The sequence below is a fragment of the Battus philenor genome, unplaced genomic scaffold, assembly GCF_028537555.1.
Source record: "Battus philenor isolate CCGP_79_NKW_IND1 unplaced genomic scaffold, ilBatPhil1.0.hap1 SCAF_7, whole genome shotgun sequence".
Lineage (NCBI taxonomy): Eukaryota > Metazoa > Arthropoda > Insecta > Lepidoptera > Papilionidae > Battus > Battus philenor.
In genome coordinates this window covers 9,133,763-9,205,851 of record NW_027181737.1, presented here as the reverse complement: position 1 = coordinate 9,205,851, position 72,089 = coordinate 9,133,763, and the positions used below count along the sequence as shown (strand labels likewise).

Sequence of the window (72,089 nt, the reverse complement as noted above, 5' to 3'; positions counted from 1 at the left end):
AAAATATTTGTACGAAAGTAGTAACATAACATATTCCTATTATAGGGTCACTCAAATAAAGACATATTCATGGGACAATGCACAAGTGATCCTGGTCGGTAATAAGTGTGACATGGAAGAAGAGCGCGTGGTGAGTGCAGAACGCGGGCGGCAGCTCGCCGAACAACTCGGAGTTGAGTTTTATGAGACAAGTGCTAAGGAAAACATTAATGTGAAGGTAAGAATTTTATAGAATACACACCGTCTTTCTACATCCCATGTGAATATATTCATTTACATTTGTGAACAATATAAATTTGAAATCTACCATATGTCGCCTATACCTCTGTACTCAAACCTCTGTCCTACCTCTGTACGCAAACATTATTTAAAAATTTTAAAACTAATGGTCGAAACGCAAATTACTAGATACTTTAAAGGCATTTACACTTTTTAGTTCGACTAAAATGGTTTACTCGGTTCTTAGAAACAATGCCCTGTGAACTGTTTATTGGGAGAGCACGAGTATCTTTTTCTGTGACTAATTATGCGTAATATTTACAACGTTTTCTTTATATATTATTAATTCTAAGGAAATTAATAATTTTTAATTCGTTTAATTTTTGTGACCTAAATTTTTCTGTGGATTTCCTCATACGCAATTCGATCTCGCCGTTGTTCTCTTGCGGCTTCTTCTGAGGTCACATCTCAGACCCATAAGTCATTACCGGTGACACAAGTTGGTTAAAGACTTTCGTCTGCAAATATTACGGCATTTTGAAAATATGGAATAACAAATCTAAAAAGATATGTGTTGTTCAATAAACTGCTCATGGCTTGCGTTTCGTTGTAGCTTGTATTTTAGCAGCTGAAATAATTATAAGCTAATGAAGCATCCTTGTATTAAAGACGGTGTTCGAGCGTCTGGTGGATATTATATGCGATAAGATGTCAGAGAGCCTCGACTCAGAGCCGGCGATGCTTGCGGGCGGCGCCCGCGGTCAGCGGCTCACCGAGCAACCACAGAGCAACACCAACCCCAACTGCAACTGTTAATGAAATAAACAGGTTGTTAGCACATGGCCACCTAACATAAATTGTACTGGATTTACCGTATACTTCGTTATTCAACTTGACAAAATAATCTCATTACGAGACATTTTAATAATCGATTTCCGAAAACATTTTTATGTATGTTCGGGCTTTTATCCGTTTTCTTCATTTCAATCAGATAATATTGACATTATAAATTTTCAATGTTTTTTTAAAGCGAATTTTTAAATTTTTTGGAACTTTTGATTATATTTTCATCATGTTATTAATGTAACAAAATATAAATGTATCGTCAATCGTTTATATTAATTTTGTTGTCAGTAGACAATTAGAGAAAATATTTATGTCAGTGTTGCTGAACATTTTAATGTTACTAAAGTATTCACAATGATGTAATTTAGGAAATTGTTATAACTTGTGTAACCGTAACAATATATATGTACTAGTAAATATAATATAGATGTTAGATAGCTGTATCTATGTAATGCGAGCTGGAGTAGGGATCTGACTATTTAGATGTTATACAAGTATTTCAAAAGCTTCACAGTATTTTACTCTACTGTAGTACATTTGTTTGGATGAAACATGTCATGTTTTTGTAATTAAGAAAGCATACTAAACGTAGACTTCTTTTTGGATTACAACGAGGTATAAATTACTTTTACCTAGCTACTATTTCGTTTTGCGCAAAAAACAGTAATTAATGGAAAACGGTTTTGGTTTGACAAAACCGTCGAACAAACCGACTTCCGGGTAATGGACCAAAGTCACGTTTAAGGAGTGATCACAAAACACATAGCTCTCAAAGGCGCAAAATATTTTTAGACATGTATTAGAACTAGAATCTTGTAATACCTCATTCTGCGCATCTTTATTTCCTTAGTGTATTTGGTGTTTCATAGTATGTTCTTATGTCATTTATTTACTTTATGATTAAGCATTAGTAGCAGCGTTTTAATATTCTTGTTATACTTTAATGTTGTCAAATTAATTAAAAAAAAAGCTTTGAATGGAATTCGATGTAATTGCGCATATAACAAGTTACGAAGCTTTGCTCGCGTATAAATTATACTCGTAAATATATTGGAAAACTTTAGCTCTATCTGTGACGTTATAAAGCGTTTGTAAATACGTTTCATCAATGTGTAAATTTACAACTGTATAGTATCTACATATAAATCTGTTTGTATTCTTGTTACCTATTACGCTATGTAATTAAACTTAATTAAGGGTTTATTTAATCATCACTGTCAAAAAATACTAACTAATAATTTTGTAATAATTTCATGAAATAAAGTCAAACTACTTTTGACGAAATATTAATAGTGGTCTAATCTTATAACGATTAGGGTTATTATCTGTAGAGGACATAGACAATACAATCTATATAAAATTTTGTTCAACAATATGCACATTATTTTTAGAACGTCTAAGTATGAGTACACTATGTAGGTTTTATCTATGGCTCATCTTTTGATGAATATCTATCGAATATACGTATTTAATTTGGGTCGTCAAATACAAAATAACATTTGGCTTTTTCAAACTAAATTAATGTTTCACCTAATAATTATAATAAAAAAGAGTATTGCCTAGTACAAGATAATATTTATTCTTGTTATTACAAATAATCTATTGAGTACAATAACACAAGTAAAGGAATTGGAAAAATGCTATTTATTTCAGGTATAAATAATGTCGTATGAAATTTTTTTGTCATTTTAGTGTTTATTGATGACAATTTTTCTGCATTAGTAACAATTCAACAAAATGAAAATTGTTAATTAATTATGTTAATGTTTCGAACACGGAATATGTATAAAGAACTAGAAGGAGAAAGTACCTCTTTGGTGTTGGTTCCTAATGGAACGCGAAGGCATATCGTAGTAAATGGTTTTAGAGTGTTTTTCCTTTCGTTTTCAAATGATCTACCCTCAAAATGTAGTTTCAAAATAATGTCATGATCGACAAAGATGAAAATATTTTCTTACACTTTCTTTCTAAATGAAGACAAACAGATATGTTTACAGTATTATTGACACTTGCATAGTTGTTCACGACAAAACTAATAATCGTTTAGCTGTATTACATAATGTACGTTAATATTTGTTGTGTGTTAATAAAGAAATTATTTAAAAAAGCATCTGTGTAAAAGATTTCCTAATATAAAACATATTGAAGTTTAATTTTCATAGTTAACTTTACAACGTCATACTAACATAATACAGTAACCTACTCAGCTTTACACAAATTATACACAGTAGTGGACAAGACATAAAATATTGCGGTTAACATATTTATTTCTATGTTCACGACTTTTAAGTGTTTTAAACTACTATGGTCATGGACAGGATAAACAAATGTTAAATTTATTTTTAGTTTTAAATTTAATAATTTTAAAGTAACAAAACTGCAAGATCTTTAGCTACCATGAACTCGTTTAGATACTAAAAAAACCTTTAGATTATTCAAGAATTTTCAACCTTTTGATACATATGAAAGTTTAACACCTGATTAGTCTTTACATAAAAAATATAATCTTTTTAAAGTCAATATTATTTTTCAATCTGAACACTTAGTAGCTCAAGTACATATTAAGTTAACGAGATGTGCGTGTTCTAGTATTCTTCGCATTCTTATGGTTGGACGATGTCACATTTTAGCCTGATAGCTACATTATTTTCTAGTGTTGAAAAGAAAATCTATCGATACCGATGTGTTATAACCTAACATATATCCTAAAAGTTTACTATAAAAATATACTGTTGTTATGTGACGTAAGGAAGAAATAAAAATACAGAAAACGCATTCCTTTATTAACAAGCTACGCATGGGAAAGAATATAAGTTATGTTGTCGTTTTACAGCTGTCAACTTACTTTGTATAAAACCTTACCTATTACCATTAAATCATAAGTAGAAAGAAAAAAAAATAGAATATTGTTACAGAAAATTAACGGCGATACTTAATTTTCTTAGCAGAAATGACATTTGTTACAAAAAATTCTGAAATATATATGAAAGCAACCGAAAAATTTTAGTCAAATTCTACAACTTCATTATAAAAAAAGCATCAAAGCAATACTATTAGAGACATATGAGCCAGAAATATGTCTAGGTCAAGTTAATGTCTAAACAATCTATATAATATTTTTTTCTCGTTTTCTTCAAGCTTAATTTTGTGAATAAACTATCATTAAAAACATGAACGAATAACAAACTACAATGCGAAATAATGTAAGTGATATAAACTGTTTGTCCCTGACTTGTATTTTATCTTAACCTATGATTATGTTGTAACGATTACACTTTGTGACCCACTAGACTAGTTCATTAATAGCCAATTGCTTATTTTTTTTCGTATATTTAAAAAGGTTCGCTGATAAAGCCATTTCAATACAATTAAAACAAAGTTTAAATAAACAACTACTTAGAAGATAAATTAAAGAAACAATGTTAATTGTCAATTTTTACAAATTTCCAAATTAAAGTTAAAAAACTTTAGTCAAAGAGCAACTATAATTATATCTACAGCCATTACAGAAATTTACTATATAATAAATAAACAAATTGTTACAAAAACATAATTTTATTGTTTCAAAAAGATATCGTAATGTAAAAAGTATATAGGAAATAGATTGCTGTCAGGAGTGAATCGACTATAATGTAGCATTTTTCTACTGAAAAATGTTTTATCACGTACCGCCAGATGGTATTCGAATTTCCAAAATATAAGTAAAATCATATCATGTTTCTTTGATCGCTCAATTGAAATATATAGATAGCAGATGACGCTGTCCTTAACTTGTGCAATTTGTCTAAAATATGCATTATTTAAAATAAAATCTATTAAATATTTCTTTACCATTTCTTGTGTCTTCAGATTTTAAAACTGTAAAAACAGCTTTATTTTAATTAAATAACAAAGAATCTTTTTCATTCAACGGAACTTTTTGCTTCTTGTATAATAATGTATGTGTTAAATTAAGTTCTTTTTTTAACCGCCATTTAGGTTGACGAAATATGCAGTTTCAATCCCGAAGTTACAAAGTGGTTTTTGAAGTATTAGCAACCATTTTTCGAGAAATACATTACGTTATTTTAAGCTTATGAAATTTTTTGAAGAATATGTTAAATGGTAGTTAAATAAAAATCGCTTCAAAAATACGCATGTTGTAGTGTAAACCTGAACAATGTACACAGTAAAAAGAATGCATCTACACAGTGCAACGTACGACAGACGCATGTAGACTATGCTCAGCCTATAAGTTTTGCAATATTTGTGGAAAACTGTCTCTTTATTATAAGAATAGAAATAAAAAATGATATAAGTCGTCCTGCAATCCTATACACTGCACGCAGCGTCCTTGATTATAATATGATATTGTTAATACCATCAAAAAGACTAAAGAATAATCAATGTATAAAAAGGTTAATGAGAACATCGCACCGTGTTTATATTTTATTATGTTGTAATTAATAACCAGTTTTACTTACTTTACACGTTTTGCAATCAATTTATGTGCTATTTTAAATCAATCCGTAAATTTTATGTTAAAAATATTAAAAAATCGTTGAATTGTTACTTTTTAAGTTATAGTATAATAATGATAGAATATTTAATGACAAATAACCTTTGATCTATATTTTACTAGTACATTGCATAATGGTTGCTATGATTATAACGACGATAAAAAATTTGTACTGACTTCCTTTTTACGTACATGTAATTGTACAATTTTGTAATTGTAGCCAACTTAAACATTTTTTACTAAAATACCAATCAACACAAGATAAATTTAAGTCAAACTTTATTCAAAATGGCCGCCTATTTTTACACATCTTTTTTGTCTTTGCGGATAAATATCGATTGCCGCACGCATCATATTCAGTTTGTTTCAATTACTGCTTTTCTCAGGGTTGACTTCAGTTTCCTATAGAAAACATGGGTAGTCTTAATATTACGTACTGAAGCAACTCTGCCGGAATACTCACAGTTGACCTCGAAGAGCATGCAAGACATATCTTTCATTATACATATTTAAACCGTGTCATGATAAATTTTGGCACTGGTTTTTACCGCGTTCTCACACAAATATACTATATACCGAAGCTCTATACTTATGTCTAGAAAAATGAGTTTCCATAGAACTGGTACTTCAATAGAACGAACGCTCTGTCTTATTAGCAACTGACCGATTGTTCAATATAGATTTTTTTTCAACAGGATATCACGGGCCCTGTTTCTAGCTTACTGGTTTAATAATGCCTTAACTTTTTCAACCCTTATTATATTCCATTTTTATGAAAAAGGGACCTGTTTTTTTTCTATAAACCCGCATTCACTAGTCCTAGGTCTTCTGAAGAGCCAACACCTTCTGTTCACGAACAGAATTCCTTGTAATTCGCACTTTAATTGCTTTAATGTATGGTGTTGTCCTGACGGATCAATTTTTTATCCAACGAACATATTTTTATATATTACATTTTTATAAATTATTTAATACATTTATATATTATTATTTTATATACAGTAAATTCATATCGTTAATTTTGTTTTCAAAGTTAACTTTTGTTAGATTTTGTTATTTAATATTGAGCTAAGAAAAAACGTAACAATGGTTGTATCCCAATCATTTATTAACTAAACAAGCTACACATACAAATACAATTACAAATTGAAACTGTATTAATTGTTAGTTAAACACATCGTTAGTAACCGCCCCGTTATGGCTGCAATGGTACCCGTACAATCAATTTAGTTCTCGCTAACGTGTGTAATCATTAACGGGCCTGATGATATTTCAATTATTAGAAATGTGCTTAACTCAGATGGGTGTCGTGCTCACATAACGCACTTTAAAAGTACCACATGTTCCTACTTCAAATGGTACCTTTTACAATCGTATTAAATAATAGGACATAGATATTCTTAAGTTATCGTTATTTGTACCATAATGTTTGACGATGAAGGTCTGCGCCCAATGTGTGTGGCCTGTGATAACATATGGACCCGAGACATGGTCACTTACAACGGGCTTCATAAGAACGCTCTAGGTCACCCAGAGAGCTATGCTCAGAGTTTCGCAGAAATCCGCAAAGGAACCGGGATCATTGACGTAGCTCGAAGAATTTCCCGTCTGAACTGGCAGTGAGCGGGGTACATCGCCCGGCATGGGTAGGCCCTCCTTAAGGAGGATTGACGACATAGTCAAGTTCGTGAAAAATCGCTGAATGCGGGCGCAAGGCCGGTCATCATAGCGATCTTTGAAGGAAGTCTCTGCGTTGGAGTGGACGTCCATGGGCTGAAAAGAAGAAGAAAACGTTAAACCTCTGTCAATGCGCAAAGCGTAATCCTCAGAGGATTACTGACCTGGTTACACTAATGTGAAAATAAAAAAAAATATTATTCTATAAATTTTACTTCAACACATTCAAAGATTTATGTACGATTTATAAGTCACTTATATACTATAGTGGCACTGATTTTTTTAGAAACGGGCCCGTTTAAAAATTATATATAAAAAATAGTTTTAAAATTCGGATGTGAAACTCTATTCTAATCTGATCCGTATATAACATTAATGTACAGAGATGAGCAACAACTTAAACATTATATTTCAGCGTCTCTGTTAAGTAGACGAAAATATTTGTTGTTCGATTTTTAACAACTTACGTTGCAGTCTCATCAGCAATTATGTCTCGATAAACTTCGGTTAGCTTTTGGTGATGAAACTCCATCTTGTACTACTATTTAGAAATGATTTAAACTGTTCAAACATAGTAGTAATAATCTTAATGATGATTGGCTAAAGGCGTCTCTTAATAGCGACTATTAAACAGTCGTAGGCAAAGTGTAACGAAAGAATTGCGTGCTTTTGTTGTAGATGGATATTTCATATTTTAATGAAAAATAATTTGGTTAACCGCCAAAATGTTACAATGGTTTTTCGTAACAAAAGTGATCAGTAAGGTAACTTTGTTAACCTAACATTAAGTGATAACATAATGAAAACATCTTACATCTGTTTTCGTTGTAACGACAATTTGCATTCGTTGAATCATAACTTATCTCTAAGGAAACTTATATTTAGTACACACGTTGAAAGGCTGTTTGTTTACTTAACAGTTTTTGGTCTTATGTTATGTATTAAGTATTTTTTTCCAATAATAAAGTAGTATTGCTTTAACTTTTCAACCTAAAATTTTCAATTAAAAATTATATCCCGTGTTCTCTTGTCAGTTATTAGGGAGAAACATCGCTAATTAGTAGATGTATACACGACAATACATGACAGTATGCGGCGGTATACTAATGCAGAACAACGACCGCACACCGATTTATACGTAATTATTGTGGTTCAAAATTGTGTGAATGGGAATGATTCCATTGCAGCTTTTCCATTTAGCTTTCGTAATTACGTGTTTACTCGTACTTATTCATAATGTTAACTATGGTAAAATAATGTTCGTTGATTTTGTAATGGATAAATAATTAGTTGGAATGGAAGTTTATTAAATGTTTATGATTTTTATGTGAATTATTTTCTACTTTTTATTAATAATTTTTCAATATCTATAACAAAAAACATTTTTAATTTTACTATTACAAATATAAATACAACTTATTTATTTTGATAAAATTGTTTTAAAAAACAAAAAAAATTATAACGATGTATTCATTATATTGTTTGGTTCTCTACAAATTTTACGTTTTCTTGAGATGTTATAACATGTAGATCATATCATATATGCATTTTGTTAAAAACAATATTCACTTGCCTACCTTACAATTAACAAAAAATAATAAGTAATGCACATTCATCCCATCCAGAGGTGAAGACAAGGTAAGATCAAATAAAGGACACTAAAAATATTCCTTACATTAAAGATTATTCAAAAGTTCATTGTTATTGGAAAATAAACAAAAAAGAATAAAGACCTAAGAATTTAGATCACACATTAAGATTAAAAACTAAAGGTGATCAAGTGACCTTTAGATTATAAATTCTGTAACCTATGTGGGCGGATTTATTTATCTAAACGTTGCTTGGTGTTTCTAAATAATAATTTTGGGATTTTGGCAAACTAACTTGATATAATTTGTTCAGCTAAAATTTTCGAAATAAATTTTAAAATAAAACTTAAAATTTAAACATTATTATGGGTATTTAATCCAGTTAATAGATTTTTATTAGGTTGACCTTGGTTCTGTTTTAAATAAAAAGCTTGAATTTATGAATAAATAGTATTGAATAAAAAGTATTGAGTGAATTTATTGTTATTTTCGGAAATTTTCCATGTTCTTTACCATTTCGACTTTTTCTGCTTGACATAACGCAGGACTTACAGATTTGAAATTTGCGAAGCGTTTCTATTTTATTTTTTTAATTACTACACATTAATTTTACAATTATTTTATTTATATAAACATAAGTTCAAAGGATGACAAGAAAAATATATTTTTAAAGTTAATTATTATTTTATTTAATAATTTTTCTTGCTTTTAATATTTCCCTATCCTTCGCCGCGAAAAGTCGCTAGAAGAACAGTCATCTTAATTCATTTTAAACTGCGTAAAGATAAACTTCTAATACGTAAGAACTTTATCTTAACAGTACCAAACAGATATAAAAACGTATGAAAAAATTTTCTTGTAAATTTTGGGTGATTTAATTTTATTAGATTATTTGCTATATATTTGACAATTCCATAATGCATATTTGCAATGTACCAATTAGAAAATTATTTTATTGTCCGGTCACTATCGTTTACCAAGTCTAATATCTTTTAATGTATCTATCTAGTGTTTAAAAAATCGAGTAATAAACAATGTATACATAATATACTTATTTCAAACGTTGCAGCATTAAATAAAATTACCATATTACTTAGAAATTTTTATTATAAATTTAGTTAAATGGATAATCAATGCTCTTCATTAGCATTTTTAATTAATAGGGCTGCGATTTAAACTCACAGAAGTCAATTTTTGTATTTAAGAACGGTGACAACTTGTCTTCGAATTCCTTCCATGTACAAATACCATCGGCACAAATCGACCTAATTGGTTCTTCATTTAAGTAGAAAACGACGTTATAATCGATTTCATCTTTCATTGTACATCTGGAATAAACAAGGATTCGAGATTTATTTTAGAAGCATTACACAAATCATTCAAATTGTCTTACGCTTTTCTAAGCGATCGTTGAAGATAAAATAATCTACTTTTAACTTTATAAATTGTAACCGCTAAAAGCGAATTTCAATAAAATGTTAAATTTAATTAAATTTGTGAAAATATTTACAAAAATTCGTCTTAAAGTGGCAGTTATGTTTTCACATCATAAATAAACATGTATTTTAAATACATTAAAAAAAACATGGAATTATAATTCAAAAAGATTTATGTTAGAATTCAAAGTGTACCTGTTTAAAACGGCTACAAGATTAACCGAGAATGCAGAAATAGCGCTACTTCTCCATTTTCTTTCACGATCTCTATTAGAGCTACTCAAAGGTTTGCTATCTTTAAATAAACCAAGTGCTGTATAAACCATGTCTAACATTGTTGTATGTGAAAAATATGCACTGATATTCTTGCCTTGACCATCTTTAGCTTTTTGAAAACTTTGAAGTAGTTGTGCAAGAGGAACTTGGCCAAATATTTCGTTCTGTGCCGTACCGTAACCATTTTTATAGTACGATCTCAGATCTTGGATGTACTCCAAAATTTGCAAATCATCTTTAGTAAACAGGGCACACCACGGGCTGAGCTTATTCTCTACACCGGACCATGTATGGCGACATAGATCGTATAATGCTGTGATGTTTGTATCGGTGAGAGTATAATCAATGCCGCTTCTGCGTTGTATTCTATCTTTAGCCTGTAAAACAACGTGATTAGAATAGTATAATTTGCAGTGTCCAGTTTTTCTGCGGAACGTTTTATATGAGTTCTGTTACTGTTTTCATGTTATATCGATAAAATAAATTATGTATGGTTATTCTATAGATAGTTAAATGGATAAATAAGAAACCAAAATATTAATTGTTTATTTAGTTTCTAAATCCGTTGGTTCTATACTGTTGTTTTACGGACACTCGCATATTAACGGTTTTTCAAACGTAACATGTAATTGTATAAATTTAGTAGATTTGGGCAAATAGTAAAGACCTTTAAACTTTGTCTTTAACATTTAGTAATTTTTTTACCATATAAATTATATAAACATAAATAAATAAATAGAACATAGTTTTTACTCAATATTTGTCAATATTTGTAAATCTTACCATATTCAGATCGTTTTAATAGAGATGTACACCTAATTTTAAATCTTAATTCTTTACGCTACACATTTTTATATTAAAGATCTATATAAATTCTAGTATTCGAATGTACTTTACAACTGTATAAGGTCAGTCAGCAAATACATTTTTGAATAAATTTCCTTTTAAAGACAGTACACCGTATATTATTATTAAACGATCTTCAAGACTATCTTGACCTGGTTCACAAGGGGAACTGGTTGAATAACTTTAAAAAAAAGAAGATAATGCACTGCAGAACTGCTTTATTCTGTGGCTGTAAACCTTAATCAGAAAATTAAAAACTAAAATAAATTTGGCTAATAAATAAATTACTTTAGTTTGTATTTTTTACTCCCTGTTTTATTTTCACAAAATCGGCAATAAAGCGTGAAAAATTTGCGAATTTAGGTACAGCAGATACAAAAAATTGTAGTCTTTCTTTCATCAATTGCAATATCTCTAAAACACTGTCATCATATTAGAATTCTCGGAATCTTAAGGTTTTCGGAATTAAAAGTTAGTCTATCTAACTAAACTGGAAATTAAAAAAAAATTTAGTACTTTTATGTGCAAAGTTTAAAAATTAGCTTAGTTATACGGCAGTTTTATATTATTTGTAACTTTTGGCATACAATTATATATTTTAAAAGAGTGAAGTCGTAACTTACAGCAAGGTATTCAGGGGTTAGCATGTATTTCTCTGATTCAGCGAAAATATCGGGGTTATGTTGTACTTCTTTCTGGTACTTTCCACAAGTTAAATACGGCTAAAAATAAATTAGTAGAAGAGTATAATTTCTAAAACATATAACTTAATTTAAAATTTTTGGGATTGCGTAAATATCGTACTCACATCCATAATATCCGAATCCGATAGAGCTTTTTCAGCTTGTACATTTTTATTGTTAAGGCCTTTAATGAAAGCTTTCGCACTATCTTCTATCCAGTGACCTAAAGCTGGACGTATGCTATAACTTCCCTTTTCCAAATTATCCAACAAACTGGGAAAAGCTTCTTTAAACCGCTTACCTATACCTAACATTTCTTCATATCCTTCTGTTGTAAGTTGCTTAGCACCATTGAACATCTTTTTGTCTATTGGCCAATTCTTTAAGTCTTCGATATCTTGAGCACAAAGAGAACTACGTCCTTTTTCGTAACTGGCCGCTATGTAATTTCTTATAGCAAGGGCATCTTCCATCTTTTTGCCGAAGCCAATAGAGGGGTATCTTTTTCCATGACGGAATAATCCCCAAATACTAATTGGGCTACACCCTGTGAACAAATACAAAAAGGGCGTTGTTACTGTTTGTCATACTCCGATGCCCCGATTTTATTCATTTGTTTGTTTATTTATTAATTAACTTATTAACTTTAAATAGTGCATGAATAATATATAAAAAATCAGATGAAATAGGCAAAAAATTAGGTACGAAGAGAGATCTTATCGCAACTACTGTTCCTAACAGACATCGGTCTTCATTATGACGCAAACACTTGAATATTTTGAAAAACTTATTTACTCATATGTGCATATGATTTTGACAAGATTTACTTATGATATCAAAAAAATTGTCAATGACTTTTTAATTTGGGATACACCCACGTTTAAACTCACCCTTTAATTTCACTAAAGAGTCCCGTATGTCGCCTCTAATAGCATTGTACGATGTTTTACTTGCAAAATATTTATATGGGCAGCCGCTATTCCAATGACAGAAGGAAGCATTACATATGGTCGCAAATAACAATACAGTTATTAGAAACAATATTTTCATTTTACTAATAAAACTTATTTCACTTTGAAAATATTAAGGTTTAATCCGAAGCTCTCAAGCTGTGGTAGACTTGATATCCTTTTCGAAGTTGGAAGATAACTAAATGCAACATTTGCATAAAATACTAATGTGGTATTTGCTTCTACATATAATCCACTTGTGTAGCAAAATATTTTTATATTGAACTTGTTTTAGTTCTGTATTTGAATTAGCTTGCATAACTAGTTGCTTCGATATTTTCATGTTAGTGTGTTTATATGTATATAGTTAGAATAAAACTACTTTGAGTGATGTCGTATTTTATTAACATTAATGTAAAACATGCAATGGCTGTCAGTATTACCTTCAATGTTGTTTATGTCATTAAGAATTATGTTATACAAAATATCTTTCAAATTGGATCCTTAAATAACGACCCTTAGGGTAAAAAACTAAATAAAAAACAAACAATATTTGACTTTGATATTTGTGTTTGAATTTAACAAAAATTCAATGTAGTGTTAACAAAGTTCTGCAGAATATTTTCAAACTCTTGCCAGGAGCATTCACCGTTATTGCATATATCTTTTAAGGGCCTCTCGTTTAAGTAAAATGCCACATTGTAGTCTGTTCTGCTCCCGTCCGTACATCTAAAAAATAATTATGTACCAGAACTAAACAATAATTCACGAATTTAAGTCTACGTTTGAAATTAGACACTATTAAAACAATAACGATTTATTAAACAATATATTATTTACACAATTTCAACACAACTGGCATCATTTGCATAAGTTACAACTGCTTAAGGCATTTAAATGGTCTAAGATTCACGAAATCGTGGCATGTCAAACGCACAGTAAAATCTGTTAAAAGTACTTGGTAGTTATAATATTTAATCAATTGCAAAATGAGTAAAAAAAGTCATTAAGAACTACTGAAAAGTTATGTAATTTAAATACATGATAGCTGTCTGTTATTGAACATAAAACACATGTTATTATAGTTATTGTGTAATCTCAAAAACATCACTTTGTTTTTGAGATTTTAAAAGTACTCCACTTTTAAAATAACCCATGTAAAAACTTAGGGTAAATAGATAATATGCAAACAAAAAAGATAGTGAAAAATCCGTTAAAAAATGAACAGTAATTATCAAAAACACCTTTATAATTATCATCACATAATTTTTATGAGTATTACAGATTTTTTTTTAAATAAATCCTGTTTAAAAAAAACTCTCGTTTAGTTATTTTAGTGTCTAAAAATTTCATTACCAGTTATTAACATAATTGTTGATGAAATTCTTAAGCTATGACAAATCTGCTGAGCTTGATAGTTAATATGGCAAATATCCTTAATGGCTATATTAAATCTTCAAATTAACGACGTCGATTAATTTTCTTAGCCCGTCATCGCAGTAATAAATAGAAAAATACCAGAATTACGAACCTATTGAGGGTTGCGATTAAGTTAGATGCAAAAGCAGAAACTTTCGATGATCTCCATTTTCTTTCAGGATTCCTTTTGTCGGCTTTCAGTGGTACTTCGTCTTTGAATAGACCTAACGCAGCGTAAACCATATCCATCATGGTAGCATGGGTAAAATACATTGTTAATACCTTTCCAGTTCCATTTTTAACTAATCTAAAACTTTCTAACAAGTTTGTCAATGGAATCTGTCCAAAAACTTTATTTATAGTTGTACCGTAACTGTTTCTGTAATAGTGTCGTAAATCTCCGATATATTCTAAGGCCAGTAGATCATCTTTAGTGAACAGAGCGCACCACGGACTTCTAGTATTATTTATTCCCGAAGACGTATAACGACATAAATCGTACAAAGATGTTATGTTCTCATTACTAAGTGTGACATTAATACCTGTCCGTTTTTGAATTCCTTCTTTGACCTAGAATTTTAAATAACGTTGATAACGTGTTTTTATCTATGAATTTAAATTTAACCTTAAGAAATATCTAAGTCTCGAGTAATTGGAGCACTATTTAATATTTTGCTGCCATTCTGACACTGCATAATAAAATCAAGTATAAACTGAAGATGAAAATAAAAATAAATGAGAGAATAGCACGAGTAGTTTAAAAATCACTTTATCGATCATTAATGTGGTGTTGTAGCTTTGTAAATAGGTTAATTAAAAAACTTACGAGAAGAAACTCTGCCATATTTTGATACTTATTAGCTTCTGCATATATATTCAGACCATGTCTTATATTTTTTACGTAGTAATTACAAGATTCGTATGGCTAAAAATATAACAAGAATATATCACCTTGTTTTTCACATAAAAAACTTAATGGGTACTAGTGTAATACGCACTGCCAAAATGTCGTAATTGGAGTTTGATGTTTCTATAGTCAAAGATCGATTGCCAACACCTTTGATAAATGCCTTAACACAATTTTGTACCCAACGGTCATTAGTTGCGCGTAATGTATAACTATCATCATCCATATTTGATAGTAAATCTTGAAATACATTACTCAATCTGTGGCCAATACCCGCCATTTCCTGATAGCCTTCTTCAGCCAATTGGTGAATATTATTCAACATGTCTTGATCAATTACCCAATTTAATAAATTTTCTACGTCTTGAGCGCACATTCGACCTTCTCCTTTTTTGTGACTTGTTTTAATATAGTCTTTTATAATGGTTGCGTCTAACATTTTGTAAATAAAGTTTTCACCGGGGTTTCTTTTACCGTGTCTTATCAATCCCCAAAGGCTGATAGTTTTACATCCTGATGAACATTTCCGTGTTTTATAAAATTATAAAAAATTTTATTGATTGATAATTATTTACTTACCTTGTTTTTTTATAACTGAATCTCTTATATCGCCTCTAATAAACTGGTATGGTGTTTTACTTGAAAAATATTTATAATGACAATGATCATTCCAATAGCAATACGAAAAAGATAATTTGATAACACAAAAAACCGTCAATAAAATCAATATTAAATTCATATTTATGTACTTATTTCACTTTTAACTATATCGTCAGACTTCGTTTCGTTAAAAGTTTATATTATCAAATGGAAAACATGACACACAATCTTATAGTTACGAGCTCATCGAACGACTAATATAAAACGTGTAGTTAAATTGATAAATATATAAGGCGAGATAAGAACATTTTTACGCTGTGAACTTTGGGGTTAACATATCGTACATTTTTTCATAACATGTTAACATTTGCATTAACTATAAATTAAAATTTTTCACTTCATATTTTTAATTGACTCTCTCATTCGCAATGGTTTGCCGTTAAAGTTCTAACTAGACATCTTGGTATATTTTGAAATATTATGAAACTCGTTATTTACTATCTTATATATCTAAACTAGTAACACATTTTGTTATAATATACACCTAATGTACTTCTAACTGTGGTATTTACAATTTTCGACGCTGAATTCTGTTTGCTAACAAATTCAACCGGCTCCCGTCGGAGATGTCTGCGGTTCCGCTCTCGCATGCCGAGGCTGGAGACAAACCGCCCGCGTTAGATGACCCTTGTGACGGGCACAAAGGTCGAGAGCTTCTAGTGTGTGTAGAACCAGAATGTGGTTCTGATATGTGGAAATAGGAGAGAAGAGAAGGCAGTAGTCCGTAACATTAAGGCGGACCAGAGCCTCAAGGTGGAGGAGGCGAGGATGAGGCCAATGGCAGTAGTGACGGACGTCCTGTCTTCACTCAAGGTTGAGGAGGTTCTGGACGCTTTAAATATCCGCTAAACAGGGTATTACGGTTCGAATCCTACGTTGCTGTCGAAATCCACACAGAGCGCATGTGATCTTACGGGTGGCTCCAAAACTGTGGCGAATGATGGTGGAACAGAGGGTCAGCTTTTTGAAGGCAACTCATTCTCCATCTCCGTGGAGTTTCACTGTCACGACTACTCGGAAATGAGTAGTCAAACCCGAGCCTGGGACCGTCTAAGTTTATAAATATTTTGATGACTGTAGCCATATACAGTATGTCAAAACTAGGTTCCCGCGTCAACTCTTCCATGGAGATACATCGATCTAATTTTGATGGTTACTAGCAAAAAAAACTCAATTGAGACTTTTTAATGATCCACTTGAGAATTATTGCTTCGCCTTCTAAGGTCGAGATGTATGCTAATTCGAGGGATTATACTACGGATGCTACACTTTGCGGCCAATGTCCTCAGCGACTACAAATCATAGCTGGATCGGCTGAGGGTCAACAGTCGTCTTGTCACCAAATAAAAAAAGTTACCAATCCACAAACCTGCTGTATCTGTTTATCATGTACCATTAAAGCCATTACATTTATGATTGTATACATGGGAATAAACGATACCACGGCTAGACGAGCAATCTTAGGTTAATCTAATTGCAATCAAAATAAGACAATTCTTGTTGTTCAATTAGTCGTTGTCGACATTTTAATACCAAATTCGAACAGTAATTATAAAAGTTTTAAAACGTCAATTCCGAGTGATGGAAGGGGATATCAAACGGCTCCCATTTCAAGATAATTATAACTAATACTTAAATGATAGTTTTGGGGTGCACTACCATAACAGATACAAAATCAAAAATAAATATTAGATAAAATAATTAATATTTAAAAGAAGAAAATATATAGTTAAATAATAAAATAAAACCTTATTACGTGGTATTTGCATACAATGAAATAAGCTGTTTGGCAGAAATACTTTATTATTTTACCTTAACGTATATACTTTTCTTTTCTTATAGAGAGATTATCGATATTTTTAAAATATTTATCTAATTTATTCCGGTAACGGTACGAATTAACTTTAATGTGTATACTATAATAATTTTTAGACATTTTTTTATGACAAATAATGTCATCTAAATTCTTACAATAAATAATCAAACCTGAGGAGAAATATAGGTATGAGAATATAAATATATGAAATAGTAAGAAATATATTAACTTGAAAATAAGTACTTAAAAGTACGATGCAATTCCTAATTCATGTAGTTTTCCAATTTATATATCGTTTTAAGTTTTTTTTTCACCTTGATTGCTTCATTTCCTTCAAGACCGAATTAATATTTACATTATGTTAATCTCCAAGTAATTTAATTTCACATCTACACTTTAAACTTATACTGCGTATAGACAAAATTGGCGTTTCGTTCCCTATGTTATTAACAATATATCTAGATTTTAATTTTCTTTTAATAATACTCTTTAATTTGTTCTGTTAAAGTAACAAAATATTTCATTTTAAAATAATTATTTTTACCGTAAAAGACATTTTTGTTTCCAACTGTTATAACTATATAACTTTTTCTTCTTAAATTTATTTGAATCATCTCATTGTAACTGATTACACAATTAATAGTGGTTTATTGTTGAAAAGCCTTTAACAGAGGCAAAGTGAAGATCATAATTAAAAGATTTGTGTTAAATTTCTTTTCTTTTCATTTAATTAACATTAATCTAATTTTTCTCCATCTTTTAAAACTCCGCCTGCTTCTATTGACGCCTGCTATTTGACCTAGAAACAAATGGGGTAGTAAAACTTATTTTTCGCGAAATATAAGTGTCTTTTGATTTACAGTCTTTAGTGAAAAGTAAGAATCGAAAAAGACGAAAACTATTGCAATACATCAATCTGTACAATCTACAATTGAATCGTAATCGCCATTTATTTGAAAAATATTTTCATACTTAAACATTGACATTGACATTTCTTTTTTGTCCCAAAATTATTAACTCTTTCATTTTATATAAATATCTTCTAAGTTTAATCTAAGAATAAATACCGCTATTTATCACTACTCGGAGAAATCCATAAGACTTTTATATCACTAGATGAATCACATCCAATAGAATAATAATAAATACATGATTTGAACATGATTTTGGTCCAAAAATTTAAATTTTTCCTTTTCAAACTGATGACATATAAATATAAATTATTGAACTTTATGAGAATAATGTCTGCATTCCATTTTTATTTCGGATTACTTTACTGAGTAAATTGAAATTAAATTGTTACATTAACGCTATTTTATCCTCGTCAAATTGACCAGTAACATTCAAAAAAAAATTATTTGGGTGTGTGTACATGAACTGTAAATTTGAATCATACTCGCATGGACTATGTCTATGTTAGATTGCTATTTATTTCAGAGAATGAAAAATAACACAAACAAATGCTACCTTTTAATTGTGAGTCCCATTATAAATAATAGATACAATATTGCTTACTTTTTAAACAGGATTAAATTTTTGTATTTTATGTTTCTTTATTCTTAATTTTGATATTTTCTTAATGAGCTATAGAATAACTTTGTTACGACAGGATATAATAAGATATTTTATAAAGACTAGAGTGCATTAAGGGAAAATTGTGTACTTAATGAAATATACTAATCATTAATTTAAATGGCAGTTTTTGTTATATTCCGTCGTTTAATTATACATTTACAATTAAATTCCTTGGCATTTAATGAATATTCTTTTTTGTTTAAAAATTTTAAAATAATATTATAATGGTTATAAAAATATTTAAAAAATACCAAAAAGTTACGCTCCATGCGTATTATAAATTCATATTTATACGCATGAAGCGCAATATTTGAATCAACACGTAATATAATTTATATTCATTGGTCATCAGGTTCTTTATTGCTTTTTTACTTAGGGACAAGAATGTAAAGACAATTTAAGCGGCATGTGAAATTGAATTAGCACTTGTAAAAACAAAACTTAAAATAATTGTTTTTAATTGTTTATTTCTTTGGCGTTTATTTATGTATATCCATCATAATCGTTTTAATTGATATACATCCACTCGTGTACATAGAGATTGCCAAAAGATGCAGTCTTACGCACATAACTATCTTCCAACTGTCCCCTGCAATAACGTTTATGATAATAATTTGACATGACTAGGCTAGACGTTACATTTTACTTCACTGACAACAATATCTTTTGAATAATAAAGGTATTTTAACACAAAAATTAGTTATATATGCATTATTACCATAAATAAAAAAATCTTACATTGACAACACTAAATCAATCGTAGTAACAAAATATGTTCAAATTGTCATAACACTTCATAGACATACACACAATAAAAGTTTTATTAAACGTACGTTAAATTAACCATCTAGCATCAACTAACCTAAATTTAAGATAAAGCACTTCAAACGTTGTGGTCATAACTATTATAAATAGCTATTTATATATATTTACACATACATTTACTAGTCTTTTTAATTATACTACTAAAATCTTTTATGTATCTATCATTTCTTAATATGATTTATGGACGTTAATTTTATTCAATTTCCAATATTCTACTAATAGTACCATTAATTAAATTGTTTGATGCGAGAATGTTCAAACAAATTGAAATTAATCGTAGCAGCTTCTCCAATAGAATTATTAATCCATAAAATAGCACTTAAAGGTAATCATATGAACGCTGATTGTAGTAAAATGTGATAAGCAAACGCACCAAACAATGAAAAAAAGGCACCTTCTTCACTTTTATTGATGTATTCATTTCTATACTCCTGACCAATCTCATCTTGGCTTTCAAGAAGAAATATTAAGTGATATTTCTACAGAAGAATCATTTTCCAGATATAACTATGGGTGTTTTGTTCACCCGGGATCTTGTTTCGGGTCTAAAATAGCACGTCTTTCCTGGAGTGCCGTTAACAACGCTTGTCGAATTTCTCTTTCCGAACTTCGCCATAGTCTTATCAGCTCTTCTTCTGATAAATGAGACAATTCAGATCTTTGTCCCGTCGGTGAAACTTTTGAATATGGTGGTACAGGTGTTGAATCACTATCTTGCGAAACCATGATTTCGATACTTGCTCTATGTGTGGGAAGGTCGATACTAAGATAATTATCTGATCTTTCCGAAACGTCTTGATAGGATCGAGTTGAAGAACCTTCAGTTCGTCGGATCATAGGAGATGGAGTACGAAGTCGACTATTAATATCTGGAGGAGAGTTTGTTAAACAGCTTACATCGCGACTAAGCCTTCGACCAATATTGAGACTAGTCTTCTCGTAGATGGACGCAGAATCGGAACCTAAAACTGAATCTGTACTAAATCTTCTTACATTTAATCCAGCAACGCTACATCGTTTGCGGCGAGATTTTGGTGACCGAAGCTGCCTCGGTGATCGACCTTGTCGTGGCGAGCGACTTGGTACTTCAGGCGATGGAGATAAGAATTTAGATTCTGTCAATTCTTCTGACACAGAAGTTTCAATTGCCACATTTTCCTTAATAGAATCCAAGGAATGGTCTCTCCCTTGTTGAACCCTACCGAGTTAGTAAAAATATTTTTACACAGTAATATTTTGTATGCGATGTAAATAAAATGACAAAGGCGCACTGCTTACCTTCTAATTTCTTGTATCATTTCAAAAAATTGTGCTTTACTTTTCCTTCTCCGGCGTTGTTCGTGTTCCTTCTGAAACAAATGTGCTTTCCTGTCATAACCCGACGATAAAATATTTAATTAAACGCAAAACATGACCATGTTGAATCATTTACCCTTTTAACACTCTTTTGAAAAAGTGATGTGAAGTGTCCTTGGCGAATTGTATTAACCAATTCTCGAGCTGCGTGATGTGGTGACACTAACTCAACGCAGTTTATAAATCTGTACAATTTCTGTAAATAATAAGTGGATTTAATTTGCGGAAATTGAGAAATTAAAGATATTTCAAATGGATGAAGGGAAGAAAGGTAACTCGTTCACTGTTAAAAACTGCAGTAAACTCTATAGCTCAAAGTAATCCGATTTGATTGAAACAGTCTCGTTATAACCATGGAGTGGGATAAGTGTCGCTAAAATTTTAGATAAAACAAATGATTACGTGACAATGTCTAAATCGTAGTGTAATTTTAAAATCAACTTTGACCGCTTTCGATGGAATCTTGCGCAGCTCTCATAGCAATAGCTTCTTACATCGAATACAAATATGTAAATAAATATATACACTTAATTAATAATTTATATGTATGTACATATACACTATACACTGTTATCAAATAGTATGGCGAAATTGTCAATTAAAATTCGCGGGCGATAGAAAGCTAGCTAATTTTTTTTCAAGGTTGGAATATCAATTGGCAAAAAATTAGCACAAATACGTCAAATTTCGGTTAGTGCCAAAATAACTCAATTTTTCGGAAAAAAAAGCGTCTAAAATTCGACTCATATCCTACCGCAACCCCTGTATTCGCTCGATTTGGCTCTACGCGGCTTCTGGTTATTCATCAAAGTCAGTAGGGGGCAGAGACGCAATTTTGACACGATTGAGGAGATAAAAACCTACTATCTAACTAAAAACCTACTGAGGTCTTGAAAATTATACTAGAAAAATACTATTCCGACTGTTTCCAGGATTGGAAAAAACGACGGGAATTACTTTGCAGAGAAATTTAGGATGGAAAAGGGGATGACATTGGTTAATAAATATAGAATTTAAATTTTAGAAACAAGTTAACCTTACTTTTTGATCCCGGTGTTATATAAATATGAAAGTCATTTGATTGTTTAAATAATTAAATCGATTCTAGATAAACGTTTATGTATTATCTAAAGGGAACTATGGAGATGGTTAAGATCCTTTCATCTAATTACTAAAACGATAAACGTACTTATTTATAGGTGAGCTTTATAATTTTCGCTATTAAAATTAACTTCACGGGTAGATATTTACCTGACTGAAGAACATTATATTCCTACTTCTCCAAATTGTCCCTTTCGGCTGGTGTCGTAAAATTGGTAGAGTATACTTATAAAAAAGGTGTTCCAGAATTAATATTAAGCAACCGACGATTATTCCAACTCCTAGAAGTATAAATACACCCGCCACAGCCGCTACGCCTGGAATAAATATTGCTTAAAGTATGAAAAAATCGAAAGGCATATTATTTTTATTAAACATCTTTGTTAAGTATAATAATACACATTAAATTTCATCTGTAGCGAATAATGTAACAATTATTTCACCAACTATTTAAAAAATTGATGAAAAATAATATCAGAGAATTTTATAATTTTATTTCTAATAGTATATGAAATTTACAACATAAAAGAAATTCAATATAAATAATGACGTGTACCGCCGGTGTGTAAAAGTGACTTATTTGTTTACTTGTTTAAAACAACAACGACGTCCATAGATTAAATGTGTATGGACTGTGTTTACGCATTAAAGGCGCAATACGCACGGGGCTTTGAAACATATTTTCAGGATTAGATTGATGTTTATGTCGGAGTACTTAAATTTATATGACTAAGCTCTCGTAACGTAGGATGTCGTGCCGTTTTATATTATATTACGGTCTTTATTTCTAAACAGACTTTTTGTTATATGTGCATCAAAAGGCGTAGCTCTTTGTAAACTTTATATATTCTTTAGTTTTATGGTATTGTTTTTCGTACAGTCGAGAAGGGAAAGTAATTGTTTAAACGGTATTAATAATTAGAAAAAAAAACCTGATACTTTTAAATTCAAAACATTTAAAACATTAGTAATGATGATATTATTCAAAAAATTGTGAAATGACAATGACATCAATAGTGGCCATCAATAGTGGCCATCAATGAAACAAGCAGTCTTTTAGTACATAACAAAATACCCAACATCTTTTGTTGAGTTCCTGTGTCATAATCAAATTATTAGAGTGCAACACAATTGATTTTGAAATCTTATGAACAATGCTTGTTAAAAAAAAAAAAAAACAATTAAAACTTTTAACAAATAACCTACAAAAATACTGCAATTTAATATAAATATTTTGGAAGAAGTAATTAATAAAATGTCAAAAAACTAGATAGACTTCAGTAGACGTTAAAATATATATTTCGGCGTAACGCAATTTTAACCTCGTTACATTTTAATTTTCTTATCATCTCATCAGAGGTCGTCCCAAATAAGAGGTAAACACACTTTACGTGCCCTCTCATTTTTTCAGCGATAAATCCTATGTTTAATCTTTTAGGTCGGCTGGTGGTATCGCGCCTCCCTTTTCGCCGCACCCCTGAGGGTAGGATTAAAGCGAGGCGGGCGATAAATTTTAATGAAATTTCCGGCAGAGACGAACCAGCTGACTACGTTGATATAAGCAATTTTCATTAGTTACATCCAGCTACGGTGTAGTTGTCATTGAACGATTATATACATTGAATTTAAAAAAAAACCCTTGCTAAACATAATTTGTTAATTTTACCTAGAGGTTTCGGCTGAATACCATAATCCGCACTTAGCTTGAAACAAGGCAGAGCTCCGTACCATTTTTCAGTGAGAATATCCATGTAACCATTAGAAGAATACTTTGCAATCACTGCTGATATACTATCCTGTAACAAAATAATTTTTGAGATTAAATTAATATTGTTCTTAATTGTTATATACAAAGAAAAGGAACATTCATATTCATTACTTTTATATTATTTAATGTAACTAAACTAACAAAATTTTTCCTAGTAATTACCACAATACGTTATAACTATAACTAACCGGCTTTAAAATTATCATTACATATAGCATTTGATATGTAAAGCAAGAAATGAAAATTTTATCTATCTATCTTTTATATTCATTTCTTAGTACTTATATTGAGATCTAAAAGTATACTAATTATTAATAAAAAAGCAATTACTGTAATTATTTATTCATGAAAGAGATATTCGTTCTTTATTATTTTCAATTTTATTATTAGTTAAAAAGTTAACTAAAGTTGTATCTGTGTCAATAATGTTATTTATGAAGAAGAAATGATAAGCCTGAACCTCATGACATTAGACTATCGATCACTTTATTAGCAGAATTTTGGAACATCCATCAATCTTTGCTTGCTTAAATCCAGTCGTTTCACTGTCGCTCAGACCTTCAATCTATGTCTTTTTTATTTCAATACAGATTATTACATATTTAATATTTTGCTTAGCAATTCAATTTTAACAATAGTACAGAAAATATAAAACATATATGTGATTTATAGAGAAACAAATAAAACAATTATTTATTCCAAAATTCTGTGCAACTCTGCACTATTGCTCGTAATCACATACGTTTACGTCTTATTACTCTACAGTAAAACATAGAATTGAGAATAATTATTATTTACCTTCAGAGGAAAACCTTTAGCCATCCCAATGGCGTACGTATCTTTAGAGAGGGCATGTTCTCCGACTTTCTGAAGTTTACAACCATGATCTGTAGCGCGATAGTAATCCAAAACTGGTGTGTCCGCTATTAGGAGATCTAAACTGTCATTTCTAAAAATAATAATATTTTAAAATAAACCGATTGGTCATTGACCGAATTCGTAAAGATGTAAATATATCAGACCAAAATTTTTATTATATTTATCTAATCAACATTTACAAATATTTTGATATTTATTTCAAGAAATGGTGGCAGTTGTAAAATAAATATCATAATAGCATTTTCTTGGTTAGCGTTAAAAAGTTAAAATGTAACAACAAAAATAAATGCGTGTTGTAAGTAGTAAAATATACTGGATTACAATATTATTTCACACCTCAAGACGGTGAGCACGGAAGCGATCATGACCATGAAATCAGAACACTTATGCTAATATCAAATACCTTATACGATTTTCAAAGATTACTTTTTGATTAGTTTTTATTTTTTATTAGTTCACCGGAAATTCTTAAGTAAATTATAATGGATGCAATGACAAAAATATTACATGGATGTGAGATGATAGTGCATTAATAAAATATTATTAGTAACAAGTAAATGCAATGAAATTGAATTTGTGTAAATATCGTTTATACTGGAATGATAATGTTTTATTACCTATTTAATATAGGTTTTTACGACATTTAAAATCATATGACATCTATGTTACTTTTATGGCCACAGAAGTATGTCATAAAATTGGTAGTTTGGGGCCACAATCTTTAGGAATGAGTTAAAGAGAATCATATAAAATGTACTAAATGTAGTTATTTTACAAATGAGATGTAAGAATATGTATAATTTTTAATTTTACCGATAAATGAATAATTTCTTTATTATAAGTAATTATAATAAATGAATATATTTTTAGGTTAATGTGATAATTTCAGGTAATGTTTTTATTTCATAATTTCCTGCATTATTATCTAAAAATTACACAATAATGACTACGGACATAATAAAAAATTACATTAAAAGTTATTTTCTATTTTTATACCTTAAACGTTGAATTCCTTCTTCAATATCTTGGAGAGCATATCGCCGCATTATTTCAGCTAAATGCGGATTATTTCGTTGAACATAGTATTCAGCAGCCGAAGACCTAGCTGTACCTATCCGCAATGAAAGCCACTAAAATTAAATTTTTTAAAAAATTATTTAAGTACCACAAAGTTGTAAACTTATAAATAAATGTTTTTATCCACATACATTACTTCTTCCTTGGTAATCATCCACTGCATTGTGAAAGAAAAGTCCTGCTATAAGAGCTGCAATGTTGGCGGTATAACTAGCGACAAATATCACCGAGAACCCGCCCCAAACATTGATAAGAAATTTATTAGGCCAGCTTTTGGGTGCTTTAAATGCTACTAAATGACCACACAATAGCCCCCACATTACCCATAGGGCACTAGATATACTGAAATTTTTAGATCTTTGACGGCCCCAAGGATTTAATCCAAAAGGTGACAACCATTCATAGATAGCAACAGCAATTGCTGTAACATTCAGTGATGTGAAAATTGCAATCCACAATTCCGGAGAAAATGGTAATAAAAAAGCCAGTAACGGAATATCTGGTCTTTGATTGGGCGCAGCTAATATTGAAATTCCACTAAAGAAATACGGTTGGCTGAAATCAATTACTTCTGCCCGTGCTGCTGAAACACTAAGTGCTGCAAATGACATATGTGCAGCCCCTGAAACTAAATCTCCTACAATACCATTCCATTTTTCTCGATCTTCGTGTGTATCCTTATTATGAGTATCAAAATTTTTATTTCCTTCTTCTTCTTTATTATCATTATACAATTGAGACTGATAATTTTCCTGTTTAGTCCAAAGACCGTTTTCTGCGCCTTTCTTTAGCGATCTCTGAAACGGTCTCACCAACTTTCTTGATCCATATAAGCCATCTTCTACAATATATAAATGAAAGTCAAATTCAAGTTCCTGCGCTATATTTTCTAAAAGATCCATTGCTAGTCCATAGCAACAATGTGTAGACATTCTTGAAAACTTCGTCGGCTTAGGAGTAGGAAAAAAATAATCGTTGCTCTCTTGATCGCTTTCTCTTTCTAATTCATTGAAAACTAATGTAAGATTATCTCTATCAGATGTTTGAGGTCGATGACAAGCTAATCCTCGAAGGCATTGGCCGTCTTCGTCAAGTTCACCTTCCATAACAAAAGGAGGCGCTAAAGCGGTAACTATGCGAAATATTGTTCGGGCACCAGCTGATTGTCCATGGGCAACTAGATGCCCTCCTGGCCATACTATAGTGTGCAGATGGACATTTCTACCTCTTATATGACCTACTTGTCGCCAAACCTTTCCGCCTCCAGGGTTGTAAATTAGATTTAAAAACGCAAAATTTGCTGTAAGTGCCTTCCCTTGTCTTCCAATTCCTCCAGCTAGAGCTGCAGCTGATAAAATCCGCGTTTCTCTAAAAGTTAAACAAATATCGTTAGTTTTAAAAACCTGAATTTGACTAATTTTATGGAAAACTTTGATAATCATTCAGGACAATAAAATTAAACAACATTAAGTTTCTTCTGAAAACTTAATTTTTTTTTCATTTACTTTTTTAATTTACCAATAACTTGAATTTACTTTAATTGTATTGAACATCTTTAGATGTTTTACGCATGAATGTTTTAATTAATTAACCGCAATAAAAATAGGTATTTGTGTTGACAGTTTTCAAAGGGCTACGTAAACATTCTGGCAGTCATAAAAGTCTAAACGGGCAACGTAATAAAAGGTGATCGAGGGCGGTTTACGCAGCAAATTTGTCAGGGAGATGTGTAAAAAGTTATTCTCTTCTAGCTTGACCTATTTAAGGCGATCTATTTCAAACATACATAAAAAGATAATTATCATGTCCGCCAAGTCATGTAGGATAAATTTATTTCGTTTAGTCAATGTACAAAGTTGGACGTCGGCCAAAAATTTTCTTCCGTAAATGTAGTATGTATTGACGGTTTGTAAGGGTAGCAATATTGGGTGGCAGCAAAAATAGGAAGATAAGAAAAATTGCAAAAACCCGCGCAGCGTTACTTTTATAATTAGTGCCTGGTTTAGATCAGAAAGAAAAGAAACGATAAAAGAAATAAAGGGAAACTTAGTCAAAACGGTTAGACGAAACCAAACCAAAAGAGTTAAATTTTTAATCGTTTGCAGCCAAGAAACAATTGCTAGTAAAGGCAGATATAAATACTTAAGTTCGTAAAGGAGCTATATAGAGCAATAACTAGCCGTATGATTTTTTTCTTAAATAGATAATCAATTAACATACGTTCACTATTAATTAAATCATGAAAGCAAAAAATTACTTTTGAAAAACATTTACGTCCTTAAATACTGGAGCGGGTAAAGCATTATTAAGAACTTGTTAACGAATACAAGACAGTGATGCTTTTTTAAAACAATAATGTACACATAAATTTGTTTCAAAACACATTTAACACTAAAATAAATAATGTAAATTGTGTTATGCCATCACATTACTTCTTTTAATCATTAAAGACCGCGGGGACTATTAACAAAATACTAATTCGTAGCTTTTAAACATTTTGAACAGTGAAATAAGTTGCCGTTTAAAGGAGTTCTTTAAGGTCTAAAATTAAATTTAGATTAAACGGTAATTGACATTGTGTTTGTTATTGTATTTAACCAAATATTAGTTATGCGGTACGTCATGGGCACCGAGAATTGATTTAAATAGAAATTAATCGAGGAAAGAGAAATAAATTGATTGACAAAATCGGAACTTTTGTTCGATTCATGTAACGCGGAGACAAATCTAAAATACAACGAACTATTTTTCCACACATATTGTCAAATAGCTGAACTTACTGCTATTATTGAATTGTAGAGTGAAGTCAGCTTGCCGTATATTTCTTCTTGACAATTCAATATAAGCGTACTAGTAAATTTGATTTCTGCAGATGTTACTATTAATATTGTTCAGAACTATATAGATTTATTAATCAAACAAACTAAATGACCATACTTCACAAATATAAACCATTTTTATGTAAAACTATAAGCTGGCCAGTATTTTGATTTAGTATAAGAAAGTCCCTTTTTACCGCTACCTTAGTGACTATTGGGCTGATGAATTTAACTACTTCGTTTTACAAATAGATTTAAAAATATGTAGCATCAACATTTCATTTAGAGTATTTTTGCGAAGACACCTGTTATTTATAAAAATTAATATATGAAACATTTGAATAAATTGTACTTTTACGTCTTATCCTCGGAAAAGCTGTGCCGAAACTTTCTTCTTAGACAAGTGGAACCAAGAGAAAGAGCACTCACAAGTACAGATTTGTTTCAGCCTCCTGCAGATTTTTCTTTAATTCTACAAGCTTTCTGTAAATGTTTCCTCTAACGCAACCTTACCATCGCCTGCTTTAGTCGCGAAGGGTAGGTAAGATATAAAGGGACGACTAGGGTCAGTCGCTTTGGTCCTCCGCCAAAGCCAGATCGGAAAATGTGTTTCTTCATCAATAATCGTATGTTTAAAATTAAGATTACGTTAGTTTTTGATGATTGTTTTATCAAAACAAAGAAAAAATCATCAAAATTAGAAAAATTCAAATTTCAAGCGTCTTTAGCCTGGAGGTATTCTGAAAAAGAGTAATATGCCTTTTGGCAGAGCCTCTGCTCAATAAATTTTTTGCATTCACTAAGATATATTAACCTCGTCGCTGAGTAATCAGCCTATAAAATCTAAAAGACTAACAGTGTCGAGGACAATCAAAACCTAGTTATTTTTTATTATTAATAGAGACAAGAAGTCAATTTTGAAGTGTACAATAATACTTTGCTTTATTTTGTATAAAACACAGGGTTTCATCTCTTGAAATTCCTTGTTTTCTACGTCTCACAAAATTTAACATGGAAGTTAACTTTTTTTTTGGTTTCGTAAACCTTAAAGCCTGAAGAACCCGATCCAAAAAGATTTCAGTTCAAGCGTGACACGTGTGCGCACTACAATTAAAAAAAAATATTAGTGCGTTCAAAATAAACTTCTTGTCATTTTTTTTTTCTTTTTTAAAACTATACGCGGGCTTCTTAAAATTTCATTGAGTAAAATGAAAATTATCTTATATTTTTAAGCAATAAAAGTGAAAACGTTGCGGTAACGGAATTAATTATTAAAACTAGTCTAGTTGTGTCATGACAACAGCTGTCCTAAAATATCTTATCATTATTCTCTTATAAATGTACATGTTCCGACGAAATAAAACCTTTTACGTAAAATATGAAAAAACATTTTCAAAAATAAATTATGGAAAAATTGATAAAAAAATGTATACGGTGGGACCAATTTTTATGTATAATTATGAACATTTTATGCAATGATATGGCACTTACACTTTGTTCAATAGTTGGAAAGTTCCGGTGTGAGTAAAAATAGTGAAAAATTTGCAAAACACCTCTAAGAAAATAGTAGGTGAACAAAGATGTCTTAAAAACAAGATTTTATGGCACAATGCATGTTGTGATACAGACTGGCCAACCTTCGCCTTTTAGATAAAGGACGTAAAAGTAATCTCGCGCCGTTCTTGGACTCGCCGGTCAATTTACTTTTACGATGATGCTCTGTACTTGTTACCATTCTATTCCCTAGTTTATACGCTTTTTTAGTTTAAGCTCGATAAAGTTTACCCTCTTAAATAAGAGCACCGGTAGATGAATTTAATTTAGGACATTAGTACAGTTTTTAATACCGCTATGAGTAAACTTCAACTATGATTTTGTTAAAAAAATTCATTAAATTTCAATAGACTTTTCTTAAATTATGTTTGCTTAAATTATTAGAACAGAGTTGTGGCACTATAAGCCGGAATTATTAATTTATAGTGGCGAGATTTAAAATAATTCTAATACATAACTTTAATGGTAGTTACTTGTCACAGCTAAGACAGTTTCCGTAAATTTATGCAATAGAAGATGCAAAAAGTCTTGCATATTGATTTCGCAAATATCAGCCATTATAATGTATACTAAAAAGGGAGGTTTTTCCTTTAAAAAAAATACCGTTACGTAGTATTTTTATTGCAAAAACAAAAACTATTATGAAAAAAAAATAACATACATAACTTATAATGTTACATTTTACATGTCGCTTGAAATGATTATTTTGCTGTAATATAATGTAGAAGTGACGGCTAACAATAGCTCACTAAGATCATGATTTTTCATTGCTATGTTGACAACAAGCAGGAGCAAGAACGAGAAACGGCTTGATTAATAAATTTCAGACAGGACCATTCCTGGTTTTCGATATTTAGACTTTTTCAAATCTAGACCACTGATTCATGTTATATCGACACCACCGGCTTTTGAGTGATGTACGTCTACGGATGTCTTATTGTTATAAGTTAAGGACGCATAAATATAGTACACTGTACAGTTAAATGTAACTAGTATGTAATTGTAAATAGTGATTAGCTACGGCTAAGCAACTTATATCTCCTTGCCTAATTCCATTGAATGAATATGTAAAAATCTTAAACCGTCATTATTTTAAATCGTCTGTCTTTATTTTGGTAATATCAAACGAAATGCTACTAGATTTATTTATATATAATAAGGAGTGTTTACGACAATTTACCTTACAAATTCGATGCTAAAATCTGTAGCGGCATCACTAGGTTCCTCCCAACACGATGCGGTTGCATCGCTTAAAAATTGTGCATGTGCCGACCACACGTCACATGCACGTAATACTCGATGAAGAGCAGCCACTGTTAAACGGACTGCAGATCTGATGAATGTTTGATCTAAGAAAAAACATGTATGCATTAGATTTTAAAGGATTCTATAATAATTATTGACATATGTAGTACATGCATGCAAAACGAGTTACATTAACTTTTTTATCAAGGTATCGAAATATTTTACAATTGTTTTTCATCATTTGTTTTTAAGAGACTAAAGTGGCGATTTTATTTAAAGAAAATTTAAACATTAATGTACATACCTATTACCATTGGCTGAGGATATAAAGCCAAGAGTCCAACAGGAAGGTCATCAAAAATAGAAGTTTTGTTTTTTTTTGTCATCCCCATATCTTTTTCATCTTTTTCTTCATTTTCATTAACAAATGTCTTGTATTTCGTCACAAACGCGTCCATTCTTTTTACTAATTTATTTCTAACGTTATCCATAGTAGAAGTATGCACCGTTGGATTCAATAATAATTCACTAATATCACTTGAAAAAAATACGCTACTTTTTACGTCTCGGTCCTTGCTGTTAATTTCTAAATATTTTTCTTGTATAATTTTTTTTGCGTTTTGCATATTCTTCAAAGTTATACTATTTACATATTTATTAAATGACTCATTCTCTGTTTTAATTCTTAGACTAATTGATCTGTTAATTTTATCATCATTACTAATTTGGAAGGAACTATTATCTTCCTTTTCTAATGAATCTTTTACAATTTTAGAAGTTTCAACGCCTTTTTTATCTACTCTAAAATGACTACCGCTTTGACTTATATTATACGAAAGACTTACATTTACATTTAATAATTTGTTTTCAATGTGCGCTTTGGATTTATTATTATTTCTTCTAAAGAGTCTATTTTCTAAATTTGAATAGTATTCACTAATTACGTTTTTACTTGTTATTTTATCAGATAATATTGATGGGAAGCGGTGACTAGCGTCAGTTATCGAATTATTGTCTGCATCATCTCGTTTGTTTCGTTCGAAGCCATCATAAAACAATGTTTCATCTTTATAATTAAAGCTTGCAAACTCAAGTTCGTTATCTTCGGTGTATTGAGTTGAATTAGTAATGTTATGGAAGACATCAAACTCGCTCGAAGCATCAATCCAAAGCCAAAAAAAGTGACCGTCGAGCATGTTTAGTCTTTCTGCTTCTTTCATTACAAGTTTGGCATATTGGATATCGGATATCAGAACAACGACACCGCGTGTTAATCTTGAAACTTCAGCCAGTCGTCTAAATACATAAAATTTATTTGTAATTATTGTGGAACACTATAATATTATCTTATATCTCTTAATAGTATATCTAACCTGAAAATAGCATGACGGGAGTATTTTATTGGAAGCGTAAGCCATTTAGGATTAAGCGGCCCCGTTGTAAGAATTGAAGATAAGTCCTTTCTCAAAAAAAGTGATGAATATATATCTTCTTTCGCTAGTAAAGTAAATGTGTGCCAATGTGCATGTAAGAGAGTAGCTCTGTAATTAAATTAAAGTAAGTTAAGTACATAAATATAACGTTTTGTACATAAGAAATAACATTAAGAATATTTTGAAACTAATTAGTGTATTTTATTAAACATTTTTGTCAATACCTTAACGCTTGCAGAGTTTCAATCACTGTAATCTCTAGTCTTATCTCCAAAGGCAGCATATCCTGAGCAATATTAATAAAATGTTTATTGAGCAAGTGAAAGCATGGCAATCACTTCATGGTAAACCGACAATAAGTGCGGTGCTAACTTTTTAATGGTATATGCTTTACAAAACTATAGCTACGTCTATATTTTACATTAAAATCCTATACAAGTAGCGAAGTTTGTAATTAAGACTCTTAAACAGTCGTAATATATATATATTACGACTTTTTAAAGAAAGAAAATAAATTGCAACCATTTTCTAAAACATTAACATGGGGCACATTGTTAATGAAGACAAAAAATTACAAGAAAATGTTTTGAATAGTGATCAAATTTTATTTCACAATGTGGGATATATTGTAGAGAATTTATATAAATCATGGTTGTTATTATTACTAAAATAACCTTTTTACGAAATAAAATGTAATTTGCTCAGTTATTTGTATTTTATAGTGTACAATAAATTGTAACAGGATATCAAAGTTGTCATTACAAGACCTGACCACTAATGCCACGGAGTTTCTATTATTGGTATACGTCGGAACCGCATAAAAAAATATTTTTAAATCCTAACAAATTTTATATTGTCTGTGGTTTATCTTTATTATGTAGTCATTGGTTTTAAATTCCTTAAACAAATATATTAATTAAATGATATTAATAAATTATTGTAACACGTTTTCTCCGAAACATTGACAAAAAGATAATGCTTAAACATCAGTTAATATTGTCAACGATTCCTTTTGTCGCAAGTAAGCGAACGTGTCGATTATTTTAGTGTATTGCTCAAACTTGAATTTACCCTTTAATAGTTGTTGAATACGACAAAACAAGGAAATTTATAATAAATGTGTTATAGAAATAACTAAGGCATAATAAAAAATGTACCTATGCGTTTAAATTAAACTTCTATTAATATTCGCCCGTTTTCTTCCTAATGTTAAGTCATTTTTTGACTATTTATGAAAAAAATTACATAACAAAGAACATATTTTGCTCGATCACATAATAAAGATCCACCTTTTTTATGATAATTTTTAGGCTATAAAAACCATGATTATCTTAATTGTATAACTTTACATCATATTTGTAATATATTTAAAAAAATGAGTTTTACGTTTACGTCTTAAAAGATATTACAATAAATGTCAAAAAATTTTCATTGTCAGTGACAAATTTTGTTTGGCTGTATACAGTTCCAGCTTTACTGGGTACACTGGATTCTTAAATTCTTCACAGTGACTGGCTTACTTCGAAGACTTGGCACGGGAACATATTTATTTTACCAGATTGGGAGTATTTTCCCTTACATTAGCAATGGTGTAAGATAGATGCAGATGGGATGGTGATGTCCGAAGTACTGGGACGCCAGCCCGAGTTGCCGCTGTCACTATAGCAGCCGCAGACGTACCACCTCCGCAAACCAGCAAGGCAGCAACACGTCTTCCGGAAAGTGCTGAGCAGGTCCTTTCCAATACCTGTGTACTGAATCTACATACAAAAAGAGTAATTTTGTTTTAAATGTTTAATTTATTTAAATCGTGGCAACATAATAACTTATCCTACGTAATAATAATAAAATAAAATATGTAAAAACTTTTTATTGCGTTGAAAAAAAAAAACATCAAACATCATTTTCGGAACCATGACATAGACTAGGTAGTATAGTAACTCGTGTTGTTTAAAAGGAAAAAATAATTAAAGTAACAAATTTCTTTTTTGAAAGCTTTAATTAAAAAAAAGACCTTATCCTTCTGAGATAAGAACGCTGTTTCCAACGTAGATACAGAATAAATTAGAGAATATCCATTTTATAGGATTTTCACATTTTTGATCAAAATTTAAAATATTATATTTTTCACACAATATCATAAGCTACGATTAGTAATTTCACTACAAGAATACTATTTGACTGAATAATATAATTAATGTTTGTATTTTCTCCAGGGACATTTAAAATAAAAGAAAAAGTATGTGTTTGTATATTTGTACTCTGCAATAACTATATAACATTTATAAATGGGGTACCTTTTGAGGAAATGAATTGGCGTATATGGATAAATATTTACCAATTTTTAGGTAAAAGATTGTACATTTCGGTTCTGTAGTGCCTTAACAGCCTGTCAAATAACACTTTTACAGCATGAATTTATGTTTCCTTTGACCTGTGCCTAGGTAAAACTGCGGTGATGTATATCACATACGGGTCACACATATTATCGCTATAATTTTGCCCACTTGTCTACAATTATTTATAACAACCGAAACCCAACGTTTGGCAGTGTGCAGAAAAGACAAACAGACGCCTATTTACACGTTACAATAACTTCAAGTTATGCAGGCTCATTTAGTGCCAAAACAAACACAAAGCTCCTTTGAATTATGCAATTCTGCTTTACAAAACCCAGATCTATTAACTTTATAACTTGCTCTATTGTTAACGAAATTATTTTCGCTTAAAACAAAACGGACGTTTAGTTTTCACCGCAACATAAAACTTTTAGCTCGCTTAAATTGAAGTTGCTTAATAGATTTTTTCATTGGAATAAAAACGTTCTATTCCGGATCTATTTTACAACACCCTCATACATAAATCAGATCTAATGGATTCCAACATCCTTACATTTTAATAACAACCGCAGTAATATATCATTTCAAGGATCATTTACAAGTATCATATTTCATCGTATTGATTTATGAGATATAGGACGATTCTAAATGTTTGAAATTATTTGTCACAAATAATGAAAAAAGACGTTTGTAATGACGTAATGGATATGACACTATTATTAAGGTCCTACGCGATAGTGAGAAATTTGGAGTAAGCATCTCCTGTTGTATAACGTAAAGATAACTGTCAGCTTTAAATTTTATTGAGAAATAAAAGTAAAGAATAAACTGAACGTAATACAACAAGTAATGTTTTATTTTTATGTTTACATCGAGTGCCTGTCTTTTAAAATTAATCAGACTCAAACATTTAATAACTTCATTACTTTGTTTAAGAAAACACCTGACATATAAAGTTAAGTAACAATATTAACATAAATTTAAAACCTTTTTATTATTCACAAAACTTTAATGGATAGTTAATTAATTTTTTTCTTGCGAAAATACGGTAAAATCAATATAATAATATCACGTAAAACTAATAGATAAAAAATCTTTTTGCTTGACTACTGTAATACATGTAAAACAATCACAATAATTTAAGTACTATGTATTGCATTTGTTACTGCACTTGAAGCATTCGCATATATATAATCCGAGTTTAAGTGACTTTTCATAATATTTACAAATAATTTGCTATAAATCAACTAACCGCATTTTTAGTAAGTCATTAATTTTAAAAATAATATTAGAGCATTGCTGCAAATATTTTTATTCGACCATGCTGTTAATATAAGTACGCTAGGTACGAGCATATCATCTATCGCAACATGCTTTTGTTTAACGACCAGTGTAACCACATTAGTAATACAGTTCAGTATCAAGTTGTACGCGCTCTGCATCAGAAGTCATCTAAAGTTTAAAGCCTCAAAAGCTTTTAAGTACACAAAATCTTTATCAAGAACATAATGTCTTCTCGTGTGTATCCCAAAGTATGGAGCGAATTTGAAAGACAGGCGGAAGACGGGCGCACGTTGAATTTTGTTATTAAAGATATTTCAGAGGATATGTGGAAAACAGCAGTTGAATTTATGTTGGGAAGTTATATACAAGAAGACGTGTGGTGGAAAACTGCAGGTGAGGTTCATTAGTTACGAACGATCAAATTATTTTTATAATCAGCAGATCGCTTATTAGTTCTTCATTTGTATCATTTATCTCTTAATTTTAAATTTAGAATATGCGCCACACACTTCTAGGAACCCATCCGTCAAAAAAGGCATTTAAAAGTGTCACAAAAAGCTATTACAGCTATTACATGATTCCATTTCTTTTTTATGTTTGCATTTATATATATTGCTTGTGAGTGTGTGAATGTGTATATATATTTGTGCTATAAATTTTAAATCATATGTTATATGTTTTGTAATATTAATTCACTGAGTGAAAATATTGAATAACTCTGAGACCGCCCTTTGTATGTTCAATGATGCTTAATACGTTAATAAATCAATTTATGATTTATTCGGTTTTTATAAAATTAGAGTTTTTATACTATAATGTGGCATATTAATACCGACTTGCGTGAATCCTTGACCAAATGTTTGTAACAAACTTGCTTAGGTTTAATAAAGAAATTGTGATGACTAATTACCACCGGCGTAAATTTTCACACACTCTCCCGACATAGAAATTATACACTTCTTTCTACCGTGAATGAAAAACGCAGCGCTATTTTATTATTTCACGGCAGTTATGTAACGAACCCACATTACAGTTGAGGCGACTTATTCATGCTAAAACTTGTTAATTTACAAGGCACTGTTATAACATTTAGATACGTGAACATTGCGAGAATTTTATGTATGAAGAGTAGTTTCCTTACTCAAATTTTCAAGCATTATATTGTCAGTATACCTTAAACTTATTCAAATGTGATTTAAATAATAATCATAAAAAGATTAGAAGTGAATGAGATTTGCTTCTAAATCTTAATTAGTAAAATAAGGTTAAAACGTGGACCATAGTCTTGCGTTAAAAGTTTAGTATTTGAAAATGTATAATTTATATACATATCGTTGTACAGTGTTCTGAATGAAAAGTGCATTATATTTATTTTAAAGTGTTTATGTAGCTGTAGATTTACTTGTGAAAACCGTTATAATGTATCATGGGTGAAGTTGTTGTTATTATTGAGAGGTCTTTGCTTCCATTATCGTGAGTGATTGGACGTCGATTTTTGATCTTGTACGAGGACGGGGAGAATAATGTGATGCGCTTACTATGGGGAGATTTGGGTGAGTCGAAGCTAATTCAAAATAGTTCTTTGAGCAAGACTGAAAGAATTCCTGGACCTAGAAGTTGAGGTCACTGTTGGAATCAAATTTATATTAATACCACTCCGCATCGGTTGCAATTTGGGTGAACCGGTTTTGGATAACTAGCAGTAGTCGGAGTGTGAAAGCCATTGCGTTGGTGAAAACTACACTTGCGTAGCAGAATACAGAAATAAATATATTATTATACTTACGCTACCCACGCGTATTACTTTGCGATGGACTTTATGACGGAGAGTGAGTTTTCCGAGAGCTGATTTTTTTCCTAATAATGCAAATGTAGTTGTTTAAAGCCAAGGATGACTCCAAGGTATTTGGCCATGTCCCTCCAAGAGACAAAAGCTCAAAGATAAGGCGCCTTTGAACTTTGTCCACGAATCTGTTCTCCTCACGATTTCTATTGTGAACTATTATGGTATTTAACCAGACGCTGAACGTTGTCTGAGAGAGCGTCGACAAACTTGTTTAACATCTATCTTCTGGGTAGATTTATCGGTAGCTGATTGGATGTGATTGGCTAGAGATGGTATTGCCTGTAGCCTCACATTAGGATAGTTAATGGATTCAGGGATTTGAGAGAGATGCAAAGATTTCATATCCTTAAGTTCAACCTCGAGATTATATCAGTTGATGCTAGTTTTGGTTATGAGTTTGGTAGTTATAACTCAGAACTCGGAGTTTATTAAGAAAAAAATAAATAACCTTTGTGTATTCACTTGACTTGAATGTTTTCGAAAAGTGGTAGAAGCCTTGATTAAAAATTAAAATAAAGGTTGTTATAACGCCCACAAAAAACTTTACTTTTAAAACAATTTACAAATATCTATGTGTGAAAATAGTTTCCTTAAAAAAGTGTTTGTCTTTGTCTGCTCAAATACCTTCAGAATAATTAGTCATAGGCAAAAATTAAAGTAGCTACCTTTACGTCGTTTTTTTATTTAATTTAAGCTGCTTTCTTTCTGTAATATAATTGAGTCTACGGTCGGCTCGTGCAAAATAGTAAATGACCGGAATTTTTCCGTGAGAACCGTCCGCCTGTTTTCATGAGCTTACATTAATAGGAAAAAATCATTATGATGGATAAATGATTTAATGATATTTAAACATTAAAATAAAGAATTAAATTCATTTAGACATTCGTCATTAGTATCATTATTAACTTATTAAACATATACACCGACCACATAAAATAAAAGAAAAATAAATAGGTTTATTTTTTCTATAATTAAATTGTTAGAACACTTAATAATTACATTACAAAGTTAATACATTAATTAAAACTGCAATATGTGCCAACCGTGACATTGACATGTTTATTTCATCTATTTCGTTTATAAATTATTTATTTGTTTATATATTTATTCTTAAACTTAAGTTTTAATTTGTATATATATTAAAGAGCTTTTTACGCGGTTATGTATTATATGTTATATCTATATGATATGTTTTCTATCAATATATTGAATAAATAATTTTTTTGGTAATAATTAATCAAGGGACGGAGATTTGTATAGTAATACATTGTGTATGTTTAGCTATATTAAACAATTATACATATGAATAATCGTCAACCGGAAACCAAAATTAAAAAAGTTACAAAAATATATATTTTTTTAATTACAATATTATTTTTCATTGCTCGTAAGCCGCCATTTAACAAACATAATTTATATAGAAATATTTATTTTGCCATGCCAAATTCTGCCGCAAAAGAATTAAAGCATCACATGAAAAATATAGTTAAAAGTATGACATTTTTACAATATTTTATTATCTACAGGTACTGCTGAAGACCCGGAAGCGATACAGGAGTACCGCGTGCTATTGACGTCGATCGTTGAGCAGAAAATGAGTTTGGCGTGTTTCCTTACGGAGAAAGACGGCGCAGGCCACACCCTCGTAGGTGTGAACATGTGCATGCCTCAGGAAAAGGGACGCTTCGTTGAGCATATTCCGGTAAAGGGCATTTCAAATTTAAGACGATTTAAATATAGGACGCTTAATTTAATAAGAATTTTTGTTTGTGGCTCATAGTTTGTGTTAATATATTTACACTTTGGGAACTCTTATTACTAAGAGCTTCCAAATGATTTGACAATGTCTCAAACTTAGACAGATAATATTTTAATAAAACAGATGAAAATAAATTTTATAATATCGTTTTAAAATTAAGCTGTGAACTATTTTAAAGTATTTTAATTAAAGAATTAAAACGATTAAAAAGATATATTATATATAAAGACATTCACATAACACTATTCATTTTTAAAGAACCGTCCGTGTAATATAATGTAATAAAGTAAGATTACGAAAGTTATAGACTTGATAGTTTTTTTTAATGTACGAGTACTTGTGTATGTCAAATTGGGTTCGCCATTGTAAAAATAGTTACTGTAGTAAATAAAGAATATAGTAAAACATTTCCAATTTTTAAATGACATTTATAGTAATAAAAAACTTTACACGTCTAAACGTAGATCGTAGCATTACTTCACGTACTATACATATATATATATGCAAAATAAATCTCATTTTGTCCGTAGCCAAAATCCCAAGCTGGTATTATGTCACTCCGCATGTTCTCAGAAGCGACAAAGTTTACTGTAATATTTGACAAGTACAACGTGAATAATTATCTTATGGGAGCCGGACTTTCTGTAGCTCCTGAGTACAGGGGTTTGGGCATCGCGGTTGAACTATTAAAAGCCAGGTATTACAAGTTCAAAAATAAATATATTTACACCTTAGTTACTTTTATAACCCATTAACGTTATCATTTACACCGATTAAGAAAAAACTTAAATTAATATAAATCTTTTGAATTTTATATATATATTTTTTTTCAGAAAATCTTTGGCGAAAGAACTTGGATTTCAGGTAACCGGAGGGATTTTTACAAGCGCGTTTGCTCAAAAAGCCGCAGAGAAAGCAGGGATGGAATGTCTATTTAAGATTTCTTACAATGAATTTGGGGACAAGTGTGACATTCAGTTTAATTCCGAGACTGAAGATCTGAAAATATTTGGAGCGAATACAATTTAATCCGAACAGACTTTGAACTTTTTTACGTCGGAACCTAACGCTAATGAACAAAACATTAAAACATTGTACTCGTATCACTCAGCGAATTTTTTCTTATATCCATTGTTAGATATATTTCTTTAAGTTCTATATAATCTTATAAGTACTTAATAAAACTCAAAGTAACCCATAGTAAAATGTAAGTATACCATATTTTCATTTTACGCAAGATACATTGCAGAACATTTTCAAGTATAAATATGAATAAATACATTTTATGCAAACATTTTTATTTTATTTGTCCCAAAGACGAGAAATAAAGTGTATCTCGATAAAAACTATTTACTTTTCATTAATGTTAAATTGATTCGTTGTTAGAAAACATTTACTTACAATCTTTACATTCAGGATTCGAATCGTTGCCGGCTGTCATTTTATCTCATAAACGCTCACTGCAAGGCATAGGCCTCCCCCAAAGATATCTAAGGATATCTCCTATCTCTCTATAATCGCCACGATTGGCAGGCGAGTTGGCGATCGCAGTGTGATATTGTTACGCATAAGACGCTGCTGCGCATCCTCTAGAAACTTGTTTGTGAGCAGTGACAATTCTATGAAATTGTTACAGAAAGCGTTAATTGTATACGATTGTGTCCCGGGAATTAAATCGGCGACTTTAGATCCCAAGTCTCAGTCCTTACCATCGACATTCATTCATTCGAGAATGGACATTCATTCGAGGACTTAAACGAGAACATTATTCTGTATAAAATGTGATTACATTTTTCTACAAAGGCCGTCACTGTTTTTTTATAAGACACTTCCATGCAAAGATGAAATTGACTGCGAACAATATAATTGCATTTCATTAGCTTTTTCGCGTTCGTAAAAGTTTTTGTGTATTAAATAGATTTATTTACATAATTCGATTAAAGATAGTCAATTGTAGCAATTATCGAAATTAACACTAATTTTGTTAATCAGTATACATTAATGCAGCTGGTACATTCACAATTATGCTAATGATCCTATTACCATTAATAACGTTCGAAACATTTATTTGGTTTTCAAACAAGTATTACCTAATTTTTTTATGTTAGATTATTATGTTCTCTCACCTTTTCGTGATGCTTTTTTAAATTATATACTTTGTTGTTAGTACACATCTTTATCTGACAAAGTAATTCTCTGTTTTTATTTTAAATAATCCTTAATTAAAAGAAATATGAAACTGTGTCCACTTTGTCGGCATAAGCTATATATAATAGTCAGATAAAATAGATAATTAGACTTTGGACATACAATTTATTATACATTATTATTATTGTTTTATGACTATGCTCGGAGTTTCTCTGGGAGATCTTATCAAAAAGAGGCGATATACAGAAGAAAAGGATAATCGACGTAGTTCAAACAATTTGTCGTCGGAAGTCGTAGTTGGCAGGGCACATCGCTCATGCAACCGATGGCTGTTGGGGCAGAAAGATTCTCGAGTGGCGATCACCGGTTGGCGAGCCTTGGCGGACCTACAAAATGGTCGTGGGAAGCCGTTGGATAATGGCAGCGAAAAACTGGTCATCGCGGTAATCCTAGGAGAAGACCTGTGGCTTACAGTAAGCGTTTATCGGCGTAAAGATGGAATAATAAAAAGAAAAATTGTATTAAAAGGATAAGGGTAAATTTCTATTTATATTTAAGTACAGCTCTTAAAAAATAAACATTAACATAATACATAAAATACTGTATATAAATAATTACATTTTTTAATTATAAGCAAAGCAGGTTACAATTGGTTGGTTTTTAATTTAAATATCGTCTCGTGAAAGCAGAAAGCTGGCTTAATGAAATTACATTTTCGAATAGCCTTTAAGCTGGCCTGCTGTAAAATTGTATTGCTAGAATTACATTTTCAAACTGTACATATATTAACTAAGATTTGATATTGACGTTAATTCAAGATGTGTTTTGAGATTCCAAAAACCGTGAATATTCATTGTAGGTTTTGAGCGATTTTTTGTAGAAAGTGTCATTTAAATTTTTGTACCTAAACCGCTTAAACTCTTTTACGCCAACATAAGTTAAAAAAAAAACCTACCGTCTCTTTTGCATAGAAAAACCTGCTGAACCCTCAGCACTTAACATAAAGGGTATGTAGTTAAGATCACTTTTCGGAATCGAGGGATGGTCTTATAACTTGGAAGTGTCAGTCGCGGCTTATCGCCAAATATTAGATTCGACTGAAAATCAGCAATTCCCTATTGAACTCATGAAAAGACTTTTCCACGTGGTTTCTCCTTAATCATATTTTAAACATCCTTGAATTTTGAATACATCCAGTACATTAAAACTGCAAATGATGTACTTAAAAATGTATTTTTACAATATGTTCACATCAGGGTTTCCTCTTCTATCGGATACGCGGAAGCGGTCTATGCTTTCAAAAGCTTTTCTTTTACCTTTACAATATTTTTCTGTTATTATTCAGGAGAGTTACGAAAAGTTTCATAAAGTTTTTATAATCTCATAATAGAAATGATTCAGTCCATATTCCATTATTTTATTACGCAAGAGAAACTATTAAAAAAAATATAACTTTACAAACATGCATTAACAGTTTTGATAAGTTAAGTATGTTCTTCGTTTTAATAATACACGACTTATTCTTTAACTCCTAAGTTGTACGATTCATGTAAAGAACAAGGCGGTCTTATGAATTGATTTAGCAACCAAATCTCCGATCTTTCAAGGCTCGCAAATTTGATGAAATTTCTGATTAACTTTTATACATACTATTCAGTAATTTGTAAAAACTTTCTGATAATTTTTTAATAAAAAAAACTAATGTTATATTGTGATGCAATTAATATACATTAAAAGACATTTTTAGTAAAGATAGAAAAAATATCATATGAAATTCACAGATAACGAATTGGATCTTAAACATCAACATGTTTTTATCTCCGGTTTAAAACAGCAAAGTAAAATACGTTTCATCTTTATAAAACTTTGCAACAAAAAAATAATGTATCAACGTATGTAACATTACTTTTCAACGAATAAACTACGATATTGTCACAAACGTTCATAGTCTAGCATACTTCGTTTGCTGGCTGGCTGTATTCGAATGTTGATGCGCGCTGTTAGCCGTTTTGGCTTTTACAGCTACATCGGACTCAGGGCATACTTCGATTGATTTGTTTAGTAAGTCTATATGTAAAGTTCTTTCTTAAACTTGTCAGTAGATGACATATAAAGAGTAGAAAGTATAAAACAATGAAGATTTTATATTATTTAAAAGTACATCGCATCGTAGGATATGGACAGATGAGCTTAACAATCGTCTGAAAATGCAGGCCGCTTTGGACCGGTTGAAAACCCAAAGGGAAACTATGCCCAGCGGTGGACATCTTTCTGCTGAGATCATCATACATAAGTATTGCTTCAGTCCAGAACGAACATAATTAATTCATCTATGTCAACAAGCAAGCTGTCATAAAATTACTTAACGTAGTCGATACTAAATGGAACAAATTTTACATAAACAAGAAAAATAAATAATATTTTAAATGTTGTTATTTGTTTTAAGATTTTTTTTTTCATATTCTTAAGTCTCAGCGCCAACCACTAAAAGATTTTATTTTATTGCTATTTAAATATAAAGTTACCAGGAATAAAATCAGTAACCCGTCGCGTATGATTTGACGAGGCTCAACGAGATCGTTTTGCACCAAAAGTGATAAAATTTTACGGTAACACGAATCCACGTCCGACCGCTGATTGATTAACTGAACAGAACTTTCATTTGGCTTGTGATTGATTTATCAACATACGTTTTTTAATAATACATTTTGAATGTTTTAAGTAAAAATATTTTTTTTATATTATTTTACACTGAAAAAAATTTCTAATATTTTTCATATTTATTTATTATATTTCTGTGAAATTATTAATAATACTTATTATAAATAATAATTCATTAATTTAAATTTAATTAATAATTAGAACCATTATTAAAGGTATTTTGAATACTTTTTTAATAATTTTAAATTGTTTAAAATTACAAATTATATCCTCTTTGCAAAAAACAGTCTAAAATAATTTATTAACGCTCCAACGCGTTCCTTTATCGTATATATCTCTACAGTCTGACAATATAGGGATATCGGTCAGACAATAACTTTATTGAAATTGAAATAAATTCCCTCTCGTTTTATGTCGAACGAATTATTTCGCAAGAAGGTCTCAATTATCTAAAATTAATAGCAGTGCCGGGATAATTAATTTACGCTGTCACAATTGACAGGCTCCTTGCGACCCGGGAATTGTAGGTGCCATAGTGCCGGGCATCAAATATGAACTGTAATGTACCCAAGACACTCAATAAAACTTAAATAAGGATATCGGTTGATCGTAGTATTAACTTTCTCGATCAATTTCGAACTTTAAGTCAAAGTTTCAAATTTTCCTACTCACAAGTTTAATTACAAAAAGTTAAAGTTGCAAACATGCGGCAGCAGTTTTATAAAAGCATCATTTAGTTTTGTAAAATATAGGTAAAGACTGATAAAAGAATATTACAATTCATCATAAAAACAAGTAAGGATTGGAGGCAATGCAATATTTTTATCGTAGGGGCAATGAAAATAAGAACAAACAAATTTGGTTTACTTTAAACTTTTATGGTGTACTTTAAATATTTTATTTGTTGTAATGTAATGTAATTAATCAACCCTCGTCTTATATTTATTTACATTTCATTTATTTGTTGTGACATACCTTTATGCGCTGTTTGAACAATTAGTGTTAATTATCATTATTTGTTTACCTGAAATATTGTGCATATGTACAATATATACACAAATAAATAAAGCATCATTACTCATAAATCTACCCTAAGAAAGTCTAATTTTCTACAGATTTACACTCAATAGTTCGTGTAACATAACAATAAAGTGCTGCTATTTCTCAAAATTACCAAATTATGCCTATATAATAATTTTGTAGTAATGAAATTTAAGTTAAAATTTAAAGTTTAAGTAAAAAGTGTTAAATATTGGACAAAAAATAAACTATATATGCAGTAACATTTACTAGAAAAAAATCATTGATATTTTTCGTCTGTTACACAGTGATACACAAACACTAACGGACGTTGTTTACGTGACGAGTCCCCTAGGGCATCGCAATTTAAGCCTCAATACATTTCTTTGTTACAATCCCCCCCCCCCCCCCCCTCTTTCGAAACTCCAATTCTTTGTGCCCGTTTTTGACTCAAGCTCGCATCATACAGACTCCGAATTCACGCCGTAGGCCTTTCCTGGTCTATCTTTTTTTTATAATTTTTCAGTTCCCTTATAGTTTCTTAAAATTTTGACACGTTATTAAGTTATAAGGTATTAACTACAAATATCACAAAATTCAGTTAATCATGGAAACCTTAAGATCATATTAGACCCGCGCTCAACATTTGTTTAGTAGCTTTCAATGGTGAAACTCGGTATTCCAATATTAGAGAATTGAAAGCTCTCTTCATAATATTAGTAAAACATTGACGCATGATAACTATTCTAATCTTTTGCAACATGTACTCAAACGTCAACATAACAAAAATATGCCGTGTTTCAACAGGGGATGGTAGATCCTCAATCGTACAACTCTATATATATAGTATATATGCTGGTATATATGATGGTTTATGCCTGCGACTGAAAACAATAGAGTTGACCAATAATTCACAAAATAACTTCATAGCCCATCAATATCCTGTGTTGAGATATGACGTGTTGAGTCCTGTCATCTAAATTTTATCAAATTTGAGAAGCAAATTAAAAAAAAGAGTACAAGTTTTGCTTTTGCAATACGGCAACCTTCCTCACGGGTGTTTTGGAGCTGCTAATACGCTAAAGTTAAAGTTAATAAGTTCCGTGTAACTGCGGATGGCTGCCGAAACTTAAAGCATTCTTCTGAAAAATGAAAAAAATTGTCCTTTTTACGAAAAGCTTTAAATATTTGCCTTATTGGCATTTAAATATTCAGCAGATTTGGTACAGGTGCAAGGTACTGAAAGCGCTTGGCCAAAACCTCTATTTTAGTTACCGATGCCCCCATAGAAGTTTCTCGGTCATATCTGAATTTCGATTAGTTGAATCGAAATTTATAGTCATACTTAATTAAATATTCTTTCAAGGAATGTTCTTGTGTTAGTTTGAAATACTGATTATAATTACACATTAGCCTCTTATCAGCGTGCTTATAAATGCCAAGGACCATAATACCATTTGAGAGTAGACGACATGCTTTAAGGAAACACGAACAAGGCCTCCAGATTATTTTAAGTGATACGACCCATCCCAAACAGTTTGATGGTTAACAATCATTTTTTATATACTATCTTGCGTTCCTACCGCTTATACGCTCATTACCTAGAGGCATGAAATTACACAACGTTTTAGCATATTATCTTTAATCAGTTGAAGTATCTTAAGTAGTGAACAAACCTTATATTGCCCCGCTACCTAAAGCCCACATGCACAGAACATCGGTTTTATAATTCAACTTGCTACAATGCCCTCAAATTGGAGCACAGTGATTATGCACTTTTTTATTTTAACGGTACTGTCGGCAGTAATAGTCGTTTTTTTTTTTTATCGAGCTCCCTCTATTGTTTTAAGGGCATTGGCAGATTCCGCGCGCTCGAGGGATGGCGTGTAACCTAAGAACCCTTTTAAGATAGCAAAGCTCAGAGGCTCACGGAAGAGCCACAGATCTGGCCACGATGTACTACTGTTGTACTGGATTAGAAGACCATCGAGTTTTTAGATCGATTTGACGGACGCGCCCTGGAGTGATGCGCGTGATGTAGGCTTGCACTATCACTAGTCGAAAATACCCGCTTAGCATTCCGGCAAGAGTGCTCGAATAAACCGAATCTCGACTTAGTCTGTTGCTATTTCCTGGCTAAATAAAACTAGTTCAACTTTGAAAAACGTTAGCACTGGGAAAAAAATATGCAGAAGAAACTTTAGCACGCTTATGTCTATGCTTGGTGGTTAACGTCTACTGTAATACATGATCAGGCCTTGTTTTCAACGAGACCGAGGTAATGAAATGGTGGTTATTTTATATTAAAACAATTGCAAGAACAAAGTTACCTTTCATCTTCGGGCAGCTCGATATACAACGGCTGCAGCGTGATATTGCGCAGGTGGAGCGGGTTGTCGCCGGCGAAGTACGTGTGTGAATACTCCGCGAGCGAGCGGTTGAAAGCGCGCACGACTGCGGCGGCTGAGGGCGGAGCGGCGATGCCCACGAAGAAAGCGGCGCGAGCGTCCGCCTGCAGCACGCGGAGGTCCCGCGCCACCACCACGCTGCACCACGCGACGAACAGCAGCACGTGTGCGTGTGCGTGCATCGCGCCCACGCGCACGCCCGCGCTCGCCCGCCTCACCGCCGCCCGCGCGCCGCCCGCCGCTCACGCCCGCGCCCCGTCGCCATGCCCAGCGCTCCACCAACACCATCCACGCTCAACGCTCAACTCCGCCGATCAATTCATCCGCCGCATTTAAATATCCACCAACTTAATTCTACTTTGAATTTAACTATTGCTGAGACTGTGCAGAAGGTTATGGGATCGATTCTGTTATTGACAGAAGTTTTGTTTATGGATAACCTGTAACAAAAAAAAATGTTGGATAAATCTAAATAGACCAGACTTATTAATAAGTCATAATAATTTATGAAAAACTTTACAAAAAGTCATTTTCCTATTAAAAAATTTCCAGTTTTATTTTATGATCCGAAAATCCGTAAATTTAAACTCTGTCTACAGATTTACAAGTAATTTAATAGGTTTTTTTGCTTAGACTAAATTGTGAAGATTCCAAGGTAGTTCATAAAACATTACAGAGAAGTGATTTATGGACATATAGAAAAGAAAAACATTTTAAAGATTATATGCTGGAATAGCTACAACAGTGGTAAACTGTCTATTAATTAAGAGGTGCTTGGTACTAAAGTCCAACTAACCGTCGCCGCAAACTTCCAGTAACTATCCTTTAACAGTCTTTTATTACTTAACTCTCTGTTAGCTGCTATTCCATGATATTCTCAATGCACTTCATTACAACATTATATGAGATATACGGTTACAGATAAAGATAACTATAAGTTAATAAATAATTTATTAACTATTAGGACAACTAAACATTTTGTTTTTTTTTTCCACTTCTCAAATACATACAAAAATAGAAAAAAGGAAGTCAGTTGTGGTTTAATTAGACACGAGAATAAAACATTATTATTAATAAATTTCCGTTCTTAAAAAAGAGCTATATTTTTGTTAAACAGAAAATAATTACAGAAGTGTGGTGTAGAGAATTTTTATTGTACTAAATTCCTTGGTAAAAATACAAAATTATGAACATAACAGATTTTTAAATCTTTTCTTTCTCTCTTTCTCTCTGAGAAATAAAAATACTCATCTCTATAAATTATTTTGTCTTATAACGTTGGTACTTCCTTTTAACAGTTAAACAGGTTGGTTGGTTTTTAATGAAAAATGAGGGGTGAACGTACCTACACCTCTTTTTTTGAAAAGCTATGAAGATTTAAGACCTATTTTCAATTATCCTACATAAAGTGATGAAAAAAAGTAGAGACTATTTATATATTTGTGTTCTGTATTGTATATACGCAAATGAGAAACACCTTTACATTCTGTTTTCACTTATGTATAGTAATACCAAATTACCTAACGAATGTGACACTAAAGTTTGATACATAGCTACAGAACAATGGTACAAATTACATATCGATAAATATTAGATATTTGTTAAGCCAAAGGAAATAATTGCTACAATAAACTATAACAATAAAAAAAAACCTTTAGGTATCGAATTAATTAATACTGAAATATTAAAAATTTCAGACAGTTGCAAATTATATACAATAAATGTTATATAACAAACACAAACTTTAAATTCAGAAAGTAGCCTTAATTAAATTATACTACCGATGGATATCGTGCCAGATGATTGTTTAAAAAGAATAGGATAAAAAATAACAAATATAATTTTATAGCAATAACTATTCTTAAAAAATTAGACTTGGAAAGTTTGTATTTAGCGAGTCATAAAATTGATAAAATCAAGGATATGAGTGATAAAATAGAAAATCAATCGATTTTTTATAAAGTTATACATCATACGTTCATTTTTATTTATATAATTTATAGATTTTTAAAATACATATGGAAAAGACATTTCTTCTAGAAAAAAAATTAGCATTAGACGACATGAAATCATGCTTTGTCCGAGTTAATTGTATGACATAGAATGTAAATAGTACAGACAGCAAAGATGTAGAGTTAGGAGAAGCACCTTCCACATCAGGACGTAGTACTAGGATGCATAGTTAATAATATATTAACTTGTTAATCATGTACAATGGCAAATAAAATGTATGTTTTATATTTAAGAATTACATTGTCTATAAATTAAGATACTAGCTGAAAAATTATATCGTTAATCCTTGTAATGATTTATTAATATTTTGTTATTGTATATAGAGTAAATATCACTTAGATTTTTTTTACAGTACAAAAAAATAATACCTTGTTTATTTTTTTAAAGCGGAAGAATTGTAATATTCTCATATTTTTGTACCTGAACAATGTCTGTATACTATTAAATTGATATAAGTACTCGTTGTTATCCAAGTTAAAAATAATACATCGGAAGTGATTGTTTACCAGAACAAAGCCCAATGGGATGTTTACGCCTACATATTTAATTATGTCTGTATAATAATTAAAGGACCATAAATAGTCCTCCACTTTTAGTGAAGGCAATTCATTCGTAACAGCGTTATAGTTAAATCATATTTCATCATTTATAACAGCATTATAGCTAAATCATATTTCATCTTTCCGAACAGCATTATAGCTAAATCACATTTCATCATTCGCAACAGCATTATAGCTAAATAATATTTCAGTCTCTACTCAGTCTTAGTTAAAATTTTACACCTAAGTGTTCTTTCTTTGCAATATTAAATTTATTGTGATGCTGTGCGGTTTTCAAAGACTCCTTTCTGACCTCCGGACATTACATAGAGAGTTAGGCTAGCTAGCTATAAACGCCATTAAAACTCGAGGTCCCTTAAACTATCCATACGATTGGCAGTAAATAATTATCTCAAAGAAAGAGCGGCTATTGTTAACTAGACTTAAAGTTTAAAGGGCTGTATTGCAGCCAATAGAAACCATTTGGAATATTTTTAATGTATTTTTACGTTATGTATTTTTAATGGTTTTATATTTATTAATTAAACTAGCACAATGTAATAGTAATAAATGATACATACTTTATAAAATATTGGTAGCAAGACTAGAAAATAGATACCAGAGTGAAATAAACATTATTTTCTATTTCTGTGCCGTCTAACTTAGGTATAATAAAACTTTTACAATCAAACGATTTGAACAATGGATACTTTTGGGACAGATTGACTAAAATATGAAATAAATATGAAACGTATAACGTATTAAAATCTTACCTAACATTTATTGTTTATAATGTATAATATGTTCTAAAATTATTTAACTCCTTTTAAAATATTTTCAAAACATGATGAAATTTAGAGGACAAACCGCAGAATTATATGCAGTCTATCTTGTGCCTCAGAAAAAGATTAATTAGTCATTGATAAAACAATTTTGAGCGCAATAATTTATACGATTAAGTAATACTAAACGCACATGTAAAAAATAAAACTCTATCGCACCATGCCCTAAATTAAAAAAAAAACTGGACAAAAAACATAAACGACGAAGTATTTAGAATCATGTCAAGGTCCAAACTCAATAACTTAATAAAATTTAGGTACATTTTATATCGTAAGCATATTTTGTATATAAAATAAAAGTGTGCACACTTTTTAAACTGTATATCTACAGGAGAAACTAAGTAGGTCGATATCCGATACTAATTTCCAATTTTAGTTCAAATATTTCATAAAACATTTATGCAACAAATATCGATACGATATTTAGCGGGAAAATAATGAAAATTAAAAGTTAACCATACAATTATGTAAGATAGTAATTTGGTTCAGTTAGGACAAAAAAGTAGCTGCGAAAGTGTAAAATGGAGCTCAAGCGGAATAATTTTTTCGCGTTACGGCTTGTGATAAATTGTTTTTCTTATCGTGATTTATGAATTCTTTTGAGACTTATCATTTTGTGGATTTTATGTTCTATTCAATGTAAAACTATGTCATATACCTAGGCGTTTTCGAAAAACATTCTTAGTTGTACACTCAATTTTTTTTTTCGGATATTTTTATAATATGATTACCAACTTAAAGATGGTATTGTAATAATTTGACGAAAAGTGGTTTTATTTTTGTTTAATGGCAAGACTACTTGACCCCGTCACTCTTTTGTGATAACTTATGTTAAAAGGATTGAGAGTGGTGGGGTTGAAACAGCGTTTTGATTATTAAGTCGGGAGCTCGGTCACTCGTTCGATATTCATCGTAGTTATAAGTTGTCTAGTGGAAACTATGCTAGTTGGCCTATTAGAGTACTGAAAGTGGAATAAAAGTATTTACTGTGCTGTGAATAGGAGTTTTTCTGATAGTATAAAATAAAATCTACAGATATTGTCTTCCACCATTGTTAATCCAAAGAAAATATTCAAAATATTGCCTACTAATATATTCGTTCGATATATGTTTCTTTTAATAGCACCAGAGTCAAAATACTGAGTATGTACTTTGTTAAATTAAATATTATTAATTAAATTGTAGGCCATAATTTTTGATGAAAAAAATTACAGATGCTAACATTGATATGGAAAATTGAGTATACCGAATACTTGAAGCTAGTTGATGTACACCGGTGGCTCCTCTTGTAGTAGTACTTGCACATTTCATAGTAAATTAAATTCGAAACAGAGCCTAGAATGTAGGTTTTTGAAAAAATCTAATGGTAAAGTTTTCTCATACTTTGCACATTTAAGAAGTTGTTATTTTAATTCTAAATTCTGTAGGTGTCTTCCCACAATTAAATCATAAGTTACAAAGTAAGAACAAAATTTATCATATTTGATAAATAATCAATATATTATTGATAATAGGTCTCTCTTTGCTAAAGGATGTTTGGGTTACGCAGTATCGAGGTGCCTACATTTGCGGCCAACTAATTGTAACTTGTGTAATGTTACTATTGTCGGTCTAGAGGGTCTCTCGGCAAATATATTGAGAAAGTTAATAAGACCCTCAAGTAAACTAGAATCTTAGAAGTGGTGTTTATTCATTAATTCATGTTATTGTCCGCTAGTATCATTTACTGTGATCAATTTTGCACATTGTGAGAAGAATGTTAAAAGAATCCAATTTCTAAAATTAAAATAATGACAAAAACAAACTAAGGCCTCTAATAAATTCATTCTTCAAATTTAAGCTACGAATATCAGAGGAATAACAAACTCATAAAGATTTTTGTGGTCACTGTCACGAAGTCTTGAATACAGTAGTATACTTCATTATTGTCACATAAAAATCTTTCACACTGTAACAGCGCTTGTTTATAAGTTTTTGTAAAAACTCTTAAAAGTATTACATAATATCGTCTCGCCCTCATAACAATAACATGAAAAGTGATAAGATGAAGCCCTACTTCTTTCATTAAAAATGAAACTTCAAAGGAACAGTTGTGTTAATAACAAGCTAAAGATTACATAATAAAAAGTGAGTTAAAATTCGTGTTTTGAACTTGAATTAAACCATCTTCTGTTCGTTTCCTTGGATGTAGTAATTATTTCAATAAAAATTACAACTCATGTAAAATATTCATTTCCGCTCAATAACAAATATAAATATATTTTTAAAATAAATCGTATTTAAGAGCGTTTGACGATTCTTAAAAATTATGAACACCATTCACTGAATCGTTACTATTATATTTTTAATGTATGTAACCTTTCCTTTTCAATTCACACTATGTAAAACTGTTAAAAGTAATTAAATTTGTTTATTTATGCCTTTTTTGTCTATGGGAAAAGAAAAAGAAAACAAACACTTGTAGTGTTATTTTGAAAAGTTGAAGTAAATACACAAAGGGAGAGTTAATATTAAACAATAACAAAGATGAGTTTAATGCTTTCTTGTTTGATTAATGGCACTACATTGTTTATTTCTAATAGTGTAGGGTTTAATAAAAGACCTTTGTCTTAACAAACTATTGTATCTAATTTACAATCGTTACCTTCATTATACCTTATATAATATTAAAAACATATATATATGTATATATATATATATATATATATATATATATATATAAATTTATATTCATATATATATACATATATTGGCCCTTTAATTTCGTATGTTGCTTATATTTTTATTATTAATTAAATGAGAATGTCCGTCGCCCTTTCCAACTTCTTCAAATATGTTATTATAGTTTTGTTTAAAAATTTGTAGGATAATTCATATTTCGCAGACATTTTTAGGTGTATGCACTTTTCAATAATCAATAGCAAGCTAAATATATTTTTGAAGATTGCCATTAAATCAAAGTTAAAATAATTGTGATAAACTTCCTGGAAAGGTCCTTTGATATATGTTACGTAAGTAATTATAATTAAAAACTCATTACAAAATAAAAAAAAATAATATAAACGTTTTTATTCCCCGAAATAACGATTAAGTTAGCATTGCGCAGATACGAGACTCGTTATTATTAAAGTATGAAAATATGCTTTGGTACAGTTATATTGCCTACACTATGAACAGGCGCGTCCAATTCATATGGACAATGCACTGACGTCGACCGTTTCGGCATTCTTTTTAATATTCTCATCGTGCTTAATACTCTGTGTGTGTATTTTTAAAACTCAAGTAGTGCACCACTGTCAAAAATGTCATTAAACAAAAGTTCCTCAAAAGTTGAAATATTATTCACATTTATTACAAAAAAATTGTTTCAAGATAGGTAATTGTTTTATTTCGTCTTCGCTTATTACACTTTAATCTGCACTGTGCATGATATTCCTCATGCAAGGTTTTTCCCCTTGATAACTAAACATCAGCTGTTCTCCAACAAAGGTATCCGGAAGTCCATTTTTTAAATAAACGATGAGGGTCTAAGCTGCTGTTCTGACAACATGGTCTTGTACTGTATGGCATCGGAGGAAATTGTGACATACACAAATCATAAATGAATTACATACAATAGTAAATGTTGAAGATTTTTAAAAATTATCTCTTTGTAATGCATGCTTATGAGACTTATTATTTATTTTATACACTTTTCCATAATTAACTCGGAATAGTAAATAAGAAACTAGATCGGATGAAAACTAATTAAAATCTCAATCCAGTATCTAAAGGAAAAGGACAAATACTTTGTGAAGGGTTATATTTTTAATAATTAAAACAAAAATATCGTCGTGATTAAGAAATTTGTCGTTGAAGATCAATTGTTATTTAAGCTACTCACAATGATAATGAGTCTAAAGAACTTTAAGTAATTTAACCATAGTTCTACAACACTAAATATACGTAAAACAGTCTGCCTAATCAAAGCCATTTGGGTGGTCGTTTAACCACAAACTGTCGTAATGTTTCAAAATCGTCGACTATTACTTGATCACTGTAATAATATTGCCACCACTATTTGGCTATAACAGTTTCTGTTGGACACATCGCCAAAGATCAATTGTCTCCTAACTCTTCTTGAGTCCAGAAAGTAAATCTTGTCCAAATAATTTTTATTTCAATCTAATAATAAAATATCTCATGAGACAGGGTACGGCAGCAGCTATCTATTTTACAATAGTTTCTGGATGTGGAATTCCTCGTGGAAATGAAAGCAATATTTATTCCGTAGACATTAAAGTATCGCTAACAACATAAACTTACGTATTTATCATTTATTTCAATAACACTTCGCTATAACCTTAGCACGTACTCAGATATCACATTTCAGTTTTATATCAAAGCAAATATTTTTATTACACTCGATAAACATCTTTAGTGTACTCAAATAAAAGACGGAAGATAAAAACTCGAGCGTAATAAAACCTCCTTTTTCAGCGCCAGCACTGAAGAGCAAATTTATTTACACGACGTAAGTAAAAAGCTCATTACAGAACAACGTACAGAAGACAAATACTGCAACGCTTACTTCTCTAAGTGCCTTAAATGAGATACCGCTTCCGCTATCAACGTAGACAGCTCCGGGAGTTTTTATTATACAAAATCTATTCTTGCTGTCCGGAAATAGCTATTATCCATTTTAAACTATTTTAAAATAAAAAAATGCTCAAATGTCACAATTTTAAAAATAATTATATGCATTGCATGTAATTAATTATCTGACAATCTCTAAAAACTTCTATATATTTCTGAATCATACTTATTACATATTCATCAACAAATTCATTTCAGCCATAAGGCGTTCAGTGCTAGACATAAGCCATAATCCCCAAAAGATTTACAATAACACATGTTGGGAGCGGTTTGTGTACATCGTCTTCCAACGACTTTATGTCCATTACTTAGGTTCATTTACATATCTTCTCATTACCAATTCATCCTCATAGAGAAATCATGAGTATAGCCTTATTCATGACTTGTTTTGCAACCGTAATCTTGATGTTGAGGTCCTGAAGTGTAAACTACTATGTAAAAATATACATTTACTTTAGTATCATATATGATTTTCTAAAAGCGTGGCAATTTTTCCAATACCAACATAAGTAAAGCCATTAAAAATTAAATATGTAAACGAAAATTAAGTGGCGAGTCATTCGTAATAATTAGATTAATTAAAAAGTAATTCAAATACTAACTAAAGAAGAAGTTACAAATTATAAATCGATCTGAAAAATTGTTATTCATCTTTGATTCTTATTTTTTATGAGCTAGAAATTGTAAATGGTCAACGGACAATTTTGCATAAATACACAAGTCCTTTTGCTTTTTACAGCTTTCTTAAACTTACTCGCGAATGCGCACTCCGTAAGCCTCTTCTTTACCAACTGTACAACGAGAATAAAGTTTACAGAAATAAAGGAATTATTAGAATCATTTTTTTAACTAACATGAATTCCGTTTATCAATACCATTAAAATCAGTTTGATATATTAAGCCTAGCTATTAAAAGTACTCAAAACACTTTGTTTCAACAACTAAGTTGTATAATTAAAAATAATTAAAAAAAAGATTGTATAAAACTATGTTTTACATTATATTATCCGTTTCGATTTTTATCATCCGTATAAATATACTAGAAATAGTATCTCTTATATTGTAAATTAGGATATTGTTGTACGGTTACGTTAAATCCTATGAACGACCTGCCTCATTACAAAACTTAATAGCTTGCCTATTGAGGACCCAGTTCCAACACACATAATACAAAAGAGATTGAAAAAATAATCTTTTTTTATAGTCAATTCTAATATATATAAGCGGTAAAAAAAATACAATATTTATTTCTTAACTATATTTTAGGGTTATTATTATATTTTCTACAAATAAATTATTTCTTTTAAGATCAGTCTCATTGTAGAACCATCCATATTAAAAAAATTTGTTCTTAATTTGATAAAAGACTTTTCTTCCTTATGGTCGTTTTATAAACAGAATAGTTGTTGATATTGAGTCGTTATCTTTACGCGTTCGGTTTTCGGTGAAATGAGGAGAATTACGTCATAGGATGAAAATTTGTTATTTTGCGAATACAGTTTTTTTAGGATACAGTTTTTTTTATTAGGATAATAATTACAAAGCGATAAGTAATAACACATAAAATTTTATTCCATTACTGTCAATATAGCTAGAAGAAATGATTGTTGTTGTTTTATGAAGATTTTATTTTTTTCGTTATTCCTGTACATACTATGGCAATTCGTAGAAAGACGATTTGGACTTGAATATTTTAACAATGATTGTAATAAAAATATTTAAATTCTCAATTATGTTACGTATTGAGCATAAAAAATTAGTTCCCGAGAAATGATTACATAAAATACTGTTTATGTATCGAAATATCTATAATATACTAAATAACTAACAAATTTTGGTTTATCAGCTGCAACTAACAACTAAATTTAGAGCGCACGATATGTTATTGAAAGTTACAGTATCTGCAAAGTTTTGGCACGGACAACCACTGTTATGTAGTTATATTGGCTATATTCGTATTTCAAACTACAATACATAAATTTTGTTTATTTACTAGAAAATAACTATGAATAAACTTGTGGTGAATTTGTAGGCGGTAGTGGAAGGAGAGAGTATAGGTAATAACATTAAAATATCTATATATCCGGAAGGAACTGGAAAGATTTAGGCCTGCCAAGAGCAAACATCAGCTGATTTGTGGAACCCGTCTTCAAAACGGCATTGGTGAGATGATTTAAAATTTGGTTAGTTAAGAAGTCTAGTCGGCGAAGGCACCAGAAACCGAGACTACAAAGTGACCTCTGTAAACTTGCTATGCAGTCTTCAGTTCGGAACGCCGATCCCAGCCCTTTCCCTATAATACAATGGATCCGGTACCCATACAGCGAGTCGAACGGAATACCGTGTGTGAAAATATGTTACCATTATTTCATAAATTTAAATATTGTTATTATTATTTTAACATTAGATTGATAAGATTGTAAGTATAACAATATTCCAGACTTAATTATAACTCTTAAATAAACTTAGGATGGACTTCCGCAAGGTAACGCCTGATCCATTAAATATTAATTATAACTCAAACATGTAAAATACTTGTGGAGACTTATGACTTGAAAGGTGTGCAAAACTTTCGTGTTTAAAAGGTGTGAATTTGGCCTTATATCTTTATACAGTGAAGACGTCAGCTTCTTCTCGAAAGGTATGGGATCTTGTACTACTGTACTATACTATGACTTAAATGTAATCTATAAGTTAAAAATAATTGTAGCTTAATTGAATTTTCGCAAATTCTTATTAAAATGTGGTATTAAAAAGAACGCCATAAAAAGGCTTTTAACATGGTTTTATTTAGGCTAATTTTAATGTTCTTTATATGAATTCCCATCTACCTTAAATTACAGAGGCTTTATTAACTGCCATACCAATTAAAATATAAATGATGTGACATTATGACGACTTTATAGATAGCAAAATTATTTTAACATCCAAAGATAAACGTATTACTTGTTATAATATCAAGACAAGTATATTACTCAGCAATAGATGCGTCCCGACCTTAACTGCGTGATTCAAAACCGGAGTTTATAAACATTATATTACGTAGCTTTATGTCATGACATACATGTACAGCGCATGCGCTTATAACCTTGAGGCATGAGATACTACGTCTAATTAACCAAATAACTTCACTAACTAAGACGTCGTCGGGCGCTTATATGGTGGCTGCCAATTACTAATAGAATGAATTAAAAATTTAAATTAATTTTCATCCCTGGGCATAATACATGACCATAATTAATTCGAAAATTTATTTACGACGGTGACAACAGCAGAAACTTTCAGGTCAAAAACTGCTATTTCAGATTGTAAGTAACGTAAATGAAATTCAAATCTCGCGTATATATGAGCTAAGCCATCTAAAAAATATGAGAGATCCATTCACACATTCACACTCGGAACACTCGGTATATATTTATATCCCTTTGTCACTGATTAATTCTTCAGCACAAAAATGCATTTTGTATTGTTAAAAGTAAGCTTTAATATTTTCATAAATAAAACTGTTGTTGTAGTAACACTATATAGATATTTCGGTAGTGTATAATATACAAGCTTTATAAATCTGCCGGAGTGCTCTTAGCCTCACTATCTCCCGTGCCAGTGCCAGAAGACATTCTCTAGGCGTATTGCAATAAATAAATCATCGCACAATGCTAGTTTCATACGTTAGCACAAAAACATAGCACTAAGAGATAATTTATCTGTATTGATAAGTTATATAGAATATTATCCATAACAAAATGGATCGTAAAAATAAAAAATAACTTGTTAGTAGAAAGCAAATTTACGGAAAAAAAAACTTACAATTAGGTAGACATATCTAAAAAAGCACATTTTCGTTTTGACTTTAAAATTAACTACTATCCAAAAACTCGGTTATTTGTTTGATACCAGTAACCAAAGAAAATAGTAAGTCACACATACAGACCGTGTATTACATCGCTTTAATATAACGATACATGTTACCGACCACTCAAAGCTCTGTAATAACTAGGCGCTAAACTAAGTTGAATACCTTTAATTTGAACAAAATTATCATAGTGAATATAAACATCACCAAAAGAGAGCTATGGGCTGTACTTATGGTAATATGCGATAGACATTAGTCGACTCACTGAATACTGATGACCGTCCTCTAAAATTGTCATTCCGTGAACTATTTTTCATTTTAATTGAAATTGTAGCTGAGTTTCTGACTTCATATGAAACTTTTTCATGTTTCAGATAAATCTATAGTCATAATACGTTGTTTATAGTGTAATAAAATGTTTTCGCTACAACATCTTGTGCTTGTATGAAAACAAATAGATTTTCGTCAATTTATTGTACTCGCTATAAATCTGTTTTTACTTAGATTAGTCTTAAAGATTAAATATTTCATATCACTAGATAAAAATGTTCTGTTTGTTAGATTTTAAAACAAATATGTTCCGTACGTAATATGTGTGACTTCTTTTAAATCACAAATGTTTTGTTTATAACCCGACATTTCATTAAACAATGTACAAATGTATCCATCATTGAAATGCACAACTTGTAAATTAAAATGATACAGATTGCAAGTATCAAACATACTGGAATACAATTTATTTTACGTAAACTACTTTTTTAGTTAACGCAAAACTGAATAAACCGTTATTTCAGAAAATATTTATTTGCAATCTCCACAGAACTGATGTTTTTTTCGTTGCATAATAGATGTGTTTTTTGTTACATATGAGATACAGGGTGATTGGTTATAAATGTAAAAGCTTTATAAGAGAGAATCGCTCCGCTTTGTCGATTATTGTATAGAAGACCCTATCGGAAAATCAAAAGAGACATAAATAATATATTATCATAAAAAAACAATTTGCAAATCAAGATTACTATACATTAAAATTAATCGTTTGTTGTATTGTTTATTATTTTTTTTATTGCCAGAATTAATTGGCCAATAGCATTCCAATAGAAAAAATAAATATGTGACATATTTGGGAGTCATAGCTTTACAAAACTTTTTGCTGACAAATAAGCTATTTATTCTCCTCTTTAAAGATTTTACGCTTTTAACCAAACACACAATAAACTTATTAATAAACTATATATATTAATAAAATTATCGAAACACTCGACACGAGATATTTTCAAGACCATTGTCATGTGTCATCTATTTGTCCAATAATCACACAAATGATGGATGAAATATGAAGGATAAAAATATATTATCGAATTTAAACTAATTTTTAAATTAATCGATAACAGTTAAGCGATTTAATTTTGGTTAAAAACATGGATTCATAATTTTTTATTTGCTTATTGAAAAAAAAACGGTGAAGATTAAGCACCTTTGAACTTCTGTTTTAAAATAAAAATATGCAAGACACATTTATATATATAATATTTATTGAGTTGCAAAAAAACGAGACTATATATTAAGTGGCAACTTAACTTAAATTGCTGTATTTAAGTGTAAACTTTATACAAAGAATAACATCCCTTGGCAAGGCAACAATCCAGAGATATTTTTATTTAAACTGCGCTGCCCTGTAAATGAAGCTTGAATAGCCGGTAACAATAGACTTTTAAGATGCCATTGCATAATATAGCCGTAATACGTTTAAAGGAGAGTTTATATTTTTTAGAAGGCAGATTCAGAAAAGCGTATAAGTATATATTTTTTGAACAAAAGTATTGTTATTTATGAAACACAGCATGTATGTATGTATTATTATATATTATTATTATATTTAGATTATGTCGTTTATTAATATGTTTCTTTGTTTAGCTCCATCAGTGACAGTGACAAAACATTTTTTTCAATATTGTATCAATATCTAATACAGCTGTAATTTTATTAGTTATCATTTCATGTTTACGATCATCTAGCGATCACGAAGGTATTAAAATTTTTACAATTATCAATCAATTTAAAATTCTACGACTATTTAAAAATTCAAACTATTCAATACTATTCAAAACTTGAAAAATCAAGTAACCATCTATTCATTAATATTAAAATAGTGCAATCATCGCAACAGCTGCCGAAATAACAATAATACTGTTTTTTTCTCAGAAATGTTAGGAAGGAGTTATAAGGAATATATTTTAGAAATGAAGACGTTTTTAAGCCTGTCAGATACGAGACTTGTCATGCATATTCAAGAGTTATGCGCGCGTAAAGTGGCCCGAAATTGCTTTGCAAGGTTAAATTGATGTTTTATTATTTTAATATTTAAATTTAATTATTTTTTTCATCTCTCTTTTTATAACTTATTTTTAGCATGTGCCTATTTTTGTGCTCAGCTACTTATGTTAAATTGTATTGTGATTAACTTTCAGATTCAATAGATATATTATTAAATATTGACACGGTTATGCAGTATCGTAATTAAATTTATTCGTGAAAACAAAATAAAATATAGCTGTTAATTTTTGAGCTTGCATATTATTTTTACACCAAAAACATTAAATTTATGTACCTTTAGAAAAAGAAATATCTGCAAATAAAAAAGCTATAACGGTTCTTACCACTTTTTGTTACATTTGTTTTGTGTCTATATTAAAATTTTTCATTTATAGAAAAAAGAAATGAAGAGTCCAACATTATCTAAATTATGTCCAATTAAGGTTTAACTGTTTTGACATGTGCAAATTAAGCATGATGTTGATCATGTTCCTGCGTAAAAATCATATCAGATCTTAGACTACTTAAAACAGGAAAAAAAAAATAACGCTGCAAATGAAGTGACATTTGAAGCCAATATTAATTTAAATGAATTAAAGATGTAATGCAATGAAACCTTTCGCATGCACCAACACGCGCGCACATATATTACCGAAAGATTTATACATGTATATAAATCTTATAGTTAAATAACTCTTAACAACGCGTGTTGTTTGTGATATCCATGAAAACTGTAAGTTACAAAGCTTAAATTTCTATCACTTATTAAATAGCCACTATTACCGGCATTTCGCAAAAAATGTACATTTGAAAATTTCAACACGTTTCACGCGAAGCTTCTACAGCAAAACGGCAATTTTCGGGTTACGCTGTTCATGATACAATGTACCTAACCCCAGTATTCAACTGTGCATTGTGCCCGTACGGAATACGATTCTTATTCAATACAAAGAAAATGGCAAAAGCATTGATAGACTGTATTTTCGTCTAAACTAGTTTTTCTTATAAACAACACAAATTTTTTTTTGAACTTTGGTTTTTGCAAATTGGAATCTTTTTAAACATGCCAATTATTATTTTTACACATTTATTAGCTATTTTCATAGAAATAGTTTACTGAGAACGTAAACACTAAATATACTTAGTCTTGCCATAAATATTGTTATAAAGAAAAGCACGATTTTTTTTTTATACGTAACATTTATTCCTTTCATAGTGAGTTAGTTTAATACATCAATATATAACTATTAAAAATATACAATGTTTATTCGAAGTGGTCTCCATTGGCTGCAATACAGTCTTTTAAACGTTGAGGCCAGTTATCAATAGCAGCACGAACTCTTTCTAGAGGAAAATTCTTCACTGCCAACCGAATGGATCGTTTTAGGGACTCCAAATTATCATGGCGTTTAGAGCAAGCCTTACTCTCTAAAACTGACCATAAATCATAATCCAATGGATTTAGGTCAGGACTTGACGACGGCCAGTTTTCAGTGCTGATAAAGTCCGGAACGTTAGTTTTCAACCAAGATTGGGTGGATCGAGCTCTATGACCCGGTGCCGAGTCTTGTTGAAAGCACCATTCTTTGTTATTGAACATGGTGTTAGTTAAAGGCTTAACTACCGTCTCAAGAATGGTATTTTGATAAACTTGTGCCGACGTTTTAATACCTTTTTCACAAAAATATGGCTCAGTCACCCCTTCATAGCTAACACCCCACCAAACCATCACTGAAGTGGGATAATGCCCACGTTGTACTCTGTTTACTAATTGCGAAGCTTCTTTAGAGCTTCCAGCATAAATACGGTCATTTTGTTTATTAAAATACTGCTCAATTGTAAAAATTTTCTCATCCGTAAACAAAATTTTTTTGTGACCTCCCTTTGCGTACCGCTTAAGTAGTTGTTTGGATTTTACCACCCTATTCTTCTTTAAATTATCAGTTAAGAAGTGACCAGTACGTCTCTTATAGGCTGCAAGTCCTAAGTCATCTTTTAATATACGCGACATGGTTCTAGGAGCTATCTTCATCTCCCGAGATAAAATCTTTTGCTTACGGACAGGATTTCTTCGAATTCTTTCCCTAACTGCTTTAATCACCTTTTTCACACGAACGGTACGTGGACGGCCAGATCTTTTTCTGTCACAAACAGAGGAGGTATCATTGTACCTATCAATAGCCCGGTAAACAAACATTTGACTAATACCAAGCGGGTGGAGGGTTTTAAAAATTGCACTTTTCTCCATACCTACTTTATGTAAGGCAATCACAGCGATTCGGTTCTCTTTATCACCCCACTCCATTTTAATATAACAAAATATTTAACAATATAATGGCGCGAAAATAAGAAAACACATCAAGCAATCATATAAAAATGACAGATTCCAAATTCAAACGTAATATTTTCTTTTTTTGAATAGTAACAGGATTTATGGCCAGACTAAGTATTTATGCGTAGTTTTACTGTACCCAAAAAAATTTGTTTTTGGCTAGTTTTATAGATTTTGTAGATCTTAGAGAGATGGTTGGAGGTGAGACGTGGTTGGAGAGTTTTGAAAGGACCTATGATACAATGGTTGGTCAAATCATCAATAATGTCTTTGATTTAATCTCATATGCTTATGACCAATTGTATAAAAGTCTACAAAGTAAATGATAAAAAGTTATTGGAAATTTTGTTTTTAGGAATCCAATTTTATTTATTAATTATTACACTTATTAAGAATAATTAGGACATTTTAGTGAATGATATATATACTTAATTAATAAAGAACACATCGTAGGCCTTAGTAATAGGCAAGTAACATTTGTTGATAAATTTCTTACGCGGCCGAGCGTGTGCGCGGAATATGGAATACAAGCTATAACATCAATTTTTCGGACATGGAAGATTAATATGCCCTAACTGTCGTTTAATAACCATTTTTGGATCATCATAGCCACTTTCTTATAATAATTTTTTTATTTAGCTGATGAAAATATATTACAAATGTACTTAATAACATAATTATACTTTGAAATGAGAACAAAAAAAATTAACACGACCAATAGCAATTCCTTGCGTTAAGCGAATTATGAATGCGCCGAGGCGGTAATAGGTATTATGAACACTTACTTGGAAAAGGATAAAAACTTCTAAGCAAATTCAATCTTTGTTTATATAATTTTGCATAAAATAAGCTTAACGATGACTTTGCCGTTAAGCCATTGTCGTTAAGTTATCTCCTATTCTTAAATAAAGAACTAATCTTAATGTACATATCATTGCATATAAATTGGTTTACATTTTTATTTTACGCAGACATTACAAAAATGCATTATTCTGTTAAGTTCTTATTGTAACTTTCTTATTAATACAGCAAAATATAATTATCATCTTCCTATTGTTTACCACTTATAACATTTATAGGAATAAACAAAGTAAATGAAACACAGATGTCGATCGATAACTGTCGATTTAATGTTAAAGTAAAATCTTATTATGTATAGCTGTTATAGCTACTGTTATTTATTTATAGTAATCATTACCACATTTCTTACAGTATTTACCCACCGGAGTGTAATTTGCTACAAAAGTTAAGAAGAGTAAAGAGTTAGAAAACCCGTTATTTTTATATGGCAACTTAGCTATTTAAAGCTTACACACTTTACTATTATTCTGTTACTAAATAACTGACTCTGCACAGTGTCTGACTTTTGAACAAATAACAAAATTATTAACCTAATAATAACGATAATTAATAATGTTTAATTCCTCGATTTGTGCTTACACGCTGTAAGATATAATTATTAGAATGTTTTCTCAATTTTAGTAATTATTTTTGATTCGCTTCCATATAGAATTAAAATAATCTAAAATAGTTTATAACTACTACAAACTTGAGCTTGCAAGCACTGGTCCATAAGGTGGACTAAAGAAAGTTCCTAATAGGATCTAGCAGGGAAGGTAGACCCGCATGAGGTCAAGAAACGAAACAGTTAGATATGCTACATGTTCTCGTCAATTTTACCGCGGGAAAAGAGGTCAAATGTATTTCCATCTGGCAAAGATGTGAGGAAGCTTTTTAGTCGCAATGAAGGAACGTCGAGGTGGCTTTGGTCAATGCAAATGTGGTAGAATAATAAATATCTGGACATGAACATATTTCACACCAATAATAACCATTAATTTAGAAATATATTTAATGGTGAAACAAATAGAGATAACAGGATATTACTTAATTTAATACATTTCTCACAAATATGACTTCTTCTAACTATAAGTTAAATGTACAGTCGCAGTTACAGAAACGCATTCTTTAAACTAAGATATTTATTATTTTATTATAATAATAAATAACGGTAGATTTCGCTTTAATCGATAAATAAATTATACCCGCTCATATCAAGTGATATGCAAAATTATTATAATGTTTTAAATTGTACCTGTGTTCATAAATTATTCATGATTAAGTTGTAAACATTGGAAAAAGCAGATGAAAGGACTGTTGACAGAAACAAAATGAATATCTAGTTTTGTATTTTCCACTTAGTCGGAGAGAAAAGTAATGTAATGAAGTAACGCTGTCTGTGCTCTGAGATCTCGTCAACATCGCAACAAAGTGTAGTTCAGAGAGAAAACTATATCATATATAATATTGTTTCTCTACGTTTTTAATAAATAATTATTTTGTTACTTTGATTATTTTACTTCGATGTCCATTTTACTTAATGTTTAACATAGAGAACAGTTAAGTACACCTACCAGGTAATCTCACAATAATATTAAAAATTTATTCGGTAGCATAATGAAAATCAACGGTCGTTATATCCTCGACACGGAGTAATCTTTGGTGTCGTGGAGTGCTGCATTGAGTTTGGTATCTAAAATCAAGCATAATTGATCAAGCCACCTAATGAGAGTTTTCCATGAGTTAGTGCAAGTGTTGGTCACCCGATTACTACCGCAGTCACACTTTCGGGGGAGATTTATACCATTACGGCGGCTATGGAGCCGTCCGATGTATTGTGCAAAACTTTTCGGAATGTTATAACTGGCAATCGATATTGGTCGTTGTCAGATTCACAGCTGGTTCGTTTATCTCCAGACAAACCCTCCTCTTTTTTTTAACCAAAAACATAGCCACCGGCAAGATAACCCAAGGGATTCTACTTAGACTTATGCCAACTCTTATTACATTTTTTTCTGGAATTTATTATACTTTTAATTGCAATATAAAAAAAATATTTGCTGTAAGAAATAAAAGTAAAAATATGTTAAAACCTATAATAATATTTTATAACACAGTTATTCATAACTATGCAGAAAGAAATGAAAAGCGCTTAAAGACAACTACTTTACTTTCTTTATTAACAATATTGCAATCAAATGCTTCTTTGAATTTATTGTTCTATGATTTATTCTTACAAAAGAGCTAATTCTTTGAATTAGCTCTTTTGTAAGAATAAATCATTCTTAACTTACTGAAATATATGCCCCAGAGGTAATATAACGACATACAAGAAGGGTTTTTTATTGAGTAAAACATAGGACGAAAGCAATCTTAGTCAATTTAAAAAACAAACTTTCGCTGGCGATTAATGTATCATGGGTTGGTTAAAAGACGAAAGACGCCTTTGCTAGTAGATTTAATAATATAATAATAGTTCATTCATTATAATAAAAGATCTTAAAGTCCATTTACATATATTCCATATTGTAGTAACTTATTAACATTGCTGTCTTATTATTTGTTTGTACTGTGTATTAACTAAAAAAGAAGTTAGTCATTACATTTCAATTCTTAATTACCTATACTTTTATATTTTTAATATTATAAAAGAGATTTATAATGATATAACCTAGTGTTTATGACATACATCTCCCAAATGGTATAGTCAGGGCAGACCACAAAGCCTATTGATAAATAAATGAGTTAATTGACTCAAGGAATTTATTTTCTTAAAACTGATTACAAATCATAACATGGCACTGTTAAAAAGAGTTGTATCTGTTAAAACTTTCATAATTATTTTATTTTTCAATCATTATACATAAAACGGTCAACTTTATTTATTTAACAAGACAATTTCACACGTTTAAATAAATCATCATTAGGCATCATCAAGTATTAAAAAGGTTTTTTTTTTCTGTAACTAGATAACAAATGTTTCAGGTTTGGTATTTCCCAAAAATAACAACGAAGCGCATAATACAATTCCGCTTATACGAGTAACTTCCTTAGTTTAACGACGGCTCCAGTAACAAAGTGCTATTTACATGGAAAGTTGCGAACTTGTTCACTTCGCAGCCAAAGCCAAGCAATCTTTACTCATTGACTGAAAGTTAACTATACGAGACCTCTATGGTGCGGTACTTTTTTTATTTAATTTTAAATAAAGAATTTTCAACATTTACATAGTACCATTTAACGTACCTTCACTCTGTATGAGTCTGTATGAGTGTATCAATATATGTTAATACAAAAATATTTTTAAGAGTTAAGAACTATGAATTATGAGAAATTTATGTTTTAGTCTTATAGGATCAGTACAAAATTACATTAATCATATATTGATAAATAAATTCTTAGGAAAGTTATCTTGGGGATAATTATCGTTACACGTTTATTAACGGGTAGAAGAGTCAATAAAAGTTTTTATTAACTTTGTTATGTGAACGTAGAATACTCATTTTCTCCGTACGTTTGCTGTGTCCACACCGTCGAAAGGACAATATCTAGTTGTTGCTTACATAACGCCAATGAGCTCGAGGTGTGGTAAAATGGGTACAAATCAGAGTAGTTCTGATTTGAATTATTTTAGACTGTTCGTTTATTTACTTTTTATTAATACTTTTAATTTGTTTACCATTATAAAAGCAATGTTCAAAGATGTAATTTGGGAAACCTAATGCAGAATATTATACAAAGTTTTCTATGTGGCACAGTTGATGAATTTTTCATTAATTCTGACTAAGTATCAAGAAGCTTTTACCGAGCAAAGAGAGAGACCCATTTTCAGTAATGTGTCTACATGTGCTGGGCTTTTAAAATACAAAATCATGCGCACTACTTTCGCTCGTTACATCAGAGGATGTACTCATTTTTATCGTGTAAGATTAGGGAATGAGCATTATTATGATTCGATCACGTAGCTATGAACATACACATACTTATGCAATTATATTGGCTACCTCAGGTTTCAGTGGCAAGAGAAAACAAGGTGAGGTTGGTAGGTAGACTGTATTGCGTTATAAAAAACAACGATTTGCCGTTTTCCTATAAACGAAATTTGAAAATTGTCTTATGTAACAGACTAGTTTTCTCATTACTTTCTGCCAAAAAACTATACGGCTAAAAATAAAGTTTACGCCAAATAAGGTCGATGAAAGTAATAGTTATATTAATAATACTTTTAAAAACATATGAGGTTTTTTCCCCTTTTTATTTCTACAAAAAATACTTTAAAATAACTATTAACTAAATTATGTAACTGTATTTTCTCGCAGATCTCTTCCTAAATAGGTACTAAGACATGAGATAAGAAAATTTATTTCGTAAAGCGTAACAAAGTATTAATATCCTTAAATTAAGCGCGGCCTTATCGCGCCTTAATGCTTCGTTTTAAGCAGAATCCGAGCGTTTCGTTTTAGCGCAATATAGTTGTTTCGTGAGCGGGTTTATAGACAGGTTATTAATATTTTACAGTATTTCCCTTAAATGCTTTAAAAACTTACAGCGTATATTTCTTGTATATTTATTGTTTCAAAATATATATTCTTTATTTAGAATATTTTCTTACTTAAGGTGGTAACAGTTGAGTTAGAGTGGAAAGAGATGGTAAGCTTAGTTGTCAATATTTAGTAATCTACACGCGCGAATGATTAAAACTGTATTTATTATTGATATTGTCGTCAATTTAATTTAACGTCAACATAATTTAGTAGTAGCCATGTGTGGATAACATGTTTAGGGAGAGTAATGATATAAATTTTTTTACGCAATGCCTAAAAATTATTATAAATGCGATAGTTATTTTACCCACAATATATCAAGTACATCATGATTTTCTGTAAAGACATTCATTTTAAATAATTATATCTATTCTTATTTATTCTGTTGAAGTAACAAATATAGAAATGGCTGTTATGCACAGAAATAAAACTTATAGTTACAATTTCTTGACATCAAGGTCTATTTCAGTTAGCTGTATAATTTATAGACAATATTTAATGCTAGGCTAAGGTAATCAGGCCATTGGACTTCAACCCTATTCAAGGAGATAAAGACAAGAGGCAGAAACGATCCGCTTTAGCAGAGCAATCATTCTCTAGAGATAAATCGCCGCGGATGAAAGGATTGAAATATCTCCGACAATAGCACTTAGAAAGACATTTTTATGATAAAAAATTGGGGTTTTAGTACAGAGACAGTACTGGTTAATATATTCAAACTAAATGTATAAATTGTATAAAAACGGAAAATCCATGCAAAAAGGCCAAACCCTTGGATTTGACGGATATAAAGCAAATTGCGATGTTTGCGTGATTACTAAAGAAAGATTTATTGTAATTATTGGTAAATAATTTAGTCACTACCCGAATCATCGGTTCCCTTAACTAACATAAAGAGATGAATAAAAAAAATGTTTTTTACATAGTTTTAATTTTATTATTTTTACGTATAAGATCGGAGAAAAAGTCTTTTCACCATAAGCATGTATAATAAACTTGAAATAAAATCTCTGTACTTTTTGAACAAAACTAGTTTTGTCGACACAAAAAAAAGAAATATAAATAGTGCCAAAAAAACTAGTAAAGTTTTATTTGGAAGTATTTTTAATTTGTTTTTCTTTCTGTCAAAATGCACACTCAGTTAATTCCTCTTCAACCCTCACTAAGCGTTTTCCTACTACTTTTATAGCGCGGACAACCAAGTAAGGGAGCTAGCTATGGCTTGGGAGTCTTCAAGTCGTAAAGTAGTAATAAGG

The 72,089-nt window shown here is 30.5% G+C and overlaps 5 protein-coding genes across 5 annotated transcripts in view; 2 read left to right on the top strand and 3 right to left on the bottom strand.

The window, feature by feature from the left end:
* Rab3 (RAS oncogene family member Rab3) overlaps positions 1-1,110 on the top strand; it is a 2,435-nt gene extending 1,325 nt beyond the window's left edge. Inside the window, exons 5-6 of the mRNA XM_068774533.1 lie at positions 46-217; positions 889-1,110. Coding sequence (XP_068630634.1) covers positions 46-217; positions 889-1,035 — 319 coding nt within the window. The 3' untranslated portion in view covers positions 1,036-1,110. The remainder of the gene's footprint in view (positions 1-45; positions 218-888) is intronic.
* An 8,826-nt stretch (positions 1,111-9,936) lies between these two features.
* Positions 9,937-13,231, bottom strand: LOC137930963 (multiple inositol polyphosphate phosphatase 1-like). Its single transcript, XM_068774337.1, has 5 exons — positions 12,961-13,231; positions 12,196-12,617; positions 12,011-12,109; positions 10,461-10,918; positions 9,937-10,157 (listed from the first exon to the last, which is right to left on the bottom strand). The coding sequence occupies exons 1-5, from the start codon at positions 13,118-13,120 to the stop codon at positions 9,986-9,988; spliced, it is 1,311 nt and encodes a 436-aa protein (XP_068630438.1). The 5' UTR covers positions 13,121-13,231; the 3' UTR covers positions 9,937-9,985.
* Positions 13,232-13,598: 367 nt separating this feature from the next.
* Positions 13,599-15,785, bottom strand: LOC137931174 (multiple inositol polyphosphate phosphatase 1-like). Its single transcript, XM_068774580.1, has 3 exons — positions 15,438-15,785; positions 14,552-15,009; positions 13,599-13,749 (listed from the first exon to the last, which is right to left on the bottom strand). Exons 1-3 carry the CDS (start codon positions 15,783-15,785, stop codon positions 13,599-13,601), a joined length of 957 nt encoding a protein of 318 aa, XP_068630681.1.
* A 4,959-nt stretch (positions 15,786-20,744) lies between these two features.
* LOC137931173 (uncharacterized) lies at positions 20,745-37,050 on the bottom strand. The gene is made up of 14 exons (XM_068774579.1): positions 37,046-37,050; positions 35,034-35,214; positions 33,679-33,740; positions 33,395-33,562; positions 32,326-33,317; positions 31,957-32,125; positions 26,535-27,771; positions 26,323-26,456; positions 25,246-25,396; positions 24,346-24,475; positions 22,830-22,996; positions 21,655-21,774; positions 21,501-21,571; positions 20,745-21,420 (listed from the first exon to the last, which is right to left on the bottom strand). The coding sequence occupies exons 1-14, from the start codon at positions 37,048-37,050 to the stop codon at positions 20,745-20,747; spliced, it is 4,263 nt and encodes a 1,420-aa protein (XP_068630680.1).
* Positions 37,051-37,246: 196 nt separating this feature from the next.
* LOC137931247 (uncharacterized) lies at positions 37,247-41,925 on the top strand. The gene is made up of 4 exons (XM_068774675.1): positions 37,247-37,470; positions 40,450-40,625; positions 41,213-41,379; positions 41,516-41,925. Exons 1-4 carry the CDS (start codon positions 37,302-37,304, stop codon positions 41,709-41,711), a joined length of 708 nt encoding a protein of 235 aa, XP_068630776.1. The 5' UTR covers positions 37,247-37,301; the 3' UTR covers positions 41,712-41,925.
* Positions 41,926-72,089: the final 30,164 nt, after the last annotated feature.

What these genes read in the sequence shown, in the direction of transcription:
- LOC137930963 (XM_068774337.1), bottom strand. Translation starts at nt 13,120, where the DNA reads ATGAAAATATTGTTTCTAATAACTGTATTGTTATTTGCGACCATATGT. An exon ending in CGGATTCGGATATTATGGAT is followed by an intron (nt 12,110 to 12,195) that starts GTGAGTACGATA and finishes ATTTATTTTTAG; the next exon opens with CCGTATTTAACTTGTGGAAA. An exon ending in TAACCCCTGAATACCTTGCT is followed by an intron (nt 10,919 to 12,010) that starts GTAAGTTACGAC and finishes GTTGTTTTACAG; the next exon opens with GCTAAAGATAGAATACAACG.
- LOC137931174 (XM_068774580.1), bottom strand. Translation starts at nt 15,785, where the DNA reads ATGTTAGACGCAACCATTATAAAAGACTATATTAAAACAAGTCACAAA. An exon ending in CCAATTACGACATTTTGGCA is followed by an intron (nt 15,010 to 15,437) that starts GTGCGTATTACA and finishes TTAAAATTCTAG; the next exon opens with GTCAAAGAAGGAATTCAAAA. An exon ending in TTAATCGCAACCCTCAATAG is followed by an intron (nt 13,750 to 14,551) that starts GTTCGTAATTCT and finishes ATTATTTTTTAG; the next exon opens with ATGTACGGACGGGAGCAGAA.
- LOC137931173 (XM_068774579.1), bottom strand. An exon ending in TCCCGTCATGCTATTTTCAG is followed by an intron (nt 33,318 to 33,394) that starts GTTAGATATACT and finishes TTATGTATTTAG; the next exon opens with ACGACTGGCTGAAGTTTCAA. An exon ending in TTTAGCATCGAATTTGTAAG is followed by an intron (nt 27,772 to 31,956) that starts GTAAATTGTCGT and finishes TTTAACTTTTAG; the next exon opens with AGAAACGCGGATTTTATCAG.
- LOC137931247 (XM_068774675.1), top strand. Translation starts at nt 37,302, where the DNA reads ATGTCTTCTCGTGTGTATCCCAAAGTATGGAGCGAATTTGAAAGACAG. An exon ending in GCTTCGTTGAGCATATTCCG is followed by an intron (nt 40,626 to 41,212) that starts GTAAAGGGCATT and finishes TTTTGTCCGTAG; the next exon opens with CCAAAATCCCAAGCTGGTAT. An exon ending in GTTGAACTATTAAAAGCCAG is followed by an intron (nt 41,380 to 41,515) that starts GTATTACAAGTT and finishes ATTTTTTTTCAG; the next exon opens with AAAATCTTTGGCGAAAGAAC.